Genomic DNA, 72,089 nt, shown 5'->3' with positions numbered 1-72,089 from the left:
TTTAGGTCACCTCCTGTCTAAGGAGGGACGTGCACTCACACCAGATCGCATTCAGACCATTTTAGACACACCTGTGCACCTTACTCAGAAGGACGTCCGTGCATTGATTGGCCTTACTTCTTTCTGTAGGCAGTGGATCCCTAGCTTTTCATACATTATTAAACCCTTGTTGGCCCTTTTGACTAAAGACACTCCGATGCCTCTCCCATAGACTACTGTGCCAGAATGCCTTCCAATAGCTATGTCAAGCTCTTTCAGGCACATGCATCAATGTAAAAACCGGTTGCAAACGGGCAGATTCTCAGGATCTGCCCCTTTGCGACCGGTATTTTTGCATTTGGGATGCATCATCCCAAATGTAAAAATCGCAATTTAAGGAATCTCTAAATTGTGATTCCTTAAATTGCGATTGCATTTAAGAAATCGCAAATTGAGATTCCTTAAATGCAATGCATGAAAGTGAAAAAATTAGCGATTTCGCTAATAGGGGGAGCAAATTACCATGAAGTTGAACTTCATGGTAATTTGCAAAAACTTTGAAAAATGCACTTTTGTGCAATTTCACAGTTTCATGTTGCGCACACACATGCCCTTAGAGCATGTGTGTGTGCAACATATGTGCACAGATCAATTTCAGGGGTACAATAGGGTGTCATTTTGACACCCTTGCACCCTTGGAATTGCATGAGCAATTTGCGAGCACCTACTGAAGGCCCATAGGAATGAATGGGACGGCATTCCTTAATTGCGACTCGCAATTTGCGAACCGCAATTAAGGAATGTGTAGGAATCGCATTTTTATAGCTATTAAGACCTACCTCTTTCCTGTGGCTTGATCCCCCCCTCCCTTTCCTCTGGACTTTTGTGGTTAGCGCCGGGACGCCCCTTTGTCGGGGCAGCTGCGCGCTTTATAAAAATGCGTAACATAACATAACATAACATTCCTACATGCATAGGCTTTTGCAATTCCTTAATTGCGATTCCTTAAAAATCGCAATTAAGGAATCGTAAAAGTCTTTGTTGATGCATGTGCCAGTTTGTTCCCACACCAGTATTAGGAACTCCAGACTACACTAAGACTTTCACACTCTATGGACACGAGAGGGAAGGTTGTGCCCTGTCGGTTTTAACACAGACACACGGTGATAAACAACGTCCTTGTGCATATTTCTCAGCTGTCCTTGATCCAGTTGCTCACGCGCTGCCTGGTTGTTTCCGAGCTGTAGCAGCAGCAACTGTGTCCATACGTCAGAGTGAGGGAATAGTCTTGTCACATAGATTGTTTGTGTTAGTACCTCATTCAGTCAATGCCTTGCTAAATTAAACAAAGACACAGCATCTGACTAGTGCTCGCTTGACAGGATATGAATTGACACTTTTGGCCCCTCAGATCACAAAGATGTTTGACTCTGAATCCTGCTACATTATTGCCACTTTCAACTGCCCAGTCTCAGCCACAAGAGTCGTGTTGACCTACAAGATACACCTTTTTCTAGGGTTGATGGGGGAATTGTGGGTTGATGGATCCTGCCTGAAATTGCCTGATGGCACTACATCTGCTGCTTATGCAATTACAACACTTCAGACAGTAGTTGAGACAGCTCGTATCCTACAGAAGTCAGCTCAAGCAGCTGAGTTGATAGCACTGACAAGAGCATGTGAGCTTAGTACAGAGTTGCTTGTTGACATTTACACAGATAGCCAATACGCCTTCGGCGTGGCTCATAACTTCGAGCAACTCTGGAAAGAAAGAGGATTTCCCACTTCACATGGGACAAAAATAGTGCATGGGCAATTAGTACATAATCTCCTTACCGCCTTGACCTATCCTAAGAAAGTAGCAATTGTTCAATGTAGCACACACAAGAAAGTGACCGAAAAAATAGGGGCAGGCAATGCCTTTGCGGATCACACAATGCAGCAAAGTACCACATCTATGTTTGTAGTCAAATCACAGGCTGAACGTTGGCATGATGCCAGGCAAGAAGTACTGGACATGCAACAATCTGCTTCTGTTGAAGAATTAGACCAATGGTCTAAGGAGGGAGCATTAGATGATGAGGGCTGTTGGAGGAATATAGAAATGACAAAATGGAAGTTATCCACAGCATATTTACACCCTATGATTCACATGGCCCAATGGGCCAGCACATGTTGGAGCATCCGCAATAGCAAAGCAACTTATGCAGGTTTGGGATCATCCAGAGATTGTCGGTCCGGCTAACAAAATATTCCAGTCCTGTCTGATCTGTCTCCAGTATAATCCTGGAAAAGGAACACAAACTCCAACAGAAGGATTTGCAATACCTACTGCACCTATTGAGGTCCTGCAAAAGGATTACATCCATCTTGAGCGCTGTAACAGCCTGAAGTATGTCTTGGTAGTGGTTTGTGCCTTTAGTAAATGGGTGGAGGCATATGCTACAAAATATATTACAGCTCTTACTACAGCAAAGGTGCTCCTAAAGGAGTTCTTTCCCCGACTCGGCATTTGCCGAATTTTGTGGAGTGACAACGGACCCCATTTTATTGGGCAAGTTGTTGTTTACCTCATGAAAGGGTTGGGAAATAAGCAGAAGTTTCATGCTGCTTTTCACCCACAATCACCAGGGCTAGTGAAACGTTAGAACTCTACCCTAAAATTAAAATTAGCCAAGATACAGGCTTCCACATCTTTGAAATGGCCTGATGCACTGCCTTTAGCATTGCTATCCATTAGATCAATTCCACATACACGATCTGGCCTCACACCGTATGAGGTGGTTTTTGGAAGGCCAATGAATATTTGGGGGATTCCTAAGCCACGCCCTATACATGATGTACCCTATGTATTGATGAATGACTATTTGTCTCAGTTGACAGTTTGTCTTCTATTTATCAACAGTTTCGGTAGACTCTTCCAGACAGGTAGAAAGGTGAGGGCCACTGCTTGCGCCCTGGTGACTTTGTGGTCGTAAAGTCATTCCAGAGGACCTAGCACCAAATCGTCGAGGCCCGGAGCAGGTGCTGCTGGCTACCAGGACTGCAGTTCGAGTGATGAACCGGAAGAGCTGGGTCCATGCGACACACTGTTGAAAAGTGTTGCAAGACCTAGTGATCCCAGCTGCATTGGCAGATCACCGCGAAATCCTGGATACCAAGAAAGGACAAGCTATGACACCTGAAGGACCTGAGGAAGTCTTCCCGGACCACACTATCCCTGGTACATCTCGATATCAGCTGCGACCCAGGAACATAGACACTTCGTTGCTGAAAAAAACTGTTTGAGCCACTGTCTTGGGTAGTGAAAGCCTGCGTTACAAAGGGTGTGGAAATCGCAGATAATCTGTTAGCATGCACTGAAGTCATCTTGGTTGTGGCGTCCATTTTTGTTAGCCATGTGATTCTTCCGTTTTCACTGTTGCTTTCTTTTCTATTCTGCTTAAGTCATCAACCGTAGTTAACTCCTTCAGTACTATGCCAGAGCACTGTGTAAGCTCAGAAACGCCTATAGCTGCTAGAATGCACCTGTTTTAGAATGTAACTGTCAGGCTATCTCAACTAATGTAGGCAGTTCTGTCTTCCCTCCCACTTCGCTGAATAAGTAATATTTGTCTGGCCATGTTAGCCGATGTATGCATCGGCCTTCTATTTGAGTCTCCATGCTTACTCTGCAACAAAGTCTGTATAAAAGGCCCATGGCCTCTGTATTCTATGGACTACCTCCTACAGTGCCTGAGTGTGCTGTATTGATGTAGTCCCACTCATGAGTAATTAATAAACTTGTTATTTTGAATTCCAGCTTCAGTGCCAATCTCTTCTTTGTTGGTTTGAGGACCTGTGGACAGATAAGGGTGAACCCCAGCACCATTGAACACCTAAAAAGGCTAATTTCCACAAGGGGGGTAACCTTTTAGTGACTACTCATCTCAATCTCAGTGAAGAAACCAACGTCTGCCCAGGACTTTAGGGCACCATCTGTTTTGTTGTCTGATACATGATGAACATGCTTAAGGAAAAGAGACAAACTGCTGCTGCTTTTCGGACGGAAAACGGCGATTATTTTATCGCCTAATCAGCAAGGTCCCGCTATCGCAGGAATCCTTGCAATCGCCCTTTCCCCCCTACGCTCATCTTTGCATCTCTAATGAGATGCAAAGTGGGCGTTCCTGGGCTGAAATAAATGGAGAAATGTCGCTAAGCAGCATTTTTCCAATTATCAATGGGCACGCTAACCTGCAGAGCGACAAGCAAAATAGCGATAACCTCTGTTATCGCTACTTTCCTTACACCTGCTTCAAAATTGACTTAGCCACGATATCCTATGTAAGGTGGATATCATGGCTAAGTATGCCTTGCCATATCAGCAAGCTTTCATGAAACCTTGTGCGATTATCGCTGTATTTCCAGCGATAATCGCACAATTGGCAGCTTGCGCTCTGAATTTTATCGCTTTGGAGATAAGCGTTGCTGATAGCACGCTATCTCCGCGATAAAATTCAGAGTTGACTGGCGATAATTATCCTCGTGCTAAGAGCGCTGAGCGATAATTATCGCATGGCCTTGATGATATGCCCCTTTGACTGTTGTTATTGTTACTATAATAACATGGATTGTAGAGGAAGTAGCTCCTGTCCGAAATCTACTGACTGCTAGTACTCCTGTCCCCATTGAACACCACTATTTCACTCTTCCTTATCATGAGCAGAAACATAGACTGTCCTACCTCAATAACACTTTCATTCAGATGTTGCACCATACTCACAATGCTACAAACATTACCAACTGCTGGGTATGTGGAATGATGCCAACTCATCAGAAAAAGGGAGGAACGCCTTTTATTCCCTTGCCGTTTTTACATAATGGCTCCTGCAGAGCCTGGTTTGCACTATTGTGGGCTTCTCATATCAATAATATTACTAACTGTATTGTAGGAAGACTTAACGCTCAGTCGAATAAAATCTGTTACCCTGATGAGAAAGGAGATCCACAAGCTAAAGGAACTGTATGGGAAATGGAGGAGTATCGTCGAGGAAATTCCTTAACACACACGATGTTTTCCCCAACACTCGAACCATCAAGAGAAATGGGCCTCCTGTTATTGCTGTTACTAGAGCTCGAGCGGATCTTTGTGTAAGCAGTATTGGCAATATCCCTGTTGGAAAAAGTGACTATACTTTAGTGTTAAATATCACTGGAATGAACAATAGCAGTTTTTTGTCCTCACACAACACCTATTTCATCTGTGGAAGTAAAGGTTATTACCCCCTACCTATTGGGTGGTCTGGAAGCTGCTTTGTGTCAGTTTTACTTCCACCTGTATATTTGGCACCTGCATCCTACCATAAAGACTATAAACTGTATAATGAAATTTCTAAGAGCCGATTCAAAAGGACAATAAATCATGATGAGGTGGATCAAACTGATACTACACTACAGCAGTATATTGACTTTAATTTGGTACTATTTTTCTTTGCTGGAGCAGCCTTAAACAGTCGAAATGTCAGACGTTTGACACGAGTTGTAGAGGCTGTAACCAATCAGACAGCAATGGCGCTTGGAAATATCACAGAAGAACTACAAATTGCGAGAATCGTGGCGCTCCGAAATAGGATGGTGCTCGATGTCATCCTGGCTGACCGTGGTCGAGCATGTCGCATCATCGGGAGTAGCTGCTGCGTTTATATCCCTGACCACGCCCCTTCTGTTTTTGATGCAATTTCCAAAATGCACAAAATAGCCACTGAAATCCACCAGGATTCAGGGACTTGGACTTTGACTGGATAGCTATGGAACATGTTTACTGTATGGGGTTGGAAACTATTGTCAGCCCTATGTATAATTTTTGCTATTCTTTTCACTTGTTTCCTTTGTATTCAATGTGGCCCAATGAAATGTCACAAATGTAAATGCTCACTTGGCAATGGACCAAGAAATTACTGAATTAATGCAGATAGATGTACATGATATCTTCCATGCTCCTTCCAAATCATAGCGATGTCTTCAGCCAATGCTAAAATGATCATCTGGAAAACTGAAATTATTTCTGTTAGCATGAGCTGAAGCCATCTTTGTAATGGCATCCGTTTTGTTGGCTTTGCAATTCTCCCATCTTCTGCTGCTTGTCTTTTTCCCTGCCTGTGATGTCTATTTTAGTTGACTCCCTGACTCAGCTAAAAACAATATGCATAATAAAGAGTTTGTAGCTGCCAGAACACCTGGTCTTAGACTCAACTGTCAATCTCTTAGTGCTGCCATAAGCACTCCTGCTCCCCCTCCCACTTTGGTGACTAAGTGATCTCCGATCTGCCCATGTTTGTCAGCAGTTATTCCTGTGTGTGCTTGTACCGTCTATTTGTAACTACCTGCTTTCTCTGTAACAAACTCTGTATATAAGGCCTGTGTTCTGTGACTTCAATGTACTACCTCAGGCAGCACTTCAGAGTGCTGTGTAGACGTAGTCCCACTCATGAGTGATTAGTAAACTTGTTATTTGAATTCCAGCTTCAGTGCCAATCTCTATTTTGTTGGTCTAAGGACCTGTGGACAGAGAAGGGTGACCCCGGCACCGGTGTGCTCATTGAAAAGCACATTTCCACAAGGGGGTCATCTGGGTTTTTGGCCACGGGCTCGGCAGCCATCTTGGGAAACTACCAATCCCACACATTTCTGAAAACTAGACACCCGGGGGAATCCAGCAAGGTATGGCTTGCATGGACCCCCAAAGTTTTCCTACCCTTCCTACTCCCCTGCAAACCTCAAATTTAGCTGAAAAAAACACATTTTCCACATATTTTTGTGTGGAATCACCGCACTCCACAAATTTCATACTACCCAGCATTCCCCTCAGTCTCCTGATAAAATGATACCTTACTTGTGTGGATGGGCCAAGACCCTATGACAGGAAAGGCCAAAAACGTGTAGAAATTGAGGGGGGCCCACAGCAGGTCTAAAAGGGCAGTTGGTTTATACATTTTTGGGGTGACGCTACTTTGGGCATCCACACAAGTGAGTTATCATTTTTCTCGGGAGACCAAGGGGAATGCTGGGTAGTAGGAAATTTGTGCCTGCAAAGTGATCCTACAGCTTACCCACACAGAAATGTGAGGAAAATTTGACTTTGTAAGTAAATTTGAGGTATGCGGGGGATTGTGGGTAAGAAAATGCTGAGGGATCAATGTGCAAGCCACACCACCAGCCAAGAGTCAGTACATGCACACAACCATCCACATACACCACCAGCCAAGTGCCATCCATGCACACCGCCAGCCAAGTGCCATCCACACACACCGCCAGCCAAGCGCCCCTACGTATAAATAAAACAACAAAAACCCTGGCTCCTAGTGGGATTCTGCCCCCCTGAGGGGCAGATTAGGGACTATTGCCCCCATCTGCCTCCCTGGGCAGGCAGAAAGGCCGTGGCAATTATTTGGGGGGGGGGTTGGAGGAATTGGCATGCTCATGTTGGGCAGCCCCCACCTCTACGTATAAAAAAAAAACACTCCCTGGGGCCTAGTGGGCTTTCTGCCACCCCAGGGCAGATCAGGGGCTATTGCCCCATCTGCCTCCGGGCAGGCAGAAAGACTGTGAGATTTGGGGGGGCATTGGCATGCCCATTTTGGGCAGCCCCCACCCCTAAATTCAATGAAAGAAAATCCCTGGTATCTAGTGAGCCTTCTGCCCCCCGTGGGGGCAGAACGGCTGGAATTTTGTGGGGGGTGGGGGCATTGGTATGCCCATCTTGGGCTGCTCCCACCCCTAAATTCAACAGGGGAAAAACCCTGGTGTCAAGTGGGCTTCTGTCTTCCCGGGGGCATGTTGGGGCCTACTGCTCCATCTGCCCCTCAGGGGAGCAGAAATACTGTATTTGTGCGGCAGGTGGGGGCATTGGCATGCCCATGTTGGGCAGCCTCCAACCCTAATTTACATTGGAACATAAATACCTGGTTTGTAGTGGGCTTTCTGCCCCCCTGGGTAAAAGATTGGGGGCTACTGCCCCCATCTGCCCTCCAGGGGGGCAGAAAGGCTGCAATTTTGCGGCAGGGGCAGTGGGGGCATTGGCATGCCCATATTGGGCAGCCCCCACATCTAATTTTCATAGGAAAATAAATCCCTGGTTTCTAGTGAGCTTTCTGCCCCCAGAGGGGGCAGAAAGACTGAATTCACCCAAATTATATGGGGGAGCAAAGGCCCTGTCCCAAGGGGCCGCTGCCCCCTCTCTGGTGCCTAGAGGGTGGATCCCTGCTTGGGGATCACCCTCCTGGAGTGATCCCGACCAGGGATCCACTAGGGAGGGGTACCATTGGAAAGGTGAGATTCTCCCCTTTCCAACGATACCTCTCCTAACTTTCGACATGCTCAGGGTGCTGATATAGCGCCCCCTGAGGACGTAGAAAGCGAAACTCATTTCAGTTTCGGTTCTACTGAAATGAAGTCAGCATGACGTGCGCACTAAACGTCATTTCAGGGATACCTTAAATACAGCCTAGGGAGCTGGGGAAGCTCTTCCCCAGCTCCCGAGGCTGTTGGGGGGAAAAAGGGAATCCTTTTGGTGCCCGCACCAGAGGGATTCTCTGTGCCATGTAGTCAGACGGCCTCCGTGCGTCCGACGCATAGAAGGGGTTAAAATACATTAAGTTCTTTTCATTTACATGGATTTCATATAATGACAACATTCTACAGCTAAAGAGACAAACGCATGATTTAGTTTAGTAACTGATATACTATGGTAAACATTAATCATATCAATGGCCCAATACTTTTAGCTTATAAGAACTGAAATAATTGTCATGCTCCAAACGTGAGACACAGATCAGAAACAAATAGGCTTTGCATAACTTGTGTCATCTCTAAAGACAGTTCAGCTTTGGAGTCCATGACACAATCCCATTACCTAGGTGCAGTGGACAGTACAAAGTCCAACAAGAGTCCAACATTCCATACAATATCCAAATCACCCTAGCTAACACTAACCTGAGGCTTCTGAAAACAGCACTGGGAGAAGATGAATAATTCCAAATATGCACAGAAAACCTTTGTGATAAGAGTACAGATGGAATTTCAAAGATCTTCTTGACTTGTGCCTTGAAGAAAATTTTAACTGTAGAGCCCAGAAGGCAGGTGAGTCCATACAGAGGAACTCAGGTGAAGAACAGAGTACAAGCAGAGGTTTCCTTTCATCAACATTGAGAAAGCCACACATGAGTGTGACTTTTATAGACTGTAGGATCCTTGAATCCTGCTGTAGATCCTTGAATCCCAGGACTGTCTAATCCCAGGATCGTCAAATCCTCGGGTATATACTCAAATCTTACTGTAGCTTGCCACTCAGGTGGGTCTTATTGTAATGTCTTTGGGGTGACCACATAAGAACAGGATTTACTATTCTAGTGATGGAGGGTGATAACTGGGGAGCGCACATGTGACAGCCATACTCCTGGGATGCGTACTCCTGTCATGCAGCACAAATCACATCCTGAGTAGCAGTTCCTTCAGCAAGGGTTTGAAGGGGTGGTAATTAATACCTTCGACCAGAGGTGGATGCGAGTGATGGTGATCAACTGTGAAGGTCACTCCTTTTCCTCCTACATTTCTAACTGACAACAGTTCATTCAGATGGGGATTCTCAGTCCCCAGACAATCCATAACACCTGCAAAGTCCCCCGGGGTTTCATACTGTCCACCATTATCTTTAACCTAAAAATAAAGCACCTTGTGGCTCTATTCACCTATAACAGCATAAAAATTCATCAGTATGCCCAGTGAACTCCGCTCTACTTGAAAGCTTCCTCTGCTCCAGATACCCAGCAACTCGTACACAGACTGTACTTTATCCTGGATGTCCAACACTTACCTAAAGCTCATTCCCACCAAGTTAAATCTGGCTCAATAACTTGAGCCTTAATAGCTTCAAGTCCCAAGTATCACACTATGACACATCACCTAAATTCACCCTGAACACCAACCTCAGTCTCATGGAACGCTACTTCAAAACTGATGTTCAAACCCTCGTACTCTGGAATCTGGATGCCCTGCTTCATAGCCTCCCAGACCCTACTGGCTCACTTAAGGGAATTCTGCATGGCACAGCACATCTCATAATGGGCCTGAAGTCATTTTTTAATTTTATTTTTTGCAGAGTTTTATATAGCGCAAACTTGACCCGAATCCAATCAGGTATCAGAGCGCTTTACATAGCACCAGTTACGTTACATGAGGACACACATTCATTCTTTGTTAGGCACGTATATATATATGATCACATTGTCCTCATTCTGCTGGAGCTGCACAACCGCAACTTGCTGGCCTTCACCATCTTCAAAACCAGCTCCATGGTTTACAAAGCCATCACAACTGGTACCCCTGCCTACCTTGCGGACAAGCTCACCATGCCTGGTAGCTTTTGGGACACCAACAACCAGGTAATCATCAGAATGGAGACAAAGATTGTCCACCTATCCTCAAAGTCCAGCACAAAATTTCCACCTGTAACCAAGGAGCTGCACCCTGCAGAGCCATGTTTCGATCATCTCCAGGAACCAATTATGTGTGCCATCGGGTCTGGTACAAGTGTGCAATCTTGTGTAATAGTGATCCAGGGGCTGTTCTCATGCTAAGAAAACAGGGAAGTTACATACAGTTGCAGTTTTACCTACCTCTATGCTGCTCTAGATTCATGGAATACCCTTTTGTTGTCATTATGTCCTGTGCACAATTTATCCTTCAAACTGAGGGTCAGATTTAATATTTGGAGGGGGGCCCATCCTTCACCAGGGTGATGGTTTAAGTCACTCTGTCGCCTTGATGGAGGTACAGCCAACCACATCTTGAAATGTCCGCTGGGCCAGCGGATATTTCAAGCATTAACAACAATCGCCGTAACAGCGATTCCTTTCAATGCATTGTAAGTTTGTGGGATGGGTCCGTCAACATGACAGAGCCGTTCATCAAACGTACAATTTTGTTTATTTTCAAAAAGAAAATCCCAAGGCAGGGCTTTCTTTTTTCAAATAAAACAAACGATGTCCCCCTCACCATGAGAGTTTTCTCCAATGGGATGGGGCATGGAGCACTTTTCAGTGTCCCTTACTGCCAAATTTTTCCTGTGGGTGACAGGTATTGAAAAATGACTGCACATATGCCCATCTAAATTATGTGGGAGGACATACAGACAAATCACTGACAGCCCTTACTCTTTTGGGCATTGCAGGAATTTGACCATGTTTGACCATGGTGGAGATGGAGTAGTCTCCACCGTGGTCAAACTATGATCTGCCAAATTTGCAACGGAGTTGTCTCTCGACCAACATATAAATTAGGCCTCAGTTTTTAATATTAATCTATTGTATATGGGTCAGGTGTTATTTTTCATAGCTACATGTGACATGCCCAGTTTCAGTCCACTCTTTGAGTCCGCTTTTCTATAGTTTCTTAAAAACCTTGGTGAGTCATGCTTATCCACATTAGCAAACAACAGGGTGGTGAACCCACCACAAAATTCACCAGAGGCATATTCATTCAGTTCTCAGCCAACATCATAACAACAATATGCACTTCACTCTACAAGTACCTAAAAGCCCCCAAGAGGACTAGGAAGAGGGCAGTCTTGTTTACTTAGATAACACTAACTTCCAGCTACATAAGATCATACAACTGGCATCCACTACTGCGGAAATTAGATGGATGACAATATTTTTATTTTTATTTTATTTTACGGAGTTTTATATAGCGTGAACTTGATCTGAATCGGGTATCAGAGCGCTTTACGTAGCACCAGTTGCATTGCATGAGGACACATTCATTTTTTGTTTTGTTTTGTTCGGCACAGGGAGATTAAGTGATTTTCCCACACTAACCTAGTTCCCCAGATTCGAGGACGACCGCCTTAGCTGTTATATATAATAGAAACATATACTTAAAGACATCTTACTATCACTATTTTTAATTCTGTGAGACTATGGGCCTGACTTAGAATTTGGAATAGAGGGTGCTCAGTCGCAACTGCGACTAAATACCCTCTGCACCAAACAGCTGGCCCCCTTGATTTAGAGCTAGGTGGACCAACAGTATACTAACAACAGAGCCTACCCTGGCACTATCTCCGGCACACACCTTCGAAGGAGTGCAAACTGTCAGAAGTCTGCCATCTGACCATCTGCTCAAATTTGAGGAGGTCGTATTGGAAAATTCTGGCAGTGAGGGACAGTAAAAATAGGAAAATTATCCTAACACCATGGTAGAAAACTCCCATGCTGCAGGGGCCATTTGCTATGCATTTTTCAAAAGAAAAGTTTGTTTTTGAAAAATGTAAAACTTTTGAAAAGTTTTACAGCTGGCCATCATGTTTTACTGAGCCATCCGTCAAACTGTTCCAACTTTGGCTTGAAGCACTATGACGGCTATTCCTGCCAACATATAGAGATGTCCACTGGGTCTGTGGATAGAGAACGGCAAGGTGACAGACCATCATGTCTGCCTTTACTTTTCTGCCAAACATCAAATCAGACCGCTTATCTGCTAGTATGAAATTACTAGTAAAAGTATCATGTACTATCACTGATGTATTTATCTATTACAGACAGCTGATGCCATAAGGAGAAGATTCCAGCCCTAAACAAAGGCATATGTAGCCATCTTGCTGCCATCTGCTACTTGCACAAAGGTCATAATAAAATTAAGTTAAGTCTGACACCACACCCTGTCACTGTTGTAAGGCAAGTATCTGGTTCCAGTTCAGATTATTGTGGATGACAGCGTCAAAGTGTACTTCTGTGCCATACTCAAGTAGTGGCAAATGTTTTTCCATAGTCTGGGAAGCTTGAAAATGAAAAGATAGGAACCTGTAAATGGAAAAGGTATGAGCAGAAAGAAATACAAAACCCCATACACTCTGAATGAGACAAAGAGATGAAATGAAATTAAAAAAATATTTATAGAGCGCGATAGCTATCCTGAGGCATCCCAGCGCTGTGGACAGACACAGACAGAGGAAAGGAATCAGCGGTTGTTAAAAAGTAGGGTTTTTAAGAGTTTGCGGATGGGTTGGAGATTGGGCTCCATCCACATACGGAGGGGGAGACCATTCCAAAGCTTGGCGGAGTTGTTGGAAAAAGAGCGTCCACCGCATATAGCTCTCTTTATTCTGGGCAGTAGGGCGAGGGAAGAGGATGTTGAGCGGAGATGCCTGTTTGGCTGGTAGGGTGTTATCAGAGACTGGCTGATTAAAGAGCCTGTCTTCCAAAAAGCCTTGTGCGTAATGCACATGGCTTTAAATTGGATAATTTCCCTGACTGGTAACCAGTGGAGGCTCTTTAACGCAGGGGCTGCGAACTGTCGGTGAGGGGTCTGGAGGAGCGTGCAGGCTGCACAGTTTTGAATTATTTGAAGCTTGATTATGGTGGATTGTGGGGCCCCTAGATACAGGGCATTCCCATAATCCAAATGGGAGAGAATGAGACCTTGTACCATGATTTTGTTTCCTTGAAATGGGAGAAGGGGAATATCTTACGTAGCATCCTCAGCAGACTGTAGCAGGTAGCTGAGAGTCTCACCGCCTGGTGGTTAAAGCTGAGGGAGCAGTCCAGCCATATGCTAAGGCTTTTGATCTGTTCATTGGGTACTGGAGCGGAGCCAAGGCATTCCGGCCAAAATGCTCCGCCCTTAAAGAGGGGGAGTTTCCGAGAAGCATAATCTCGGTTTTGTCCCCGTTATGTTTCAGGCAAGAGAGTTCCATCCATTTGGCCACCTCCTTAAGACAGCTTTGAAGATTACTTGATGATTTTTCGGGGTGGTTTAATGCCACCACAAGCTGAGTGTCATCAGCGTAGGTGAAGATTTTTATGCCAAATGGAAGGACAACCTCTGCTAGGGGACTATGTAGATATTGAATATTTTGGGTCTCAGGGAAGAGCCCTGAGGTCCACCACAACTTAGGGGCATCCTTTTGGAAACAACATTGCCTTCAAAGACCTGGAAGGATCGGTCACCTAGGAAGGAATGTAGCCAGGCAATGGCATTTCATGATACACCCAGATCCCTTAATCTCAGAATCAGCATGTCGTGGTTTACAGTGTCGAAGATCAAGAAGAATGATTGCCGCAGAACCTCCCTGATCCAGGATCCTCCTTGCCTCCTCCCCTACAGCAAGGAGAGCGGTTTCAGTCCCATGTTGGGGACGGAAGCCAGTCTGTGAGGAATGGAGTGAGTTAATATGTTTTTCCAATACCTTACTCAGCCAGGGAAGTAGGGAGATTGGGCGATAGTTGCTCAGTTTGTTCTCGTCTAGATTTGTTTTTTTAAGAGGGCCTATACCATGGCACATTTCCATGCCGGGGAGACAACTCCAGTGGAGATGGAGACGTTCAGCAAGTCGAGGACAGTTGGTATGACGTTTGCTTTGACTGGTAACAGGGCGTGGGGAGGCGCTGGGTCTAAGGGGGAGCCTGACGTGACCCGGTGCATGATGGAATCTAAAGATACGAGATCTAAGGGAGGAAGTAGTTCCAATGTGGCTTGGGTTCTGCGTCCTAAACAGTTAGTGGGTTCCGACTGGATAGGAGTGACGGTGGAGTAAATATTTTGTACTTTCTGATGGAAAAACGCAGCCAGATTTTTGCACCCGGATAGAACATCGTAGGAGGAAGGTTGCTACTGAGGCAGTTTTGAGAGGGTTTTGGCAATCCGATAGATCTCCTTGGGAGAGTTGGAGGCTGCCTTAATTTTTTCCTCATAGAAGGCAGCTTGAGCGAGTTTAATTTCAAGTTTATATGTTTTTATTGACTCCCTGTATTTGGCTTTGCTAGGGACTGCATAGGCCTGTCTCCATTTCCTCTCTAACCTTTTGCAGTGTTGCTTGAGCTCCCGTAATTTAGGGGAGTACCAGGAAGACATCTTTGCTTTACATTTATTGTGGGTGTGGCCAATGGGGAGTACAACGTCTAGGGAGCTCTGGATCCAGAAATTACATTTCTCGTTGGCTAGGGTGGGGTTGGGGTCCTTGTTAGGTCTGGTGGTTTCGAGGGCTGCGATCCAGCGTTCTCTGGGCAGCTTGGACCAGTTGTGTTCCCGACGTAAGGTTGAATTGGAAGGAAGGGAGTAGTTTGGGATTTCCCACGTCATGGGGATCTAGAAGTGGTCAGAGAAGGGAAGTGGAGATGACATCCCTGATGTGAGATCAGGGCAGTTGCTAAAGACGGGGTCAAGCAGGTGGCCTTTAATATGGGTAGGCTTAGATACTAATTGCTTTAGCTGAAGTGCGTAGAGGCTCAGGTTTAGTTAATTAGTTGTGTGATCGGAGGTATTGCCTAGATGAATATTAAGATCTCCCAGTACTATGAAGTTGGATGGTGAGCAAGCTAGATTGGCGATGGTTATCGGGAGAGTATCGGGAGGGTATTAAGGAATTGTCCCAGGGGGCCGGGTGGGTGATAAATTAGTAGCCCAGAGAAAGTGATAGTGGGGGAGAAGTCTATGGAAAAAAGATGACTCTCGCAATCTGAAACCTGATCTTGAGAGATGCGACACCTAAAGTGGTCTTTAAAGATGATCGCTAAGCCCCCCCCCGCCTTCCTTATGGTCCTCTTGTTGTATGAGGTAGCCGCCAGGGAGATTTTGAGCGAGGACCGTCTTGGACTCATTGTTAAGCCACGTTTCCATCAGGAAGAGAACATCAGGTTTAAGTTCTTCAAATATTAGGGGGATTTCGGTGGCATGCTTAGGGAACGATCTGAAAATTAAATGCTAGGAAGTAGGTCAGAAAGACAAACAGCAGCTTAACTTTGAATGAAAGTGCAACTTGTAGAAGTTGTAAACTCAGCTAAAGAGTAGAAACAGTCATTAGTTACCGCAGCCCTGGAGTAGCACAAGAGACAACTGACCAAGAACCACCAGCATGATTGAACAGGGGGGGCTGTTTCCATCATGCCAGCAGTCTGAACTGGAGAGCCTTATTTTCAACATGCGGACCAGACCACAGAGGGTTAAGTCACCAATCAGGCCGCTAGGGACTGCTTATCCCATCAACCCTCGCTCACAGTTACTCGCTGCTTGTGCTAGATAAGCGTTCTGCAGTCTCACCCATCGAAGCCTGGAGGAGGGTGGGCTGGGCCGCCCTCTTGGCTTTGGGTTTCAGTTGTGGCTTGGCTATTCGTCTAAATCTGTTGGACCATCCTGAACCAACACAGGTACTGTGACTGTTTTGCTCCTGTTTGTCTTGTGGCTCCCTTCGTAACACCCCTGTACCAGAAGCCTTGAGAAGATCCTTGTGTGTGCGTCTGAGTGTCAGAGCCTTTGCACATCTGGTGGACTCTGCTGCTCCTTGTTGCTCCAATAGGGAATTAAATACCAAAGGAAACTGCTGGTGAGGGAGGGTTGCTGTTGCATTTGGTCCATGCTACCTGCTTGCCAGTCCCCAATTCTGCTATTGAATATGGTTCCCTTACTGTAATTGTTCAATTATCAATGGCTGGAAATGCATTTGGGGCGTAAGTGTTGCAAACCATGTGAACTGGAAAAGGTTCAAGTAGAGCTACTCAATAAGCAGAGCACCAAAGCGCACTGAGGCGTACGAAGACCCTTAATACCCTCAGTTGGATTATTTCTCTTTGAGGCACTCACTGGTGGCGATTGATTTACGACTGTAACAAGAATGATATATTTACTTGTGGTTCTTGTTTGGAAACTGCCTGCTAATTTAGTCCCATCCCTGTTGCACATTATTCCATTTGTTATATTGGGTTTTGTTAACTAGCAGGAGGGACGTAAACATTTCTTATATGTGGTTACATTGCGGAGATGCCATTCAAACATAAATACCCATCCTTGGAGAAGGGGTTACGTGTGATTTGTAGTGGGATACAAGGATGGGGAAACGTAAAGCAAGTATACCACTCCCTGGCAAAGGTAATACCCCATAAACAATGCGGTAATACGGGGCAGCAACTGCATAATGGAGGAATTAGATGACCTAATAGAAGAGGTTGAGTCTATGTTGGAGGAGAAGGCAAAATATCTCAAAGTAGCAACAGCAAAAATAACTTCGATGTAAAGAAGGGAGGGTTCCAGCAGAAAAATATATCACAACAATATCCTCCATTACAGAGTGAGATAGGGACATGCACCCCAAGCAGTAATACCTACAAATGCACACCTAGCAATACCTACAGAGTCACTCAGTCAGCCCACAGAAAAGAATAGAAACCCATCAGACCTAGAGGAAGAAAGTCTTAGGACTCCTTTGCACAAATAGGCATTAACACCTCTGTTAGATGTGGAGCCAAACACTACATCCCAAGGGTTAAGCAAAGTAACCCCAAACTCACAACTCCAGGGCCCATTATAATAACAGAAGGAAGGCTGTCCCAGCTGTGTCCTGTACTGCAAGTAGTATCAGACTACAGGAGGTAGCCCATAAACCACAGGGAGACTGGGGCAGTAATTGGTAAAAAACAACAGTGTCTCAAAAAAGGGTATTATTTAACGTACAAATACATGTAGCCCATTTAATTGCTATGGATTAAATACCAAAAGAGGAGAAAGCCAGGGAGACATTTTCTTATGAAGGTAAATTGTATTTCAATCCAAGAACATGTTGGACATATTGAACTACATATGTACAAGAAACAGTTGGACTGGTTGGGTGAGCGGCGACGGGTCAATCAGTCGCGAGGGCTAGACTGACGCCAGCTACAGCGCCCTGATCCAACACTGCCTATTCCTCGAATCAGCACTCCGGAGCACCCTCACGACTGATTGACCCGTCGGCGCTCACCCAGCCAGGTTTTGCTTTGTTCTCCCTAAGTAGGCAGGGTATGCCCAGACGTGGGTCCCTTGCTCACTTTGCCACTGGATTCAAGCTAGCCTGGCTGATGATGGCTGATTAGCCAGAAACCGGCCCCAGGATGCTTCTTTCAGGTCCAGGGAAGACATGGCTTGGCAGTTCGGGCTGGACTGTTCCCATGAGGCACAGGGTCAGACTGATTTGCATATGGCCATGTCTGAACTGCCCCGCATGGAAGGGATTAAGGAATCGCAAATTACCACCAACTTCAAGTTGGTGGTATTTTGCGATTTCCTTTAAAAAAGCACTTTCTTGTTTTTTTCAAAGTGCCATGTGGGACACATACATGCCCTTATGGCATGTATGTCTGCCACATGTGCACACATGCACATTTCAGGGGTTAATGTTAATGTTAATGTTACCGGATTTCTAGAGCGCATGGCTGCCCGTGAGCGTCCCCGCGCTGAACAAGTACAGATGGAATCAGAAGGGAAGCTTACGGGAACAGCCAGGTCTTCAGAGATCTACGAAATGTCAGAAGGTTGGGTTGTGCGCGGAGGTCAAAGGGAAGGGAGTTCCATAATTTGGATACATTATATGAAAAACGTCGACCTCCTGAGCGTGTTCTCTTGATTTTAGGCGGCCGAATAAGGTGGGCATTAGAGGATCGGAGAGATCTAGAGGTGGAGTAGGGAGTAACAAGGTCTTTCAGGATGGGGGGTGCTGTTCCATTAAGAATTTTGTGTGATATACAGAGTGCTTTAAACTGTACTCTTTCCACGACGGGCAGTCAGTGTAGAGCTCTAATGGCAGGTTTAGCCGAAGAGCGACTCTTAGTGTTGGTAAGAATCCTGGCTGCCACATTCTGCACTACCTGCAGCTTAGTTGTGACTTTCCGCGGTGCACCCAGGTACAATGCGTTTCCATAGTCCAACCTTGACAGGATGAGGCCCTGGATCAGAAGTTTCCTTGATTGGAAAGGGAGTAGTGGTAGGATTTTCCGGGTGGAGCGCATGAGGCCAAAACAGACTCCAGCCGTTTTCCTAGCTTGAATATGCATGGTAAGATTTTGATCTAGCCATAAACCGAGACTTTTAATCTCGGTTTTGGGGGTAGGAGGCTTACCCATGCATGGGGGCCAGAGAGAGTCAGGACGAAAGTGGGCCTGATTCCCCATCACCATAATCTCCGTCTTGTCGCTGTTAAGCTTCAAATAAGATCTGTCCATCCAGCTGACTATGTCTCTCAGGCAGGAGTAGAGGTCGATGGTGGAATTTTCCTGCTGAGTAAGAGAGACAACCAGCTGCGTGTCATCTGCATACGTCAGGAGTTTGATCCTGTATGGGGTGACTATCTTTTCCAGGGGGGACATGTATACGTTGAAGAGTGTGGGGCTCAAAGAAGAGCCCTGTGGCACTCCGCAACGTATAGGGGTCTCTTTAGATGTATAGTTGCCCTCTATCACCTGGAATGAACGGTCCTGAAGGAACGATTTCAGCCAAGATAGGACAATACCTGAGATTCCAAGATCTTTCAATCGCTGGGTCAGGATCTGGTGATTGACCGTGTCGAAGGCCGCACTCAGGTCCAGGAGGATCACTGCCACTGATCCTCCTGTATCCATGATCTTCCTGGCCTCCTCGACCACTGTAACCATCGCAGTTTCAGTTCCCTGGCCCGGGCGAAAACCTGTCTGTGAAGCTTTGAGTAGTTCGTTAGTTTCAAGGTAGTTAGATAATTGGGAATTGATGAATTTTTCTGTTATCTTGCTGATACAAGGGAGAAGAGAGATCGGCCTGAAGTTGGATAGGTTAAGGGGATCTAGATTAGGTTTTTTAAGTAAGGCTCTGACCTTCGCCTTTTTCCAGCTGAGGGGTACCAGTCCGTTAGTCAGAGAGGCATTGATCACATTTACCATTGGTAAAAGGATGGTAGGTGCTACCTGTTTTAGAATTTTTACTGGGGCGGGGTCCGCTGGTGAGCCACTTTTGAGTGAAAGGAGAATGGAGGACAGAATGTCCGGACTGATGGGGACGAATGTATCAAATCCCATATTAAGGATGTTGAGCTGTATTACAGACTGCGATGAAGGGTCCAGCGGAGGGAGAGGCGGAAGCTGCTGCAGGATATTTTGTATCTTTTGGTCAAAGAACGTGGCCAACTTATCACAGTAGTTGTCAGAAGGATTGATCGAACCTATGGGTTCTGGTGATTTTAAAAGTTGTCTTACGATTTGAAAAGTCTCTCTAGATGAGCAAGATGCCGCACTGATTTTCTCTTGGAAGAAAGTGGTTTGAGCAGTTTTAAGGGCTTTTTTATAATTAAGGATGGACAGTCTATAGTCCCTCTTTCTATTAGGGTCGAAATCCTTCCGCCACACTCTTTCGGCTCTTTTACAGAGCTTCTTCAGATGGCGAGTTTCCTGGGTGAACCATTGGGAGGAGGTTTTTTTACGGGAGGTCGAATTAGGTTTTTTTGGGAGGATCAAGTTAAGAGAGTTTTCAATCCATGATGAAAACTCCGTATCAGCTATAGCAGGGTCTATTTCATGGTTTGGTTTAAGGAGTTCCAGAGCCTGCTTCCATTTGTCAATGTCCAGTTTGGCCCAGGGGCGCGTCGGTTTACCAGGGGGATTGTAGGGAGGAGAGATGTTGGAGATCTCCCACCTGAAGGGGATGAGCAGGTGATCCGACCATGGCAGGGGGATTGGGGCATAAGTTTTGAGATCATCAATATTGCAGCTGATGGGGTCAAGTAGATGTCCCAACAGGTGTGTAGGTTGGTCACTCTGAAGATGGAGATGAAGAGCAGCCAGACCTGTAAGTAATTCTAATGCAGTTTTGTCGTCGTTGTTGTCAAAATGGATATTAAGATCCCCTAAAATAATCACGTTGGATAGAGTGCTAGACATGGCCGTAGAGAATTCCAGGAGAGAGCTGCAAAATTGGCCCAGAGGCCCTGGTGGGCGATAGATGAGGACTCCAGAGAGGGAGTTGCATGAGGAAAGTTGAATGCTAAAATGTACATTTTCACAATCCGATAAGGGATTATCGTGAAATCTACATGATAATTGTTCCTTGTAGATAATAGCAATGCCCCCTCCTTTTCCCTTCTCACGGTCCACGTGTTGTAGGAGGTAGCCCAGTGGTAGCGACTGTGTAATGTTGTAGTCTGAGTCTGGGGTGAGCCATGTTTCGGTGAGAAACAGAATCTCAAATTGCTCCTCTTCTAGAAGCATATAAATTTCCTGCGCATGTTTGGGCAGAGATCTGCAATTTAGCAGAGCCATCTTAATGATTGTCGGGGGTGCTTGGTTCTTCAAAGCAGGAGAAAGTTTAAATGAACAGTGGGGGCAGTGGTCACGCAAACTCTCGCCTTTAAGGACATTAGTGCAGACAGGCTGTGAAAATTGGTTCAGTTGGAACAGGAAGTCTCTCGAATATGACAGCCTTACTTGAGTACCGAGGTCTGTAGACCCTGGCCCTGGGCTCGCCCTGGCGCGGACGGGTGCAGACGGGCTCGCCTTAGGAGCGCCCGCTGCGCTTCCTCCAGTGGCACATATTTACAGGAATGGGAAGGGCTCCAATGGGGGGGCGTGACCTCGAAGGGGAGTGGCCTCGGTGCACGCCGGCAATGGCGTCAGTCAAAGTTTATAATTGACAGAGACCGCGATCAGCGCAAAGATCCGCTGTGCGGGATGTCAGAGTAGGGTTCCAGTCCTAGGAACTGCCCAAGATAAGGTAGGTTTTAAAATACACAATCAACAGAAGTGACACTCAAAATGTTAAAAAACGATTTCGCTCCCGGCTTCCGCCTCAGGAGTAGTTGTTCTGACAATACGCCAGTTCCCAGCGTCTTTATACGTGGGTGGGGGGGCGTGGCCTCGAAGGGGCGTGGCCTCGGTGCACGCCGGCAATGGCGTCAGTCAAAGTTTGTAATTGACAGAGACCGCGATCAGCGCAAAGATCCGCTGTGCGGGATGTCAGAGTAGGGTTCCAGTCCTAGAAACTGCCCAAGATAAGGTAGGTTTTAAAATACACAATCAACAGAAGTGACACTCAAAATGTTAAAAAACGATTTCGCTCCCGGCTTCCGCCTCAGGAGTAGTTGTTCTGACAATACGCCAGTTCCCAGTGTCTTTATACGTGGGTGGGGGGGGAAGTGGCCTCGAAGGGGCGTGGCCTCGGTGCACGCCGGCAATGGCGTCAGTCAAAGTTTGTAATTGACAGAGACCGCGATCAGCTCAAAGATCCGCTGTGCGGGATGTCAGAGGAGGGTTCCAGTCCTGGGAACTGCCCAAGATAAGGTAGGTTTTAAAATACACAATCAACAGAAGTGACACTCAAAATGTTAAAAAAACAATTTCGCTTCCGGCTTCCGCCTCAGGAGTAGTAGTAGTTGTAGGGTGATTCCTACATACATTCCATTTTGCGAGTTCGGTAAAAATCGCTATTAAGGACTCGCAAAATTGACTTTACCTACATCTGGACCAGTGTCTCTTCAGGTTTCTTGCTCTCGCATCTCATCTCTGGAGAATGAGGTGTCAACACTTAAAAGACAAGCTGAGGACCTTGAAAACCGAAATCGCAGGAACAACCTCAGAATTTATGGTCTTCCTGAAAATATTGAAGGTTCCAACCCAACAACGTTTTTCCAATCATTTTTGCTTAAGCTTTTGGACTAACCTGACTCTCCTCCTCTCAACATTCAAAGGGCTCATAGGCTAGGTCCTAGGGCTCATCATGCTATTTCTACAGTACACGGACCTTTTACAAGTTTTGGCTGCCGTCAAACTCAAAAAGCAAATTTTTGGGGAAGGTCATCGCTTATTTTTCTCTCAGGATGTGGCCGGAAAAAGTTCCTTGATCTGCGTCCACAATTCCATGCTATCAATGCTAGATTTGGAGTTCTTCATCCCTGCATCTTTAAAGTCACCTATAAAGACAGGACCACAACTTTTGAGGACCCTGCGGCTCTACAAAAATTCCTACGTCAACATAGAACGGATGTCATGGACACTTCTCTTCCTAAATGATTACTATTTGTCTCTTGGCCTATGCAATTGTTTCTATTGTTTGGTTTTGCATTGAATGTATTCCTGCTCATTTTTCATGTATAATGTTCTTCCATGCAGTTGTTATTTTGTTTTCTTTATCATTTCCCTAGCATAATTGTTTATTAGTATAACTGTTTTTCTCCCCTCTTTCCTCCATGTATAGGTGTTCTATTCCTACATCTCCGCATTTCATCTCCCTACTTGTTGAGGTACTTGTTTACGGTCCCTCGGGAGTCCGGTATTGCTCCGGTGCTGTCATCGTCATCTTCTTCTGGTGTAGTCACTCCCATTTTCATCTTGTATCTGTAGGTATGTTTTGCAGTCGTCATTTGTTTGACTTGTACTTTCTCTTTGTTCTTTATCTTCTCCCTTTCCTACTGGTTTTCTCTTGTATGATTCATTCTTTACTCTTCTTTTCTCCCTTTTACTTTCTTCATTTTCTTCCCTCTCCTCTTCAGTCTTTATTTTTAACACAATCGTTTCATTTTTCGCGATTCATTTTCTTATATTTTTCTTATTCAAATATATTCCTTACTCATGTAAGCATACTGATTGTTCATACTTTTCTTACTTAACCACATTTCGAGTTACTTCCTGGAACATTAAAGGGTTGAATAACCCTATTAAAAGGCTACGGGTTCTATCCCATCTTGCTAAATTAAAAACTGATGTTGCTCTTCTTCAAGAATCTAAAATTTCTACTGATGAAGCTTCCAAGTTAAAAAGATGCTGGGTGGGACATGTGTTTCATTCTCCTGCTTTAGGTAGGAAAAATGGCGTCTTGATATTATGACATAAAAAATTGCATGTTTCAATTGTTCACCAGAAATCTGATAATGAGGGTCGTTGGGTTATTGTTAAACTGCTTATTGATCAGATTCCTTTAGTTATCTTTAATGTATATGTCCCAACTTCTGTCGATAAGGTTTTTTGGAATACTGTGTCTGATAAATACTTACATTTGACGATGAATACATTATATTTGGTGGTGATTACAATCAAATCCTTGACCCCATTCTAGATAGGCATTTCAGAGTTAGGTTTGTCCCCTTCAAAACGCATTCACAATTTTCATCTACTGTGCGACGCAAAGCACCAGTTGACATTTGGCGACTTTGTCACCCTGACCTTAGAGAATATAGTTTTTATTTAGCCACGCAGCACTCACAATCTCGGATTGATTACCATTTCCTCAGCAAATCTCTGGCCCAACATGTCATTCAATCTGAAATTGGCTCAATCCTAATCTCTGACCATGCCCCTGTCCTTGTCGATATTAATCTCATCCCTTTTTCTCCTCATTCAGCCAAATTTTTGTCAAAAGTTCAATTCCTTTGTTATGTTATGTTATGTTAAAACCATTTGTAAAGCGCGCAGCTGCCCCAATGAAGGGGTGTCCCGGCGCTAATAGCAGTTTCCAGAAGAGATATGATTAAGCCATGGGAAAGAGAAAAGTCTTAATAGCTTTACGGAAAGAGGTCAAACATTCCAAACTGCGGATCTTCAAAGGGAGGGAGTTCCACAGTTTGGCCGCAAGGAGACGGAAAGACTTGCCCTCAGCTCTGGATCTCTTGACTCTGGGAACAGAGGCCAGGATCAATTCAGAAGAGCGCAACATACAGCTGGGGATGTACGGGGTGATCAGGCCCGACAAGATCTCAGGAGTGGAGAGCTTTAGAATTTTGAAGGTGAGACAGAGGGATTTGTAATCAACCCTTTTAGAGATAGGCAGCCAGTGGAGGCGATGAACAGCCCCAGATCCCGAACACGATCTTGAAAGACCAAGGATGCTTCTGAGTTTTTCACTATAAATATTACCCCAGAATCCCCCTTTGTTATGGTGTGGGACTCCTTTAAAGCAGCGGCCCGAGGCTTTATTATATATTATGTCTCTCAAAAGAAAAAATCCTTAAAAGCCCAATCCTCTCAGTTACTTAATAAAATTAAACAATTAGAATATATGTATTATAACTCTAATAATAAGTCCTCTTTGAAAAATCTTATTGATGCTAAAATTACTTTTTTAATAAATTATCTACGGATGCTGCCTCCAATTATCTCTTAAAAAGTATCGCCCGTTATTATGGGGGTCAGAATAAAATGGGGAAACTATTGGGCAATTATTTGAAAATAAGAAAGGAACGAAGGATAATAGAATCTTTACAAGGCCCTGCTGGCGTTTCTATCTTCAAGGATAATGATATTATGAATGAATTTGTTTCTTTCTATAAATCTCTTTACAATCCTGAATCTATACCAAACCACTCTGATCTCCTTTCCTATTTTAGCTCTATTCCCTCTCCTCCATCTGGCCACATTGATTTTGAGCCTCTGGACACGGATATTTCTTTGGTTGATATATCCCATGCTACTTCAGTGTTGCGTCGTGGAAAAGCGCCTCGTCCAGATGGATTTACCATTGAATTTTATAGTCATTTCGAGAAAATCCTTTTACCTAATCCCTTACTTTTATTCCAATCTTTTTCTGATAATGGCTCTTCTCAAGGCACATTTCAGGAAGCATTGATTTGCTGAATTCCTAAGGATGACAAAGATCATTCCCTCTGTAAGAACTACCAACCTATTTCATTAGTCAACACGGACTATAAGATTTTTGTAAACATTTTAGCACTTTTTATCGCCCCTATTCTTCCCGACCTTATTGGTCCTTAACAGTCAGGTTTTGTTGAAGGGAAGCTTGCTTCTGATAACTCTCGTTTTTTTTTAATGTACTAAGCAAAGCTTCTTCCTTGGATCATCCTCTCGCTGCCATCGCCTTAGATGCTGAAAAAGCATTTAATATGATTGGCTGGGACTTTATGTTTCATGCTTTGAAATGGGCGGGTTTCCCTCCTAAATTAATTGCATTAATTTCTTTACTGTATTCTGGTCCTCATGCTTCGATATTTGTTAATGGTAAAACTTCTGATTAATTCCCCCTGCGTAGAGGTATTAGGCAAGGTTGCCCCTTATCTCCCTGATTATTTGTAATAGCTTTGGAACCTTTTTTAACTAATGTTAGGCAGGATGATCGTATTACTGGTTTCCATTTTAGCCCTCACCAGTTTATGCTGACGATATTCTTCTATACTGTTCCAACCCAGAAACTTCACTTCCTCCTTTTCTTCAGCAGGTGGCCCCTTTCTCTCAACTTTCAGGCTATCGCCTAAATGCAGATAAATGCGAAATATTACCTTTGAACATCTTATGTCAGAAACATTTTTTCGAACATTCCGGGTTCTCATGGCAACCAACTAAAATTAAATATATGGGCTTGTGGTTTGTGCCTGTGCTTCCTGAAACATTAAAGTTAAACTTTGACTATATTATCAAAAAACAAAATGATTCTATTAATCATTGGCATCCCCTTTTTCTGTCCTGGTGGGGGTGTTTAGATTCAATTAAGATGATGCTTTACCCTCTCATTCTTTATACTATTTCTATGATTCCTATTCATAATCCGGATTGTTATTTTAAGACGATTGACCCCATTCTGACAAAATTCCTATGGAAAGGTAAATTTTCTCATATAGCCTTGTCTACTCTAAAGAAAGATAGACCTAATGGGGGACTTTGATTTCCCGATTTTAAGACTTATTCTGCTTTTTCACTAAAACAGTCTGCTTGGTGGTTATCTACTGACCTTTCTATATACCCTCCTCTCTGGTTAAAGATGTAAAACTTTCTTATTGCTCCTTTCACTTTTCAAGAATTTTATCTTTCACTTCTAACATTACTTCAGTACGTTCCCCTATTATTTCCCATTCATGTAAACTTTTGACTCCTTCATTATCTTTATCGTACCCCTCTAACAGCTCTCTTCACCAACAACCCATTTGGCATAATAAATCATTACGGATCTGTAATCGTTCCATATACTGGAAAACCTGGCACTCTAGATGTTTAAAATGGATCTCTCGGCTGATATCAGATACTCAACCCCTTAATTTCCCTGATCTCCAATCTAGATTCTCGCTACCTTCATCCTCTAGATCACAATACAATCTTCTCTTCCCCTCTCTCTTCCAATTCCTTCATAACGTACCAAACAATACTTATTTTCCTACAACCTACAAAGACTTATCCTCAACATTGGAAAATTCCCCATCTGCGTCCAATATTTACAAAATCCTACAATTTCCTCCAGATAGACAAAAATCAAAAACTGAACTGGCATGGGAAAAGGATTTGTCGCAGGGTTGGCCAATTACTACGTGGTCTACATTTTGGTCCAAGCTTCATAAAACTTCTCGGGCTGCTAATACCACCCAAAATCTTTTTTTCATTTTTCACAGGTTCTTTTTCCGCCCGTATCAATGACCCCCTTTTCATCAGAAGCGTCCCCTACTTGCTGGTCCTGTCCATGTCCTGCAGCTGACAAATGTTGTTTGAGTGTCCTTCCATTTTTCAGTTTTGGCAATCATTTGGCCCCAAATTCAGACAATTTTTAAAGTTCAGCTCACAAATATTTTCCTAGGTACACTTTCTCCCCAATGACCTCAAACACCAACAAGTTTTACTATTGGCTATCGCTTTCCATTTATTAACTTCAAATTGGAAGCAAGCCAACTCTGTCACTTTTAGAGCTTGGTGGAATGCTATTTGTTTTCATCATCGGCTTGATACAAATTATGTCTCTCCAATATAGCTAGCAATTAAAAGAGATCGTCTGTGGCTTCCCCTCAACCACTTATTTATCTTCCACTGCCTTGTTGATTGTGAATATACCAGATGATGTACGCAAGCCACCTTAATTCTCTCCCCTTGCCTTATCTTTTTGAATAATTAGTTGGTTCTTTACTATTGAATGTTTATTATCATATTTTAGCTTTACTCTTGTTATGCTTACATTGTAATAAGTTCCACATATTTACCTGTAATTTTTGACTGATGTGCATTATTTATTAATTATTTCCTGCCTTGTCCCATTTCTCCCCTTTTCCCCAATGTGTTATATATGATATATTTCTCACTCCTGTGCAGCTTTATTGTTTATATCCTTTTGCATTTTGCTCTATTCAATCATTTTCATGCCTTATAGGAATTGTTATTTCCATTTTATCGCTGTTATTTTTTTTGTTTTTCCTCAATAAAATCAAAGTTTAAAAAAAAAAAAGCTTTTCCCGCGAAATAAAAGTCACATAATGAATCTGTTGATGAGCCCATTTGCAATATATGCACTTTAGGCAGAATTAAAAATATTGCACATATTTTGTGTTTTTTGCACAGCGTATGACTGGAGTAGAAAGAAATGGTTGTGCCCACTCTGCTATAAAATAGGTTTCAGGAAACCTCAAGAAGTTTTAAGAGTCCTGAAATATGTTATAATTCTTCACACAATTTTTAGCCTGAGCTGATATTTGCTCATAGTTCACTTTGTTTGTGACAAGATTGGGTTGAAATTTATCAAGCTATGAACTTATTATTTACTGATTTTAACTAAATTCTGTTCCAGATTATTGCCTTTTGTCTATGCAAATTAGTACATGTGTATGAACTGTATTGATTTTATTGAATGAAATGTAAGATTTTGTATATGCTGTTAATTGTTTTTAACCAAAATAAAAGCTATTTACTGAACAGTAACATTCCAGAGAATAATCTACATGTCCAATAAACCCATGAAGAGACCAGGAAATACCATACAGTCAATAAGAATATATATTTTTTCCTTTTTATTTTATATGCACAAAATACAGGAAATATAACAAGATCCTACAGCAAAATACAGTTAAACATCCATGTATAGCAGCAACCTAGCAAACAAAAACGCAACCAAAGCAATTATTCAGAAGACCAACCAAACATGGTTGAAGGAATGGGGAGCCTTTTCTGCAAACACAGGAGCTACTGATCAAGAACCAACAGTATAACTGAACAGTAGCATTCCAGAGAAAGAATTAACATATGACACTGCCAGGAATACCATAGAGTCTATGACAGTTCTGCAGAACTAGGTGAAATGACAGATTATTGCCCATTCACCTGTCAATAATGCTGTATTTTATGCCTATTTCCTCTAAGCAGGACTAATATTTTGGCCATCTATAGGTCTGATCTCTTGTTCTGCTGCTGACCTTCCTTGTGTGGAATCCCACTGCCAGCCAGCAAAGCCTATTTATGAGTAAAGAACATCAAAAAGCTCTCTCTGTACCTCATTAGAGAATGGATGTTGAAGCTCTACCTACAAGTGCAGATGATTCTTCTGCTCTGTTTGTTCTCCATTGTGTGACCATCTGCCATTTTTTTCTTATCCAATTACCAAATAGCCTCTATCTGGCGTAGCACAGGCCAGTCACTACCCTTAGTGGTCTGGGAGTGGAAATTTGTACTCGAGCTAAACCAACCTTGCATTAGAGAGCAGAGGTCCAAGAGATGGGTGTGCTATCTGGATCCAGAAGCTCAAAGAAGTATTGCATGGGTTTGGTGTGTGCCATTTGGGTCTGTGGTCCCAAGGGTCATTCAACTGCCTTCTGTCCGTGGTGAAAGATATGTGTCTCATTGATACGTAGTCATTGGTCAAGCACCACTAGCCCTCTTGGGTCATAACAAATCCAAATTTCAAGGTACCAGAATACACTTAACTTAAACTAAGAGACAAAGCAAGGTTTTCAGCCTCATACCTTTTAACATCAGCACCTAGACTCTTGATATTATAGTGCTAAAATCTTGTAATCTTGTCTTCTTTTCCCACAGAGTGCAGCATTTTTATTGTGTTTTTAGATTAGGAGAATTATGGATCATGATTACTTAAAAATAGTGAATAGTGTATTAGCATGTACTGTTTTGGGACTTTGCTAAAAGAAGGGTTGTGGTCCGCTTTGGCCCTCAAAATAATTAGAAACAGCACAAGGTTTAGCAGTACTGTATTCATTGTGGGAAACATATATGCCAAATGTTTCAAATGTATTTATTTTGCATTTTGTTGCTCTATTGTTTGGTTCCTTCTTTTTATTATATATACATCTACATCAAATGTCTTATCAATATTTCCTTCTGTTATACAAAACGAAAACTCTTCCTGGAGATCCTATCTTTACTACAGTTGTGATAACTGTATTACACTGTATCTAGTCTGAATCGTAACGACAGCTCCTTTAAATTGGGCTCTCATTGCTCACCCAAGTTACTGCAGAAAGTAATTGAGGCTTGGGGACCCAACTTTCCATCAGAGACAATTTATCCTGTGTTCTGGTTTGTGGGAACACCTGCAATCACACTGCTCATAATGCTGTGTTGTCCGTGTGATTGCACGAATCAGGTAAATAGCGTGCCACATATTTAAAGCACATTGCAGGTTGTGTTTTTAGATTTTCAAGTGCCACAATGACAACAACATGCCACAAACATTCAATGAATTTGCAAGCATTGACTCTGGGAACCAGATGCAGTGTCACTGGCAATCAAGCACTCCAATTGTGAATCTGGCACACATTGACAATATTGTGTGCTTACTTTTAAAAGAATCAGGACAGACATGAGAAACAGGAAAGCCACAATCTCAAACTTTGAGAAGATCGTTGCATTCAAGATTACTACAATGAAATTATCAACTGAGCTATTCTAGAAATAAAAATGTATGTACCTTGCAGTGAAACCAATGTGATCCCTGGATATAGACAATGTTTCACAAGAGCATCAGATTATGATAATAAATAAATGGAGACAATGTACCTGCGGCAAAGTAGGTAGATGATTTGGACTAGGGGGGCAACAGCATATCTGGGGGAGGGGCAGATATGGCCTATGCCCCAGCTCCATCTTTGTGCCCCACCACAGCTGCTAAAAATGCTAGGAGGCAACACAGAAAATCAACCAGACACTGAATCTTGCCACACACATTCATTTATCCAATGGCCTTTCATTGCAAAGCAGAGTTATATGTGTAAACATTTATTTTTGACTTTTTTATGTGTGTAAATATTTGTTTCTATAAATATATTTGCCTACAAATAAACATATACATCCAGATTTTTAACATATTAAGCAAATATGTCATGTAAATGGATAATCCTTTGATAGAGCGGAAATTGGAAACCTACATGAGGCCCCTGTAGTATGCACTCACATATTATTCAGTGCTGTTGGTGAGGCAAGATGTTATGTGAACCAAGTAACATGTTTTTGTAAGATTAACAAGATTCAGTGTGAAGCTTAAAAAATTATTCACAGAATTGTACTAACTATGTCTAAACAATGTAACACACTTATATAATGCTCTTTAGTGATGTGACGCATTGACACATGAATGTATTTTGAAAATTTATTAGGCCAAGAATGTCGTTGAAACAAACGTACTAATATAGTTTAGTGAACGTTTCTCTTGAACATGCTAATGACTTAATGGAGAGGTTAAACATGAGTCTCATAGTGCATTTATTACTTTAGCCTAAATTGTAGACCTGAATCCACATGCAGTTTTGAATGTCCCCAGTTCTGAAATTAATGCTTAGCTTCCCATGTAAGTCCTGTAGGATTTTTTTTGTTTCCATATTTTGCATTGCACGTGGACAAAAGCTCTGTTAGTAAAGATTAAGGTGTTGTTTCCATTAGATAATTGAGTAATGAAGGAGTTACAATTAGTTTGGCCTGGCGAAGATAAGATGGAGGGAGGTGTTGACACAGGAGAAGGAGAAGTGACCAATGATGAGTTGTTGCAGAGGGGCATACATGGAGGAGGCCATGAAAGGAATCACATCATTAAAACTGTTGTGGCTGAAGCCTACTGTGGAGTATGTGTGAGAAAAGCATTATGGGACATTTGCTGAGTACAATTTTAAATATTTGATGCATTGGAGTGAGGGACAGATGCCCATTTTCCATCTTGCCTTTCCGACAGCAGCACCTGAGTGCTAGCCTGCTCTTTCCTGCATGTGGCTTTATGCTGCTTCTCCCATCTGATTTTGGAGGGACTTCTTAGGAAGACTCTCACCGCTGACACCGTTTTTCTATTTCAAACCTTTTGCGTAAATGCTAGATTAGGGATGCCACTTCCACAGTTAGAGTAGGGATAGCTAGAATAAAATCTTTTTCTCCAACGAAGTGCCGAAGCAGGGGAACCTTAACCCATGCTTTCTTCTTACCTGCAGAATAGTCATAGAACTTGTAGTTCTTTTCTTGATGAACCGAGTGAATCTTTTCAGGAGATTTGGATTTCTTCTGTTTCCTCTGTATTTGTATACTCTCATGCTGAGATTCGTATATATCCAACTATTTTTGAATTTGCAATACAACTTGACCAACCTTCAATTGGTTGTGAACCTGAGATATTTAGTTACACTGTAGATTGAATTGGTTTATTAAATGTTACTCCCATTTACACTTTCATGCTGCTAAAAAGAATTATCGAAGGATCGACATCGGACGAATGCTGAGTCAATGGGCTCAGGCCCTTTCACCTTCTTATTGAATGTTTGCCAGTGGTATCAAAGCTGATACTTCATACAAAAGAGGTCTAACTGTGAAAAATGTCCTGTAATTTACAGTGCTGAATTAATTTACACAATTTCTAACTCCTCTAAACAAATGAAACATGTAAACACAACAGTTTTTCTTTCTTTCAGTGTGCATGAAAAGAACACTTTCACAATGACCGTACTGCTCTTAGACCATTAGTCAGCATGCCTGGAAAGCTCACCCTTGCAGGCCTTTACCAGTGTGAATTCTCCCTTGTCTAAACACAGACCCACATCAGCAAAAATGAACACTATCCCACATTGCCCTTATTTTCTTTCTTTATATGGCTCGTTAAAACTACTCTAACGTGTCAATGTACTACAAAACAAAAGCACATGCTAGCATGCATGTTTTTAATGTCCTTAAAATATGCTTTGCATTTAAAATTTGAGACACATAGTTATATAAAACAAATGTTAATTATTAACACATTATCTTAAAAAGCACACCTTTCTCAAAGAATTGACAGATATATCTGTAGTCTCAGGAAAACAATACATACTAAACGAGAAATCTATCTGACGAGCACTAAAATATTAATAAATCATGCAATATAAAACATACATAACGAGTAAAGTATAATAATAAGGTCCTTATTGCCATCTTGAGGTTCAGACAACTATTATAAACCACTAAGTCTTTGACTTTCTGATTTGTAAATTATTTGATGAAAATATAGGCCTGTATTACACAGTTACCCATTAAGTATTTTAATGATAGATAGATAGATAGATAGATAGATAGATAGATAGATAGATAGATAGATAGATAGATAGATAGATAGATAGATAGATAGATAGATAGATAGATAGATAGATAGATAGATAGATAGATAGATAGATAGATAGATAGATAGATAGCCTATTTGTAGGTGGACCCAACAGTTTTATAAAAGGTGTCATGTCTGCCTCTCACACCCCTCCTAAAATTCACTTCTAGAAATGTTATTGAGGGAAAGTGGCTGTGCAAATCTTGGATTGGTACATTACTTGCCATTTAGATAAATGTTTGTTAATCCATAATGTCATATTTACAAACCCAACAGACAAATGAATATTATATTGTGATGGCGAATTTGATATGCAGGAAAAAAGAAATACAATTGCAGATACTAATCAAGAGATGTCATGTTTTAAATTATGTGGACGACGTCGTGGGATACAAAACTAGTTGAAAACGTGGGTATATTTCTATAACTGAACTAGATATTTCTTAAAATTAAAGTCACATACCAGAGCAGCAACCAGATATTGGTGTAAGTCAATAGAAACTGCATAACATGGATATAATCTTTTTTTTTTTTTAAACATTGTAGGGGCATCTCATCAACGAGCAGCGATAAATATCGCCGAGCTCGCTTAGCGCAATTTTGATTAACGCCAGCTATCGCCGGAGTTGATCGCCGTGATATCGCGTTATTTACAACACTTATCTCCACGGCGATGAAAATCCGGGGAAAGTGGCCAAATGCAGGTTTATCGTTGTGAATCCAGCGATAAATCTGCAGCGATAGGGGAATCCTTCGTAATAGGGAGATGTGGATTTAGCTGTACAATCCACCTCCAATGTAAAAGATGGTGAAGTCAGGATTTTATCAGACGTAAAATACCGGTGATAACCGCGGTTAGCGTGGCTTTTCATATCACCATGGGTGTCCTGGGCGGGCTTGTAAACACTGCGAAGGACAGATAGCGATATTTTGAATGTTGTTTTTCTTGGGAACGCCTACTTTGCATCTCATTAGAGATGCGATGCAAGGTGTAAGGAAAACCGGTGCTGAGACAAGGAAACACGCGCTAGTCTAGTGTGTCCTTGCTAATAGTGCAATGCCATTATCGCTGCTTTTTGGCCAAAAACGGCCGCTAAAGCGGCGATAATGAGCTTGATAATATGCCCCATCATGTGTTAGTTCTATGGGACTCCTACTTCATCCAGACTCAAATGCATTGCTAAACCATATTTCAGAAACAAAATGGGTAGGCAGTGGCTACCTATTTTGCTTTGCGATACTTATAGAAAGTACTTTTCTCTAGCGACCCAACCCGAGGAGAAAATAGCAGAGTTTTTCAGCACAACTATCGACTACATGGTCTTTACTTATTTCAAGCTCAAACGTTTCTACTAACTCACTGTGGGGCATATTATCAAGCGGCAGCGATAATTATCGCTGGCCGCTCTTAGCGTGAGGATTTTTATCGCGGGCTATCTCTGGAAATTATCGCCAAGCTAGCGCTGTATAGACAACGCATAGCCCAATGGCGATAATTATTCCAGTGATAGCGGTGTTTTCCACGGAACATCGCTGGTTTTCCAGCAATGTTCCATGGAAAACGGCAATATCCTTGGTGATAGGGCCTGTGGTCTTAGCCACACAATCCACCCCCCCATGTTAGGTATGCCTTAGTCAGGAATTTAACAGACATCAAATTCCTGCGTTAAGGCATACTTAACCCGATTTCAAATATCGCTAACCCTCGTTGTTAATATGACGAAGCTGGTTTAGCGATATTTTCCCATGGTGTTTTGTCAGTCACGCCTCCTTTGCATCTCATTAGCAATGCGATGGGAGGCGTGCTGACAAGGGGCGCTAATGCAAGGAAACACGCGCTAGCATATCCTTGTTGATAATGCAATAATATTATCACTGCTTTTCGCCCGAAAACGGGCTCTGAAGCGGCGATAATATATCCCCGCCCCTTGTTGATGTGCCCCAAAATAAATTGTAAAATAACCACCGAGCCCACTCTCTCCTAACTTCACCAAACTACACACGAGCACAGAACATTCGCAACAGAAATATGGCACTCCCAGATCTGCATGAAAGAGTGCCGAGATTACCAATGTGCTATGCTCAGGTAATATTGGTCGACAGTGCTAAACAAGTGCAAATTTCATAACTTAACACATCATCACGTAACATAACAGATAAGAACCTCTACAGATAAACATTGACCCCTATTGTTTGTAGTATTGTGGTAATGTACGGATGTCACAGGAATTACCACAGAATAATAGCACATTTGCATTGTTGTTAATATCCCATATAGAGCAATTAAACATACACCGTTTATGGATTTTTGAACAGCTATAAAACTGTAACTGATACCAAAAACATCACTAAAAGCATTCAGAAAATATTTACTTCCGTCAAAATTACTAGAGGAATAGTCCAACGGAGATAGATCTGGCAACACAACTGTTAGAGTAACTGCAGCTTTAGCCGAGTTCAGAAAAACAATGTCTTTTTGTTGTATAAATTATCACGCAACAACTGTTATTTATCAGAGCCCAGGAATTCATTAACAGTGTAAATATATTCCTGCAGCATCCTGCGCCACTGCCAGATTACTACTTGCATAGAGTTCCAGTATGCGCTCGAGAATGCAGTGAACAAGTGTAGAGTTAGTGCTTCTTTTACTTCATTATTTAGCACATGTCGTAGTACATTTCTGGCAGTAGTGTATTACAGTGACATTTGCACCCTGCCCATGTGCATAAATCACATTAGCACACTTGGATGTTTTACTGAAAACCCCCTTGTATTCTTAAAGAGGCATTGAGAGTTGTATGACTGTATACCTGATTATGAGTTGAATGCTAAAGGTGGGATGAGAGCTCAACACCCGGAACACTCCAGTAACATCCCACCAGGACTGTACAAAAAGCGAATCTCCAAAGTCAAATTCTTCTTGTTTTGAGCATGTGCTACATGGAAGGGAGGAGGCAGTGTGTTAGGGAGGAGGGTGTCAGGCTACAAGAAAGCCAGTGGGTTGCCAGAGAGGTGAAATGCATAGCCCCCATGCCATAGGAGGTGCTTGGGTGTGGTCTTGGCAGCTCGGAAATCCAAATCTCATGCTATTGTATCTGATAAAGTTCCTGGCCAGGTAAGCCTGGCCCTGTGTTCTCTCAAAGAGAAAATCTAGCTGCAGAAAAACTGGGCCAATCATGGACGGGAGATAGCTCTTCATCCAATTTGGGGCCGAGGAATGATTTGCCTATGCTCTATTACATTACCAAAGAAGCCCCTTCTTCAACACTGAATATGCTTGTAGAGTTGTGCCTCTGTCTCATACAGCAGGAGAGTTCTCTCAAATGCATGTAGGCATTATCCATGCAAATCTTGGATGTCCAGCACCTCCTGGCACAAGTGTCAGTTCAGCACATGTGCTGAGGAAAGCAGTTCACTTTCCGCAGTGCTAACCTTCATGGGGCCCACTGTACCTGGGTTGGAGAAGTGACTGATTGCATACTCCAAGAAAGATTCTTGCCTCCTGCCAAGGAAAGAAAACCGCACATGGCTAAACCACATGTGCCTCTACAAAGCTGCCAGAACAAAAATGCATCTTAACAAGGCATTCTTTTATCAACCATAACTTTAGCACGCATGCCTTTAGCACACAATTTTGCGGTAAATGCATAACTGGTAAGGGGATGAGTGTGGTAAAGATCCCACTCCACCCCCCCCCCCCGCTCTGAGACCTAAAACTATCCTGACCCCACCCAGCCCTAAAAATAACCCTGATCCCAAGGTGCCCTAAAAACAACCCTGAGCCCTAAAAACATCTCCGACTCACTGAGCCCTAAAGCAGCGATAATTTTAGCGCCGTTCCTTGATAATATGGCCCATGTGTGGTTAAGGCAGTGTACTACCTTAACAACACATTTGCTTGGTTAAGGCATATGCGTGGTTAAGGAAAGCATTGTTCCACTTGCTGGGAAATAGCACATGTGGCTCAGCCCTCATTGTAAAGGCTGTTTCCCCTTGTACCCACAACTGCACCTGATTGCCAGAGACCCTCAAACCCCTTCTCAATAGACAGGGGTGCCTCAACAACACAGTGAGGGATCGTCCAGCCAGATCATCTATCTGGTACTGTGCCTGATGATGGAGATCATCGGTTTAGGTTCCCTTTGTCACTTGGGATACTATGCACAAATGTTGTTTTGATGTATAATGTTTACTCCTAACTTTATTGTTTAAAAAATCCATAAAATATACTACACTGTAATCGGTGTGTTAGTGGTTCCTTCACGCTTTGCTATTATCTAAACCCTCTATATCGCGATTGTGCTTATGTATTATAACCTCATAGTATATTATTCCACAGGAACCATTGTTATTCGTAATAGAAAGGGCATTTTCATCTGCACATGGGTCAATGGAGCACTGTCACTCTTTAGGCAATAAAGCCCTAAGAAAAGAAGAAAAGACAAAGTAATTCAACAAAGTTTTAAAACCACTCTTTTAAATAAGTTATAAATTCATAAACAAATAGTAGGAAACAACATAGGAACAGCTTTGAAACAACTCTCCACCAAAATGTAACACTGTTAGCGTTGCATGGAACAATTTATTTTGCTGCTAATCAGGGACCAAGGGGGAGTTGTGTTAAGAAGGAGACTTAAAATTGAATTGCACTCAGTCTGCTATTCTAAAAAAAAATCTAATTTGCACTTAGTTTCGTGATTTTAAAATCAAAGTCTTTTAACCTAAGCCATCCTATTTTTTAATACTGTTTTTTGCACATTGAGACGCTGGGAAGCGCCATCGTGGGTAGCACTTCAGTGTCTCTGGGTTCTCACTGTAAAATGAGACACACTGTGTGATAATACACAAATCGTAATGAATAGCAGGATCTGCCTATCGGATTTTTGGGTAACAAATTCAGCAGTCTACTTAGGAATCACTATAACATCCGCATTGAGAAACATTGTCAAAAAAAACCTGGCCCAAAAATCCAGAAAGGGAAGAAAGATCTAGACAGGCTGAGTAACTTGCAACTCTCAATTGTGGGTTGGTGTAATATCATTAAAATGATCTTCCTCCCAAAGATGCTGTATTTCTCTAGAACAATACCTCTGGAGATTGAATGTCATTGGTTTAAGGGGATGGAAAGGATGATCAGTAAGGGCAAACGGGAAGACCAGGAGGGTGCTCAGATTCATGTCCCTTCCCAGGGAGAGGGAGGGTGGGTTGTCCCAGATTTAAGAATGCATTATTGGGTCAGAGCAATCCAGTATATTTGGGGTTTGCTTGGAGGGAAAGTCGTGGACCAGTGGAGAAGTGATGTCCCCCCAAATATATATGAATTTTTACTAGGAAAGGAGGCTCATAATTGGCTTTTGAAATACAATGAACCTAGCTATTACAAAAAGGTTAAATGTAGGACCCTAGGGGTGAAATCTTCAGTGTAGATGGCTGTAAGGAAGAAACTAGGACTAGGGAGGATGAATCTTTACACCCCGGTTTTTGGAAATCCATCATTTCACATTGGTGTGATGTCGCGCTGGGATATACTTGGAGTGGAGAAGATTGGGGATCTGCATGACGCAAATGGAATAGTGCCATTTGAGAAGGTCCAGCAGTCTTTTAACGTCGACAGGAAAGATTTGTTAAAATACCTACAAGTTCAGAGCTATATAGCAAAAATGAAAGGGGGGAAGACGTTTTAGCAAAGACCCCATAGTGGAAGTGATTAGGAATCCAGAGGGTTGTACTATCACTCAAATATATGAAAGGCTTAGACGGTTGATCTCTGTCTTTTAGAGAAACATTGCGAGAAATGGAAGAAAAGACTAGGCATAGATGGTGCCGAATTCTTTGATTCACTAACGCTGGGCCACTCCATTTCGGCATCAACTGTGCTGCAAGCATAGCACTTTAAAACAATCTTCTCGCTATAATATACGCTCAATGGGGTGGCACAGAAGGAGTCCTCTGCCCTGATGCCACAGTCAGAAGCTGACATTATCCATATGTTCTCTACCTGTCCGATCTTAGATACCCTGAAGAAAGCTATAGAAACATTTCTAACGCAGCCTCTGAGGATTAAAATAAAACTCACATCAGAACTAATGTTATTGGGGGTCACGAAAGAAGGAGTGCCAGAGTCACAACTAGACTTTGTTTTTCTGGCTGTGACAGTAGTAAGAATATGTATTTCCTCTGCATGGTTGGATCTGGCTCCTCCCTCGTTTCAACAGTGGCTTGCGTGGCTTTTATCTATTTACAACATTGAAAAAGGGATATTTGAAAGAAAAGGATGGAGGGCCAAAAAAACTAGGGAAACTTATTTGGGCTCGCATCCACAAATGGAAAAGTTATAGTGAGACTGGCTAAGCTACAGCTTTAATGATCTGGAATCCCTTGCACCTTGAATGGTGGCAAATAATGCTATTTTAATGTCAGATATGAAATATTGGAAAAGTGTTTTTATTCTCCCTTTTATACATTTTTTATTAACGGTAGTATTTCCTCATGTATCTATGTATTTATTTATCTATATGTACTTAATTGACTGTGGTAAAAAAATTGAATTGCACTCAATCTGCTGTTTAAAAAAAATCTAATTTGCTCTTAGTTGATATTAAAATCGAAGTGTTTTAGCCTTAGCCATCCATTTCATGAATACTGTTTTTGCACGTTGAGATGCTGGGAGATGCCATCTTGGTTAGCACGCCAGTATCTCTGGGTTCTCACAATAAAATGAGGCCCATTGTGCGGATGAGCAGTTAGCGTTGCACAGAACCATCTCTTTTGCTGCTAATCAGGGGCCAAGGGTGAATTGTGTCATGAAAGTGACTTCAAATTGAAATGCACTCAGTATGTTGTTTTATAAAACTCAAATTTGCACTTAGTTCCGTGATTTTAAAACTGAGGTGTTTTAGCCTCAGCCATCCTTTTATTGAATACTGTTTTTCCCGCACATTTAGACACTGGGAGACACCATCTTGGTTAGTGCTCCAGTGTCTCTGGCTTCACATTATAAAATGAGACCCGCTATGCGGACATGCAGCGGGCGAGCTGTTGGCGTGCCGAAGGTGTGCCTAAGTCAAGCCCGTCTGTGCCCATCCCCATCTAACTAGGGCCTGGGGCCTGGAATCTTGCCTCTTTCCAAGTAAGTAGGCTTACATACTCTCCCTCTCAACGCTTCAGGGGGCTTTTAATGAAAGTTGCTTTCACTCCATGTGTCTACTTAAAGGAGAAACCGCATGCAGGCACTGTTCGCTTTCCCTCCCACATACTTGCAGAATGTTTCTTATTAACTGTAGGTCGATTCCAAAACACAAATTTGAACTCCTTACTCTTATAGAAGAGGAAAAACCAGAGGCAGTATTTTTTAAGGAAATGCGGTTACATGCAGAATCTGGACCGGACCTTGTTTAAGCCCACCCACCTGGATATTATATCCAACACAGAGACCGTGGAATCAACCGGGGTGGAGGTTTTGCTATCATCATGAAATATGTTTTAGCTGTCTCATCGAACCTGCCCAGATATTAAGCTGTAAAAGCATGACTTTTGCAATCTCGTTTCCCCCCGCCAGCACTTTTTCTGGTATTCTAATACACAAACCACCTGGATCTAAATTCCTTCAATCCCTTCCCGAAGTTGTTGCTAATTTGGTTAGTATTAGAGCCAATTTCTCCTTATCAAGAGATTTTAACCTACATCTGGATATGCCCATGAATACCCAAGTCCCCACTCTCCTTCAAGACCTTTCAGCTATCACAAGAGGTGGTAGGATCCACCCATGATCCTGTTTTTTTCAATGATGAAACGCTAAGGATTCCAGACCCAGCCTCTGTAACCTGGTCAGATCACTTTTTGATACTAGTTCTTTTGGAAACTGTGTTGCAGCACTTAAACTTTATATCAATTGGCAGCAAAGTTTGCCCTTGGTTCAAATTGTCAGTGGTGCAATGGAAACAAGCTCTCATAGATTCCTGACCTACTTTATACCCAAACCCTACCATAGCTAATGAAAATCTTTTTCGATGGATTGAATTGTCCCTTTAATCAGATTATCCCTCTAAAAACCTTCACTAGGCGAGCTAAGAAGAGCATTTCACCCAATCTCCGTAAACTGAAATAAATTTGTAAAAGGGATTAAAGGATTTGGAGGAATGACTGTGGGGAGACTAGCAAACAGACATATAGCAACTCTATCAAATCTTATAAAACTGAAATTAAAAAAGCACAAGCACTTTATTTCGAAGGATAAAGCAACCAAGCTGCTAATTCCACTCATTACATTTTCAGTGTTGCAAATAACCTCCTTGAACCATCCTCTTCAGGTCCTACTTTGAAACTGTTACCCTCACAGTGCAATGACCTAGCTCTGTAATTTCATAAGAAAATCTAGGATATATATGATAACTTCCATCTCTCCCCTTCTATCTGTACTTCACTTTTGATGATGACCATGCACTGTATACCTATAACAAGCATAAGGAATATCCTAACCTGACCTCAGATAAGATCATAGAGATCTTATATCAAGATAAATCAGGATCCCCAATTGATTCTGCCCCCCAACAAATTTTAGCGAAAGTCACAGATTTGATACAATCTTTTCTGCTTGAATTGATAAATCTTTCTGTCACCACTGGATGCGTCCCTTTGTCATGGAAGCATGCCATGTTTAAGGCATTACAAAAAAAGCCTGACTTTGATCCCTTTATGCAACCCGGATCCCTTGATGTAAAGTAACTATCGTCACCATTTCTCTCCTTCCAGGGATCAGTAAAATACTAGAAAAACACTGCTCCATGGTACAGAGACTGCCCTTTTGGCCGTGGTGGAAAATCTAAAAGATTGCTTGATCATGGAGGTTTTGCTGCCATTATCTTGCTCAACCTGAGTTCAGCATTCGATATGGTACATTATAACATCCTTGTAAAAAGACTCAGGAATGCTCAAATTACTGAAAGAGCTCTCCTGGCTTCAGTCCTTTCTGGGGAATAGGAAATTTCAGGTCTTTGAAGAAGGCTGTGCATAGGATATCTTTCCTTTAAATGTGGAGTACCTCTGGCCTCATCCTTTGTTTCAACTTTGTTATATATATATATATATATATATATATATATATATATATATATTATCTACTGGCGGTGCCAGTAGATAGTTATAGTTAGGACCGAGTTCCCATAGGAAATCTGAAAATTTTATTTGGAATAACTTTGGCGCCGGTTGACTTATCTTTGTGAAATTTTCAAAACTAATGGGGCACTCCGCTCAGCTCCTACCCTGAAAGTCTCGGGGTGATTCGTCAAGCGGGGGCTGAGAAAAAAGGGGGGTCCCAAAACGCGTTTTCCCAATGCATTTTCTCATAGGACCTTTAATCGAAGGTACAGCCCGAACGGCTGAACAGAATTACTTGAAATTTGGCAAAGAGGTAGTCCTCAGGTCAGGCATGTGCCTTTTGCTTAAATGGTGTAAATCTGTTCAGTAGTTCCTGAGAAAATCAAATCACATATACATCTGGGCGGAGCCTAACCACACATCTCGTCGTGAGATCTGATTGGCACTTCATCCAAGAAGTGTTGGCAGCCATCTTGGGACCAATATACATGATAGCACCTCATTAAAAAGCATTGCAGTTAATAGAAGGTTTTAAGACTTTAGTTACATTATAAATCATTTGTTGATGGTACCATACTCATTTTAGGAATTGTGGTGTGTTCTAAGGTGATTTTACCAAATGAAAAAGCCTTCTGCTGTGATATCATGAATCATGTTTGAGAGAAAACTATGTTCTCATGCTTTTCCCACAGAGGTTTGGAAGGTGATCTATAAGCTAACTGAGAGCATATTTTCTGTAAATTCACATTATCTTTCTCAGTCATGTGAGAATGAAGTCTGACATTCTCAGTAAAACATGTACATCCAACAAGGGCAGAGACTGTCAGTTGATTCCTTTGTGTTCTACTGCAGCTTCCCAGAGTGTTCTAAAGAACAACTAGAGCGCTAACAGTCCTACTTATGACAAACGTATGGCACACCTGAAGCCATCTTGGTTGGAATAAAGTGGTGATTCTTAAAACATTTAATTTAAAAAGGAACAAAATGAGGGGGTTCATTTTGCCATAGAAAGTATGATTAGTGCTGCAGAAAGAAAAATTAGGGCACATTTTGAGGGACTTCTCAAATCCTCTTCTATTTCATTAAAAAATTCTGACATGCAGACTGAAACATGCACTTTCAATACCAGCAGCAGACTTCCCTGGTGAGCAGTAGCTTTACTACAGTGATCTAATAAGCAACTAGAGTGCTAACATTCTGAATTTATGGCAAATTTGTGACACATCTGAACGCCTTCTTGATGGAATCAAAGTACAAAACTGAAAGTATTTCCTACTGAGGAGACTGTAGTAAATGAGGAAATTAGGAAACATCATAACAAATAAGTCTCCCAAAATGGCCACCAGAGACAAAAGAGCCCAAATGTAGCCCAAATATCACCCAGATGTAGCCCAAGTATAGCCCATTGACAGAATGTCCCATAGTGTTCTAACGAACAACTAGAGTGCTAACAGTCTTACTTATGACAAAAGTATGGCCCACCTGAAGCCATCTTGAATGGAATAAAGTGGTAACACTTAAAACATTTAAGTTACAAAGGAACACAATGAGGGGATTCATTTTGCCATAGAAATTATGATTAGTGCTGCAGAAAGAAAAATTAGGGCACATTTTGACTTCTCAAATCCTCTTCTATGTCATAAGAAAATTCTGACAGGCAGACTGAAACATACGCTTTGAATACCAGCAGCAGATTTCCCTGGTGAGCAGTAGCTTTACTACAGTGATCTAATGAGCAACTAGAGTGCTAACATTCAGAATTTATGGCAAATGTGTGACACATCTGAATGCCTTCTTGATGGAACCAAGTAAAAAACTGAAAGTATTTCCTACTGAGGAGACTGCAGTAAATGAGGAAATTAGGAAACTTCATAACAAATAAATCTCCCAAGATGGCCACCAGAGACAAAAGAGCCCAAATGTAGCCCAAATATCACCCAGATGTAGCCCAAGTATAGCCCAATGACAGAATGTCCCAGAGTGTTCTAACGAACAAATAGAGCGCTAACAGTCTTACTTATGACAGAAGTATGGCACACCTGAAGCCATCTTGATTGGAATAAAGTGGTAACACTTAAAACATTTAATTTACAAAGGAACAAAATGAGGGGGTTCATTTTGCCATAGAAATTATGATTAATTCTGCAGAAAGAAAAATTAGGGCACATTTTGACTTCTCAAATCCTCTTCTATTTCATAAACAAATTCTGATATGCAGACTGAAACATGCACTTTTAATACCAGCAGCAGAGGTCCGTGGTGAGCTGTAGCTTTACTACAGTGATCTAATGAGCAACTAGAGTGCTAACATTCAGAATGTATGGCAAAGGTGTGACATATCTGAATACCTTCTTGATGGAATCAAAGTAAAAAACTGAAAGCATTTCCTACTGAGGAGACTGCAGTAAATGAGGAAATTAGGAAACTTCATAACAAATAAATCTCCCAAGATGGCCACCAGACACAAAAGAGCCTAAATGCAGCACAAATATCACCCAGATGTAGCCCACATGCAGCCCAATGACAGAAGTGTGCAAAACACTTATTTTTTGTGTATTTGCAGTTTTATATAGTGCAGACTTGTCAGGTATTGGAATGCTTTACATGAGCATTGGTTACATCACACAAGATCAAATTCATTTTGGTTGTAGACATGGGGAGATTAAGTGATTTGACCACAATCACAGAATGTTGAGCTGAAGCAGAAACTCCAACCTGGTTCCCCAGTTACAAAGTCTGCAGCTCTGGAAGTAACACCACATCCGCTCGCCAAGGTGCAACATTTAATCAAGTGGTCAACTGGATTAAAAAACATAAAGATTACAAATAATTTAAAAATTCTTTGTCGCTATTTGAAAACTCTGAAAATATGTCCTCATTTTAGTTTTTTAGAGCACTAACCATAATTTTGATGCAAATAAGACCCTCTCATATATGTAATTTCTAAAGGAAATACTCTAGGTATTAAAGTTTTGACTACATCAAGATGACGTCAGGCGTTCCACACTTTTGTAATAAATATAGAATGTTAGCAATCTAGTTGTTCATTGGGATACTGTTGAGAGGCAGAGGCCAGGGGCACAGAAGGCAGGTAGGAGAGTGCAGAGGCAACAATTTGACCACCCTGGGCAGGCAGGAAGGGCAGTGGCAGCATAACAGACTATGGAGGGCAGTGGAATGGGGGGCAAGGGCAACAAACCAACAATACAGGACTGGCAAGAGAGGCTGTGGCAATATAATAGACCATTGTGGGCAGAAGGAAGAGGCAGTGGTAGTACAACCATACATGCCAACAGACCCGTTTCAGCCAGGAAACGTCCAATGTTTTTAGCTCAAATGGGCTTTATTTGATCTGTCTCCTGTCTACAATCTCCTCTTTTTCAATGTAACTCAAAGGGGAAAATCAATACCCCAGTGTTTTTTCAAAATCTCCCTCTTACCAAGTTCAAAATGTTCGCAAGTATGGTACATTGAATCATGGTAGGCAGGAGGAATTGCGGTAGGGACATGGACTCGGATAATAGAGGACAGGAGGGACATGGAGAGGTGCACCAAACTGACCCTACAGGGCAGGCATCAGGGTTTGCAGCAGCACAATACACCACACAGCGCATGCGGGACGGGAGAGCGGCACAACAATCCATAGAAAGCAATAGGGAGGGGACAGGACCATGCACAAGAACAACAGAGAACAGATGGGAAAGAGGCAATGGTAGCTAGCTTACCATAATGGACAGACAGGAGAGAAAGCTGCAGCATAACAGACCATAAAGGGCAGGAGGGACGGATCAGGGGCATTACAATGGAACAGACAAGCCAGGAGGGAGGGAATAGGGGGTCTGCACATGGAAACAGAGGGCTGGGGGCAAGGTGGCAGGGCAGGAGCAGAAAGATGGCCATGGAGGTCAGGCAGGATGGGCACTAGAAACAAGACACACCATGGAGAGAAACAATGAGACTATGGTGGCATACACACAGACCATGGAGGGAAGGTGGGAGGGGGTCAGGGGCAGCTAGCTGACCACACAGGCAAGGTGGGAGGGGCCATGGCAGCACAGAAGACCATGCATGGCAAGCGGAGGGTTAGTGGCAGCACAATGGCTATGATGGGCAAGAAGGAGGGTGCAGGGGCATGCACAAAGAACCATGGAAGATAGAAGGGAGGATCAGGACCTGGGCACAGACAAGAGAGTTCAGGGGAAGGGGCCTCACAACAGACCGCGCGGGGCAGGCAGGAGGAGCAGTTACAGCACAACAGGTCAGGGAGGGCAGAAGGGTGTGTCAGTAAAATGGACCATGGAGGACAGGAGGAAGGGATAGGGGCATGGCATGTAGACAGGCAGGGTGGAGGTGGCAGGGACAGGTTACAGTCATCTGACAATGCTAGGCAGGTGGGAGGGGAGTGGCAGCTCAACAGAACACTCAGAGTAGATAGGAGTGGCAGGTCCATGGAACATAGTGGGCAAAAAGGATGGAGCAGGGGCATGCACAAAGACATCGGAGGGCAGGGGGAAGGAGAATAGGGGCAGCAAGCTAAGCACAGAGGCTAAGCAGGAGGTCAATGATGGGCCATAGAATTGGGCAATGGAGGGCAGGAGGAGTGGACTGGTACATCATGCTAAATGGAGGGCAGTGGCAGCACATCAGACCATGCATGGCAGGAGGGAGGAGGCTAGTCCATGGATTCAGACAACAGAGGATAGGGAGGAGGTGGATGGGGGCAGCAAGCTTACTGTTCAGAGAAGGTGGGTATTAGGAACTTTATTGTTTTTAAAATGTGTGTCTGTGCGAACTACTTAAAATATGAACAAGTATGCAGCATAATCTCACTTTTATTCAGGAAGAAGAGGACGTTTGTAACTGTGACTCCGGGCTCACTTGGCAGAAACACCCCCTGACCCTCCACCCCCATCGCAAAATGTAATGCCTGTGAAAAGGGTAGGTGGACGCAGTGTTATATAGAACATAGTCCTGAGAGGACGATTGAAAATGAAAACTAGATATAGCATATGGTATGAACTATGCACCAAAAAGTGTGATATATGATGAACCGGGGCGTGAAATATAATATGCAATACATTATGCGCAATGACAGATTCATTGAAGCGCGCGAGATAGCACAGGCACTAGCGCGTGCTATGCGATATGCGCCTTGGAGTGTAATATGCACAGGGCAGTGTTGTGTAACCTAACGAATCTCTAAAGTTGTAATATAAAATATGTGCTGGGGAGTGTAATGTTGCATATGCACTGTGACAAAGATATGGATCCCAGATTGTAATATGTATGGCATAGCGCCGTGCATTATAACATACACATCGAGGAAGGCACGTTAGATGGGGCAATAAAACCCGTGCGAAGGCAAGTGTGGCATGACATATTCACGGGGTGGTGTTCGTTCGTCTCCTTTCCAGAGAGTAAAATAAAAAGTATTACACATCCGGCGGTGGATGTGTTTTTTATTAACCGTGAGGGGGGTTTCTTGCATAGTTTGGTCGAATTTTTGTCGAATCCCCTTTGAATGGCTTGGTGTGCGTGTATATTAAATGTGCCCGTCAATGGCTACCCATGTTTGTATAAATAAACGACAAGGGTGTCTACTTGGATAGTACACACCGGCGGGGGCGCCGGGATTAGGCACGGTAGGGCGTCAGACACGTCAGAGCTTCACTAGCGGTGTAAATACATTCCATGTGGATTCATTCTATGCATAGTCGCCTTTTAATGAATATCACGCAAATCGTCATGGTGATAGGTACATACGGTTTGTCCAGCATGTCCTAGGTGTTTCTATAAATATATATATTTTTAAAATAATAAAAAACAAAGGCCGGCCACGGGGGATGGGGTCCCCGGAGCCATAAGTGGCCTGAGGAGGGGGGCAACGCAGCCCCCTCCTAAAGAATTTAAATTAAAAAAAGGCCATGACCCGGGGGTTGGGGTCCCCGGGGCCAATTAAGGCCTTGGGAGGGCCAAATTTATTTTTTTCAACAAAAAAATTAGGGTGCAGGACCTGGGGGATGGGGTCTCCAGGGCCAGTAAATTAGAAAAAGAAGGGGGGCCACACAGCCCTCATTCTTAAAAAAATAAAATAAATAAAAGACTGGCATCGCGCTGTAGGCCACGCCCCCTCCTTGCAGCACTCTGTAAACGCGCCCCCTGGCCAGTTGTAAGTTGGGGAATTAATTCCCCTTCGATACTGAGGGTCCCTGAGGGCCAACTAGCCCAACAGGGATCTCCTGTGTGCGCCAGGGAGCTGTGGTGCTTACTGGAGGTACCTAGTGGGCTAGTTTGACCCTAGGGACCCTTAGGATTCAAGGGGACTTAATCTCTCAACTTAGAACGGCCACAGGGCGCGTTTACACAGTGGTGGGTGAAGGGAGGGGACGGGGCCTGAGGTGACGTGTGCAAACACGCCCTGTGGCGCATTTTAAGTTGGGGAAATAATTCCCTTTCAATCCTGAGGGACCGTGGGGGCCAACTAGCCCACCAGGTGCTTCCAGTAAGTGCCACTGCTCTGCGTTGCAGAGAGGTGGTGCAGGCCGTGACCCTTTTTACACCTCTCTGCAATGGCGCTTACTGGATGTACCTAGTGGGCTATTTTGCCCCTGGGGATCCTCAGGATTCAAGGGGACTTAATCTCCCAACTTAAAAAACGGCCACAGGGCATGTTTACACAGTGGGGAAGGAAGGGGACGGGGCCTGAGGTGACGTGTGCAAACACGCCCTATGGTGCATTTTATGTTGGGGAAATAATTCCCCTTCAATCCTGAGGGCCTCTGGGGGCTAACTAGCCCACCAGGTGCTTCCAGTAAGCGCCACTGAGCTGCGTTGCAGAGAGGTGGTCCAGGCCGTGCCACTTTTTACACCTCTCTGCAACGCAGCTCTGTGGCGCATACTGGAGGTACCTAGTGGGCTAGTTGGACCCTAGGGACCCTCAGGATTCAAATTAACTTAATCTCCCAACTAAAAACGGCCACAGGGCGTGTTTACACAGTGGTGAAGGGAGGGGACGGGGCCTGAGTTACCGTGTGCAAACAAGCCCTGTGGCGCGTTTTAAGTTGGGGAAATAATTCCCTTCAATCCTGAGGGCCCCTGGGGGCTAACTAGCCCACCAGGTGCATCCAGTAAGCGCCACTGAGCTGCGTTGCAGAGAGGTGGTCCAGGCCGTGCCACTTTTTACACCTCTCTGCAACGCAGCTCTGTGGCGCATACTGGATGTACCTAGTGGGCTAGTAGGACCCTAAGGACCCTCAGGATTCAAATGAACTTAATCTCCCAACTAAAAACGGCCACAGGGCGTGTTTACACAGTGCTGAAGGGAGGGGATGGGGCCTGAGTTAACGTGTGCAAACAAGCCCTGTGGCGCGTTTTAAGTTGGGGAAATAATTCCCCTTCAATCCTGAGGGACCCTGGGGGCCAACTAGCCCACCAGGTGCTTCCAGTAAGAACCACTCCTCTGCGTTGCAGAGAGGTGGTCTAGGCCGTTCCCCTTTTTACAACTCTCTGCAACGCAGCTCTGTGGCGCTTACTGGAGGTACCTAGTGGTCTAGTTGGACCCTAGGGACCCTCAGGATTCAAGGGGACTTAATCTCCCAACTTAAAACGGCCACAGGGCGTGTTTACACAGTGGGGAAGTGAGGGGACGGGGCCTGAGGTGACGTGTGCAAACACGCCCTGTGGTGCGTTTTAAGAGGTAGTTTTAATCCCCTGCAGTATTATATACTAGGGGCTTACAGAGGAGGTCATACTGATCACAGGGGGACCCCAACGCATAGTGTTCCCTAGTGTATGTAGGTGTTTTCACTGTATTCTGAGTGTCTTTTAACATAGCACTGGCTCTAGGACTGGTTAGTCAGACTCAGTTACCACCAGTATCCATCTGAAAAAGTTGAGGGTACAGGATGATTTTACAACAAGGCTTCTTTCTGCTATTCTGTTTGTTCTTTCTGCACGTTATCCTTCTTCCTGCACTTTTCTTCGTCTTTGAGGACTTCTGTTGCTTCTTTCTGCATTTCTTTTTTTTCTTTCTGTGCGTTTTTTCTTCTTTCTTCACATGTCCTACCTCTGTAGGCATACCTTAGAAATTCACTGAAAAAACCATAGGTTTCAGGGGCGTTATAGTTAGCTGGACTTTTCACTCGTACAAAACCATTGAAATTTCCCCGTTATAGTTAGTTCAGCTAACTATAACTCGCGCGCCCGCAATGCACTGCTGAAGACGTCACATATTACCTCACTCATGACATGGTCTGTGACATCACTCATGACATCACTGATGACATCTCAAATGACATCACTAGTGACATCACTGATGACATCATCCTTGTGATAGAGTGGCAGACCTCCTCTTCCTCTAATATAACCTTTGATAAACACATTCAAAAATAGAAACTACAATGTTCAAAACAATGGACAGACCAATACCAGTTAAAACAACCTATTCAGTAATTCTAAGATCAACATACACATCCACTCATTCACCAACAGTCCTATACAGTCACTCATACATGTACTCACTCATCATATGTACTCACACACCTATACATCCTGTTCCACAACGCCACTCATCCATAGAGTTACTCACACACATAGTCACTCATGCTAATAAAGAATCAAACATCCATTTACTTGCATATACAGTTATACACACACCACCACACTTACTTCTACAGAAACTTACACATTCTTAGTCTTTTAAACAATCACTTATAGAAACACATACTTATTCATACAGGAACTCTTTCAATCTCTCACTCTCACATATACTCACTTATATACACCAATAGTCACATATACTAGTTTAAAACATATGTAGTTACTCATAAAGACACTATTGAGACAGTCTATCACTCATTAACACACCCATGCACACACTCATCCACCCATACAGTCCTGCACACATGCTGTCTTCAACACATACAAACAGTGAGTCACTCATTCATGCACCTATGCACTACGTAATACCCCCCACCGAACCATACAGCCACTCAGACACTCATACTGATACTCAAAAAACCAACTAGTAACCTATATAGACACTCATGTAGCTACTCACCAACCCATGCAGCCACTTATACACAAAGTGAGAGACTGATACAGATATTTACATATTTAAACATTACTCACTAAGCCATGTATGCACTAAGATACACTTAATCAGTCAGTTATACAATCAATTTTTCAAAAACAAATCCACACATTCACTGGATGATGTCATCAGTGATGTCATCAGTGATGTCATCAGTGATGTCACTGACCATGTCATGAGTGATGTAATATGTGACGTCATCAGCAGTGCATTGCGGGCGCGCGAGTTATAGTTAGCTGAACTAACTATAACGGGGGAATTTCAATGGTTTTGTACGAGTGAAAAGTCCAGCTGACTATAACGCCCCTGAAACCTATGGTTTTTTCAGTGAATTTCTAAGGTTTTTTAAATGCTAATTCCTAACTATAACGTGCCTGAAACCTATGGTTTTTTCAGTTAATATATATATATATATATATATATATATATATATATATATATATATATTTATTTATATATATATATATATATATATATATATATATATAAGGCCACTTGCAGGCCTTATTTTTCCTTTTGAGTCCTCAGTAATTACCTATGCTGTTGATACGCCACTAGTTTTTTTTTTTCACACTAAATCAAGAATGCCTTTCTTTCTCCTTAGACTTATGTTTTGAAAAGGTGGCTAACTGGATGGAACATTCCTGCCTCAAGCTTAATTGGGACAAAACTGAGCTCATGGTCCTGGGCAATAACTTAAAACCCAGGACTCAGACTAGATTGGCCAAGTCGGTTGGGTCCCCCTCCTCCCCCTAAAGCCTTGGCATGTGGCTTCAAATTTGACCATCAAGCAGTGAAGCTCGCAGCCACCTGCTACGGCATCCTCAGAATGCTACGGAATATTCTCCCTCTTCTTCCTTTTACTGCAAAGAGGCTGATAGTCCAGGCTCTCATTCTCTCTCACCTGGATAATGGTAACTCCCTCTACCTAGAGCTCCAAAGGCCATAACAAGGAAACTGCAGGTGGCACAGAATTATGCTGCTCGACAGTTGTTTAATATACCTAGAAACGAATCCACCCTACAATCTCTGAACTCCCTTCACTGGCTCTCTGTGGTTGAGAGCATTACGTTTAAATCTCTCTGTGTTGCCCATAAGACACTGTGGGTCGAAGGACCTCTGAATTCCTGCTCTCTATGGTCTCAATCAACCTTTTTCGATGAACCTTGTGTTCCTTTAATTCATCCCTATCTAAAGTACCCCTAGTGAGAAGGGAAAGATTTGGAGGGTGTTCCTTCTCATATAATGTGGGCAGGTTGTGGAACACCCTCCCCTTGTCTCTACGCTCGGCAATCAGCTACTTCTCTTTGGGAAAATGCTCAAAACCTGGCTTTTCCAGAATATTTTCCTTTAACAGAGTACCTAAATAAACTTCTGGATACTTCTGTGCTGCACTACCAGTGATGGAATGCCTACGGGTAGCTATGCACTCTATAAGTGCATATAATTAAAATAAATAATAAGCAAAAAAATGTATCCATGTGCTTTAAGAACAAATCAATGGTCAAACATTTTCTCCATTTTGAGGCTAGCCAGGGTTGAAGTTCCATTGATATGCTCTCTCTGCTCCAGGTGGACCACAATTCACTGAGCAGGCACACGTTCACACCACTTCTCCCACCTATATCTCCTGAAACTGGTTGCTTCCTTCCTTGACACCTCATGATCTGAAGGGTGCCCCGTGTGGTTAGGTTACCAGCCTACATAAAGTCCACCTAGGATCCTGCAAGAGCCCTCTGGATCATCACACTTGTTCTGTTGTGACCATCATACACACAACTAATGATACAAACTCCTTCCTTAAAAGAATCTTGGTCTAGCCTACAAGGCCAAGGCTCTAGTTGTCTGAGATCTGCTCTGTACTCACAGTTCCGCTCAGGTGTGCTAGATATATCTCTGCAGATGTCCCATCACCATTCCACACAACCAGACTGCTGACTTTGTGCTGCTCCATACATCTCTTATGTAGTGTAAGAGGGCAGGGAATGGGTTGAAATAAACGAGATGTCATTTATTTCTGCCCCTCCTCTTTCTTCCCATTGTGTGACAGGCTTCTGTGACAGGCTGTGTGCATTATTCAGAGATTGCGAAGGTGTACACTTTGCGGCCACTGCTTCCAAAAAACACACGAGACCTTCATGTAAGTGGCAATTGTTGCTGCATGTGAATCGCTTTGCAAGGTATTGTACCATGTGGAAGATTCTGCTGCTCCATGGCCCCAGGTACCCTTTCTTTAAAACATGGCTCCTGTTGTTATTGTCAACATGAAACAAATAAAGATGCTGAACCGCGCTTTGTAAATCAAGTGTGACCGTCCTATACACAACCAAGGGTTGAAAGTCCTGACTCCTCCAGAAAGAGGTCGGCCATTTTCCCTCTTATTTTTTTTTTACTTTGGTCTCCTTCAATTGGTCATAAGGTAAACAATACTGCGTGCTTTACTTTTGTGTTTTTCATTTTTGGCTGTGCCGCTTGCCTAATTCTACGCATCGGGAGTGTGGCATCGGTGCCATAGCTTATATCACTGTGAGTGCCATGTGTGTGCTGTTCTTTCACATTACAATCAAGGGAATTGTTAGCTAGTGCATTTGGAGCCTACGCCTTGTAGCTAAATGCGACAAGAAAACAAATGCTGACCACCATTATATTCCTTCGACTTGCCCATTTTGTGCTGCAGTGCGTCCAGATTTGAATCAGAATGATATTGGCGATTAAAACTCATGGATAATGGCTTTGTCCCCTCCAATGGTTCTCCTATGTTTTTTGTGGTTGCATTGTTTTCTAAATTACCTTTTCCAGGCCCTCTCCTCTTCCAGCCCCATTGGCTTTGGCTCAGATACATTTTTGACTACTCTGTATATATTAGCGCAATGGAGATCATTATATGGCCTGTATTTGAGTCATTTTTATTTAAGATGCCAAACAATACGCTGTTGATTGGGGGAGCAAGAGGCGAACAATAATGTTCTGTGTCTCATAATACACCACCATTTTCCAGCTTTGCTTTAGAAGGGCCCTCTTTATTGTTTTTGTATAAAAATGGTTCTTAGGAGGAGGAATATTTTGCTGAGGTATGTCATTATTTTGCAAATTTCTATTATCTCATCATGTTGTCTTCATTGTAAATTGCAGCTAATTAGGAACCTAGTTAGAGGCCCAGCTTTGAGGCTGGCTTTTTTGTGAAAAGAGCCCACCGATTACTGCACTACAAGAGAGGAAGGGAGAGAAAAAGGAGATTAATCTGGTTACCTAGGAAACACTCGCTTCCATCTGCGAGGAACAATACATTTTTGTTTCCTTGGCTCAGCTCAGATCTGTTTTGTTTAGGCAAAAAAAGAAGAAAGAACGTAGCCCCCCACAACAATGCTGAATTCTGTCTGGCCCCGGCTTACCGGCTTCGGTTCCTCTGCAAGTTAGGGGTCTCGGGGGACCGTGAAGATGAAAGAGACAGGCTTCGAAGTTGTCAAAGGTCGTGACCTTGCCACACAAAGCCAGCAGTTTTACTTCCAAATCCCCTTCTCTCGAAAAAAGCACTTAATGAAATAATATACTGTGCTTCTCAACGCTCACATTAGATTTTAAGCAGCAAGGGCCTCTAGATTGTGTGTGTTTTTGTGTGGTTTTATGAAAACTAAAGGTAAGGGCCATCTTTCGGTCCTATGTCTGAACAGTAGATATTATATTTTGTGCACTTACACATTATGTTCTTTGTCCGACTTGGGGGTGGGTACCAGCATGGGTCTAGCATGCATGCCAGTATGCACAAAAGGTGTAAGTTACAAAGAAATGGTGGGACGTTGCGGGGTAAGGGACGGGAACAACAAGGTAAGGTGCAACACCCAACCACTTGGAAGCACTGAAGCAGAAACCTCCTTTGTATGACAATAGTTTTCATGCAGGTGGTAATATAAGGGACGGGCGAGTTAATGGCGTGGGCCGCTTCATTGTAGACATAACTTTCATGGTTTCTAGCTCGCTCAAAAACTTGTTTATTTATGTAAAGTCCATCCAAGCAGAGCTTGGCTAAGAGGCGTCGAAAGGCATTTGGACGTGTGCTGCCGAATTCCTCATTTCCCTGATAAGCATAATGTTTTCTCCAGGTGTGCCATCATGCATAGTGCTTTGCTATTTGACAGCCATTATAGAGCCTGACATAAAGTCACAAAAATGTGGAGAATACCAGTGCAGGCATATCCAGACTTTTAGAACCTGGAATGTCCTGATCGAATCACAATAGCAATTGTACACCCCCCCTCCCGGGGGCTCTTTCCGGTTTGCCAATGCACAAGTATTCGCTGACCTTTCCAAAACAAATTTGCAGGTGCCACCGCACAGTCACAGCCCGAGCCTCATTGGTGTCAGCTTGATGCATGTGAATATAACAACTGCACAGTAAGTAGCAGCACGGAAACCAACCATTTTGTTTTAGATCTTTTTCAGTACACTCTCTCCAATGCACTACCCTATGTCTCACCCAATACCATTCTCAATATATCCTCTACCTCAACTCTCGGATTCATCTCAAACCTCATTCTACTACTCTTTCCAATGCACTACCCTCTTTCTCACCCTATATATCTATCGATCCATCCTCTATCTTCACTGTCTCATTCAGCCCAAAACCCATACTACTACTATGACCCCCAAAATATCCCTTTCTAGACTCTTCCCTCCTCTACCCCTCCTTGATCATCTATTACCCCTTTTACTATTCAGATCTCCCAATCAATTATTTCTTACCCTACCCTCAGACTCTTCCCACTCCACCTCCCCTTTACTCATCCCAAACCCCCTCCTACTGAGATGAAGGCCAAAAAAACGTAAAAAACAATTCTAGACCCTTCCCCCTTCTATTCCTCCACTATTCCTTTTCAATCTAAATAACAGACTAACATGTCCATCAGTCAAATTAATTTCATATTTCCCTATACAAATTCCCCACTAAATTTGTTTTATTTATTGTTTACGTAACTTACCTGAATTCGGCCATATGCCGCATTTTACAACCCTCCACCCTGCCCCTCCCCCGCCCCACATCACCGCCCCGCTAACATGCCCTATATGGGCCGTAGCTGGTTGCCAGCTGCTAGGATTTCTTTCTCCTGCTCTACTGACAGCCTGTCTGTACCTTACAGTGCCCAGTGCACACTGTGTTCGTCAGTACTATCGTAAGTCAAATTGAAAGATTGCTTTTTATGTTGCACATTAATAAATGTTACCACAGAATTTAAAGCTTGTCTGTTTTAAAGTTCAACATGGAGTGAGATCTGGATTCCTTAGTTAACCAGGTAATCAATTACTTTTCCGGAACCACAATATCAAAACTACCAAGCCAATATCTGCAATACAGGTCAATTTTTGCACTCAGATTGAAACTTTCATGTCATCACGTTTGGTAATCTACAGTAGCGGATGCTACCGGATGGGGATGGTGAGGCATGGGTAGGATTAATTAAGAAGAAAAAAAACACTAATCTGAGAACGGCTGGCCGCCATCTCCCCTCAGTCCTCTTCCTTTCTCCAGTCCGGCCAGGAGTAGGAAGCACCAGGCACACAGGCTCCCCTGAGCCAATCACAGCACTGCAATGCAGCGTTGTGATTGGCTTGAGTGCCATAGATTAGCGTTCAGACTGGAACGGGGAGCCTGTGCATGTTCCTCACCAAGCTGTGTAATGCAGCCTGGTAGGTACATGCAAAGAGTGCATAAACTGTTTGGTCGGCCCAAGAGGACCAGTAAAACAGTTCATGCGCACTTAGGGAGTGCACACAACTTCTCCCCTGCTCTGGACAGTCCCGCTCCATTCCATTTTGAACAAGGCCACTGACTGCATGCAATAGGAAAAATGAAACGATAATAACAATAGTGATTGTCATTTTATTTTTCCTGTTTGCACAGTGGGGCAATGCTCCTCCGCCTATTGTTGTGAAAAGCATGTTTTAGAGAAATAAGTATGTCTTCACAGATGAGCGTTGCCGACACAGGAAGTAGGGGCATGCACTCAAGGCAGTGCAACATGGAGTGGAGACTCACTTGATGTGAGGGCAGATACAAAGAGTACAGTCTCTCCTGCTCTATTGTTGCACCCCGACATGGACCTCACCATGTGCACATTTCAATCTGTGACAGCATCTGTGTACGGACAGTAACTGGCACACACACTGCTTGGTAGCAAAGGGCTGTGGGTGCTCTCTATGTACCCCACTTCTACAGTGGCAAACACGCAGCACAAACTTCAAGGGCCCATAGGCTGTCCATGCCAGTACTTAATTTGTAAAAAGAAGGGTCCAAAGTATTTCTTAAGAGCCCGCCATGCCCTGCCTAATGCTGAGGTAGTCAATTAGTCTTGACTCATTGCAACATTCCTCTTTCTTCCACCACACTGCATTTCCTGTCCCTTCATCTTATTCTTGCAGGTAGTCTTCAACCCTGCCTTCTATCTTTGTCCATGTTTAATTTATTTTTTAAATGTAATTTCTATAAAACATTTCAAATTCATTTTCATTTAAATTTAAATCATGGTGTGACCTAGTGACCCTTCACATTTCTTCAGCAGTATACAAGTTATTTCAAAATGAAACTAAAATGAAGTTTTCGCTGGTACACTGTCTTTGCAGTCCAATGAGTGTCCTATAGCACAAGTGTGTCATTTAAAATGAAGCTGGAACGTCTGCCTACGGTGAATGGCACTGAACAAATATGGTGGAAGATTTACATAACTTCATTATTACTCTAAAAAGCTCGAAGGTTTTTCCACTCTGTTTGGACTCATCGTTTGTCCAGGTTTCAGTGACTAAAGTTTTATGCCAGTTGTGACTAACTCTGCTGTTTTCAAGAGATGTAACATGAGTGATGTAATATGAGAGTTCATCAGCAGTGCATGATGGGATTCAAGTGATAGTTCACTACACTATAACTGGTGTATTTCAGTGGTCTTTCTTTCATGCTAGAAGCTAAACAGCTGCTTTTCTCAAAAGACGTTTTCACATGCAATATTAATGGGAGGAGGAAGCTCAAATTTACCGCCTTAGGAACTATTGTTGAGGATTTTTGAGGAGACATACATGAAATAGTTATCTACATTAAAGAGGAATTTAGCAAAAGAAAATGTAAACAAGGTGAAAACCAGAGACATCAATTACTTCTGAGCCTCTCAGGATGGTTTGATGATCATGGCCAAGTAGTAGTTGACCACAGGAGTTGGGTTGTGGAATTTAATTTCTGCCAGGAGAATTCCAGTCACACAGAGTAAAATGTCTGATTATGAGCCTTGCAAAAGCAGATGTTCTATAAGATCTGTGTCGGTTGTGAAGATTTTTGGCTGCGAAGATCTATCAATATAGATTGCGTAGATTACAAAAGACTGATGGCAAAACTTCTTCTTTTATCTTAAAGAGGAGATGGACAATTATCCCCAAAAAGTATATTTGCAAGTTTGCCTCCAAATCAATCAATCAATCAATCAATCAATCAATCAATCAATCAATCAATCAACCAATCAATCAATCAATCAATCAATCAATCAATCAATCTATCTATCTATCTATCTATCTATCTATCTATCTATCTATCTATCTATCTATCTATCTATCTATCTATCTATCTATCTATCTATCTGTCTATCTGTCTGTCTGTCTGTCTGTCTGTCTGTCTGTCTTATCTTATCTATCTATCTAACTTCAGCCTGCTCCTCACGAAAGCGTTTCGATCTGAATTATCCGAGATCATCGCGGGCTCCCACAGTAGGAGGACACGCTCTGCTCTCCGGTCCCAGGTTTTCATTCAGTGCCCTGGATTCAGCTTTAAATAAACAATCGGCCCAGAGCGACGCCTCTGAACAACCCAGCTGGTCCTCCAGTATCGGGCGATTCATTCCTGATATATAATTTCTATCACAAGCTTCAGTGAACAACACAGCAGCGGCTTGCAGGCTCTTGACCTAATTGATGTTGTCTTTACTGCCCAATTCCTAATTCAACTTGCTCACCTATTATATGTCCTGAAGATGATCTCGCATAATTGAGATCGAAACGCCGTCGACCCCCTACAACATGAACTCCTTTCACTCTGTAAAAATTTTCTGAGGAGTTCTTACTATTGTTGTCAATGTGATGTCTTTATTTTAATATCACCCTCACTTTTCACGTCACGTTTATTGTCACTTATTGTGTGAGCACCTGAATACTATTGTGTTAAATACCTGTCATAAACTGAACTACATGTCCCTCTGTATATTACTTACTGCTCCCTTAAAAAATTAACTTCCTACTCTCAAGCGTAGTGCCCCCCACAGGGTCACTTTTGAATGGACCTTTAGGCCACACCCGAACCATTCTCTTGTTAAAATGCATTACCGCCCCAGGTTCAAATATTGGGGTACCCTTGTTTTCCTCTATTACTTGCTCCGCACGAAAGGCTTGAAATTCAACAGCCCCTTCTCCATTAATACGGCATTTGTTTCTTGTTATAAAATGTTGGCACTCTAGTTTTTCATTAGAACTCAGTTGTAACGCTGCAGTTGATTACTAAGGAGTAAACTGACAGACTCCTGCTGGAGTTGGAAGTACATGTTTCACTCTGCATGTCAGTTTGCTTTATTCAAGTGGATTAATTTTGTCTTGAATACAAACTATCAGAGCTCTAGTTGTTCATTAGAACTCTGTAGTGAAGCTTCTGCTGATCACTAGGGAGTTAACTCACAGACTGCTGCTGGTGATGGAAGTACATGTTTCTGCCTTTCAGAATGTATGAGCAGGATGGTCATCTGCATCTGGAGTGTGTGTGCTGTGTCGCAACTGTGACTGAGCGAAGGAATGTGTGTGTGTATATATATATATTCACTGAAAAAGTGAAGGTTAAAGTGATGTTATAGTTAGCTGAAAATGGGTTTAACCTTCAAAAAAGCACTGAAATTCAACATTTAAAGTTATTTCAAGTAACTATAACTTGAGCCCACTCTCAGCACAGTGTTGTCATAAATGAAGTTAAGTTGTAATGTTATCAATGATGTCACAGAACATGTAATTTGTGTTGTAATATGTGAGGTCATAAGCGGTGCATGGCAAGGGTGCAAGTTAAATCTGAAATAACTATAACTGTTGAATTTCAGTGTTCCTTTAGTTTAAAATGTTACACTTAAAATGAAATTTTTACTTAACAAAAACACCACTTTACTTTTGTTTTTTTAGTGAATTTCTGAGGTTTAATACAAAGTAAGATTTTACAACCATATCTATCTATAATGTCACTTTAGCCTTTGTTTTTTTAAATACATTTCTTTTTTTTTTTTAAATGTAAAGTAATATTTTGTATTATATGTAAGGCCAAGTCCACACGGTTGGCTGCAGGGCCTGGCCTGCAGCCAGAACCTGAACCACTGTTCAACACCCCGCAAAAAGCTACTCCCGCACTGCGCACGGCCTTCACCTGTTTGCGGCAACCCACTACAGACACTCAGGCTTGTAGAGTGTTTCACGGGAGACAGCATGGCATTTGCCCTCTCATGGGACTCATGCAGAAGGCCAGAGGGCAACGCCGGCTCCCAATGAGCACCCTGCGGCCAGAACCAGCTCCAAACACCCCCACTGCCAGCCAATCCCCGGGGGTAGGCAATACAGACCCTGTGCTTTCGTGGGACACCCACAGGATCGTCGAAACCCCCAAAATATAGTCTTTAAAAATGTGTTTCCAAAAGGTCCAGAGGGTCAGGAACTCCTACCCTGCCCCCTTATACCTAACTTTTCAACCATTTTCAGAAAACGGGAACTCGGTCGCAACATTTCTCTACATGTTGAGGCCCACCAATCAGAGTCCCGCAGGACTCGTGAGTGCTTCTTGCTCACGTGGCCTGGCCAAGAGGGCTTTTCTTTTGTGTCTCCTCACCATTCCAGGTAAGTTTACAGGTAAGGATTGGGGCAACCAAGTGGCCATTGCCTTGCTCTGGCTGCACTCTGCAACCTGCGTGTCCTGCTCACCTGGAATCAGTGCAGGAGTGGCCACTGGGCAGGATGTTGGTGCAACAGTAAGAGGGGTTTAAGAGGGGTTTAAGAATGGTCAGGGAGGGGTTTAGACAGGATTGCAACCTACCCACACATAGGTGGACCAATTGCATTATTCAGTGGTTGGATACATGTAAATTACATGTTTGTGTTAAGTTTATACTCTGAGTTTGTGAATACCAAAAGTAGTAAACATTCTACAAAGTGTAAATTTATTCAAAAGTGTAACATACCATGGTGAACCAAAACTCCTGTTTTTGATAAAATACATAGACTTTGAGTGGGCTTTGGATCATCCTCTTGCTTATGATTGGATTTACTTTTTTGTCCATCTCACTTTCCTACTTCTGATCAATGGCTTTCCTCCCAATTCTTGAGATTGTCCCATCAGGGAGCATGTCTATGTCCAATGTCAGGCTTTACTTTGTTGTAACTCAGATGGATTTTTTTCTCTCCCTGCTCTCCCATCACCTTCTGCTCCCTCAGCGAGCCACTTGCCCCATCTCCCATTTTCCAACTTTTTTAAATCTACTTTTGCCACCCACTTTGCTATTAGCAGGTAGTCATCTTAAAATTGCTTCTTGATCATTTCATGATAGCATGCTCACACAGAGGGCAACCTTCAAATTGGTTTATTTTCTTTAAACAAATTCTATTCAAACATTACTGATGGGGATAGTTGTGCATCTACTGCAAAAAAAACACATACGTTTCTTCTTGCTTGAATATCCATAGATTAGCGAGATTACAATACAGTTACCATCCTAATCAAGAGAGGGCACTACAGTTACAGGATGAAAATCCTGCAACCTGCCTCATATGTCAAACTTCATCATTGGGTCTTTCTTGGTACCGGTATTGGTGCAAGGTGTTCCCTTTATGAAGGGGAGCTCATGAGGTGCTTTCAAGACAAAGACTAGGGCTTTGTTTTAAATCCCCAGCGGCACTTACAAATGGAGCAGGATTTAGTACAACCCCTATAGCGAGGTTTCCCTCAAATGAGGTGTCAAGGAATTCTTCAGGACCATGTGGCCCTCTCTTCTATAAATAAGCATACAGTGGCAAATAGATAAAGAGTTATGAGTAAAAACCAGTAGTCAGAAGTAAACTTTCCCAGATCCACATGGCTGGTGAACCAATGTCACAAGCCAGACCAAGATTCACAAAAGTATTTGTGTCCCAGCCATGCTTGCTGCCTGAACAGGAGACTGTGCATCTATTGCAGCAGTTTTAAAGTGGATTTGTTAAAACATTATTAACACGGTCCCAGATAGCAGCAGAATGTGTGCATGTCAGTGACAGTCATCTCTGAATTGTATTAGTTAAAACATTACAAATGCATTAAAATTATAGCTGTGTTGGATGAACGCACATCTGTGATGGCTATTTTTTAATGATTTTGAAAGTTTTTACAAACTGTTCCAAGACGGCCACCACAGATATATGTGCATTCGCAAAAGCTATTTAAGACAAAAAAAGCACTGCCAAAGCCAGTGAGTTTCACTGAAAAGATCTGGCCTTGCAAATTGCTGTGGTTTACAGGTGGTTGTTGATTTCATACCAAATGTGCATCAAATTCCGAAGCATCCTGCATTGTATTAATTTGCAATATTTAGAACGCCAATATTCAAATAAATATAATAGCCTCCTCTGCCGTTATCAAAATATCAAGCAGTGGGAAATGTTAAGCACATTTGATAAAGTGGCCAATCAGAGTGTGTGAGGTTCCCTGGTTTGGTGCGGGTTTCAAAAGCCACATCCCTCTTGTTGCCTGTCTTTATGCCCAGTTAAAACTATTAATTACTGAATCTAATTCAAGAAAGAACTGACCAGAGACTTTAACTGGAAGAGCCCAAAATAGGTAAATGAAACATGCAAGTACTATTTGTTGCCCATATAACTATGTTTAAACGGGTGTTAGGATTGAGCATATTATGATAATCAAGTATTCTCTCTTCCACCTGCAAAATTCCCAATTTAAGATTTATGCTCGTTAAAAACAAAGAGCCACACAACGAGCAGCTAGCTCAATCTTCTGTTTATATGTTAGAGTTACAATCCTGCTAGAGGCCAGGCTAATCCGTGAAGTGATGAGAGAACCTGATTTAGATCTCTTTCCAATTGAGTTAATCTATTCCCAGTCTTCAACCCAGCTGATCTCAGCCCACTTTACATTAGAATATAAGGTATTTGGTAAAAATGTCCCCGTGATATTTCATATACGTTTCACAAGTCCAATTTGAAGCCTACCAAAAACCTCTGATTGACACAAGAATTCATAAATTCACACTTCCGCAAGTCCAGAATGCATACATTTTATTTCCCTTTAGGGGGATTTGTAGCTGCTGCATCAGAACATTAGGGACAATATGGGATTAGGGAAACCACATAGTATGTGATAGTGTCAAGAATTAGTGAGGGTCTTTTCTCAAGAGTAATCAAAGCCAGCGATAACGGAGACATGAAGGAGTGCAAATCAGTGATGACAACTTTATAACCTGTAGCCTAGCTATGGCAGGAATAGTGCAAAAGTCTTGCTTGGTGCCCAGGTGGCCATACCAGTATTAAATATCTGACCTCCATATAGGCAAGAATAGAATTTTGCCAGGACCAGACTTTAAAAATGTTTTCTAGTTCAGTGCTCTTGCTTGAGACCAAGAATGGAGTTTTCATGCTTTTTCTTAAATTTATGAAAGCTCCTTGAACTCTGAAGGGAGGTGCTGTATGTTTAAAGGTATGGATATTTCGACATAGAGGGACTTTCTACCAACATTTGTGAATTATTTGAGTCTGTGAGGGTGTAAAGCCTGCAGGTTCAGAGAGACTGACCTTGAGTGCCTGGAAGGTTAGTGGCTTGGAAGACTTTACCTTGATCAGCTGGAACACAGCTATGGAGTAATTTATGGACTATGCTAAGGATCTTGAATTTTGTTTCCTTGATCAGAAGAAAAAGAAGTGTACAAACACAAAATGGGCAACTGAACAGGCTTAGAAAACGCCACCTCAGCGTCATGCAAGTCACATGGCACACACACACAAACACACAAAACTCTGCAACACACAACTCTTTCATGGCTACGTCAAGATCTACATTATCATAGTACACAAAGTGTAAAAGTGTTAAACATACACTATATCCTCCCTACAGCACATATATTTAGGTTTAAGCACATGTTCAGGAAAAGACTAAAGAGGAACATGGGGCAATCACTCATCAGAAACAGGCACACTCATCAACAGTACCTACAACCATGAACCCAAGCACACAACAAATGTCCTTTCACATGCAAACCATGAACAGCGTTTCCTGTGGTAGGGAACGTCCCGTTGGGCCGTGCAGTTAGCAACCTTGTCTTTCATCGAAGTCTATACCCCCTACATTTAATAACACTGCGCTAACAAACATGGGTAACACACCACCTGTAAACCGCCGGAGAACGCCACGCTGGAATACTCCCGTAACTAGTTTGTTTCACTGGGGTTTTCTTTATGCACGTTTAATCCACCTACGGCACGCCTAAACTTGCAACTATGTGACACAAATAAGCCGTGTTGAAATTCAAGCACCCGTATATCCACAAGCACAAAAAAGAGAGCACCGTAAACACCAAATGTTATTAAGACTCGTGTCACCTTATATTGAGTGAACTCAAGTTAACTTCAAGCAGCATATAGCCGTAAATTAACCTCACCATCACACGATCTTTTAGCCTTTTTTTTCAGTTACAATACAACCGGCCGTTGCATTAGCACAGTCCACACCACGTTTACCTCAAGTATGAATCTGAGATTGAGTCCCCTCATGTATTAAGTCTCGTTTACATTAATTTACAGTGTCTGGTTCCCTGACGAAGGGTATTTAACCCGAAATGCATTGGAGCATGAGGAGTATCAATCAAGATTACGACAAGTAATATCTTGTACACAACTACAAATGGAATGAATTCATATGAAGAAAATATTAAATATGAATAAGTAAACATTCACTGGAGAATAGTTGTTTATGCCAGGTATACAGCATCAACAACCCCTCAGCGGGCCCAGTTGTGCCCAAGGTGACGTTCCCTACCTCAGGAAACGCTGTTCATGGTTCACCAAAAGTGTACAAGACTGGAGTATACACCCAAGGAGCACATTGAACTGTTTAAACTTACCTTAAACACAGGTAGTGTGCAAACTAATTCACATTGACTTTCACATGCAAAGGCATGTTTATGTGTATTGCCTGCCCAAAAATAACTTTCCACTACACATTTAGTTTCCAGTTTCAATGATGTACCTCAGTTCATGAAAGCACATATTGAACAAGCATGGCAAAGCCAATCGGCTTACCCTTCACCTAGCCACAGTTACCTCAACTAATTACTAGATGTACTTTTCGAGTCAGAAGAAACAATGTAAAGTCATTAACAAGACTGCAGCCCTTCTGAACTTTGTTAGATGTCCCTCTCAATTCAGAAGCGAGGGTTTAAAAAGTCTGACACATAGCTGCAATAATTCACATTGTTACTAATTGATCTGCTTGAGTAGGAGGCAACTGCCTAAAATGTCCTTTACAAAGTTGAGGTTGTGTGGCTTCTATTTAAAAATGTCCATATCCATGTTTGTTGCTGTAATAAATTGTGCTTGATTTCAATAGGATAAGCATATATGCCAATGCTGATATGCTGATGAATCAATACCGCAACTTTCAATAAATGTCTGTATTACTATGGAACAATTGTAAAGATAACATAATACATATAGGTACTAGCAATCACTGGTTAACTCAAGTTACACCATATGTTTGTCCCAGTTAAATCGCCAATGTGTTATACTACTTATGCTGTGGTAGTAAGAAGCAACATGCAAGCAAATGGAAAAACAAAGATATTTGGTTAAGAGCATACATATATATTTACGTATATATATATATATATATTATCTACTGGCGGTCGCCAGTAGATAGTTATAGTTAGGACCGAGTTCCCATAGGAAATTTGAAAATTCTATTTTGAATAACTTTGGCGCCGGTTGACTTATCTTCGTGAAATTTTAAAAACTAATGGGGCGCTCTGCTCAGCTCCTACCCTGAAAGTCTCGGGGTGATTCGTCAAGCGGGGGCTGAGAAAAAAGGGGGGTCCCAAAACACGTTTTCCCCATGCATTTTCCCATAGGACCTTTAGTCGAAGGTACAGCCCGAACGGCTGAACAGAATTACTTGAAATTTGGCAAAGAGGTAGTCCTCAGGTCAGGCATGTGCCTTTTCCATATATGGTGTCAATCTGTTCAGTAGTTCCTGAGAAAATTGCAGTTAAATGTACATAAATATCTATATGCGTGCACCGTGCGCGCACGGTGCGCGCACCAAATGTCCGCGAGCGTAATTCTGATTGGTGGTTAGATGTCAGTCAACATTCCAATCGGTCGAAATCAGGAAGTGTCGGGCGCCATTTTGTGTGTGACAGTGAAAAAGAAAGGTGGAGAACGTGAAAAGGGGGCAGGGTAGAGAGTTCCTGACCCACTAGCCTTTGTCAGGGGGTCCCTGAAGGACCCCGAAGGATGAAAAAAACATTTTTTTTTTTTTTGTAAATCGCGGGGTGCGCGCACGGTGCGCGCACCCCCCAGCCGCCATTTTTAGTTTTAGAGGCAGAAGAGAGCTAAAAACACAAGTGGAGAACGTAAAAAGGGGTCAGGGTAGAGAGTTCCTGACCCCCTAGCCATTGTCAGGGGGTCCCTGAAGGATCCCGAAGGGTGAAAAAAACATTTTTATTTTTTTTTCAAAAAATTGCGGGGTGTGCACACGGTGCGCGCACCCCCCAGCCCCCATTTTCAGTTTTAGAGGCAGAAGAGAGCTAAAAACACAAGTGGAGAACGTGAAAAGGCCGCAGGGTAGAGAGTCCCTGACCCCCTAGGCCTTCTCAGGGTGACAATGAAAGACCCCTAAGTTCCCAACGGCGGCAAAAAATTCTATAAAAAAAATAGAATCAAAAATCAAGTTTAAGTGTTTAGATGTTGGTTGGCTCTAAAAAGAGCCGTTGTGTTCATTGAGTGTTTTTTTGTACCTACAAGTAAGTACCGATGCAGAGTCTAAAGTTCAAGAGGAAGAATCTGTTCCCTTCATCTGTGAAATGTACACCGTCTCCTCTATAAATGCCTTGCATGTTGTAACGCAAGTTGTTGTGGTATATAGAACCCATACCATAGTCTCTGAGGAAAGCAGAAACAGACTTATTGACGTGCTTTTTTGCTTTCTCAATCTGCGGACAATATTGGTTGAACCAGTTCCACTTTTGCCTTTGGCATATATTAGAATATACAAAGGTAGTTTGTGAAAAAAGTGACATCAATTGCACAAAGGTGTCCTTAACAAGCATTTCCAGACCTACCCCAGTTAAAGTGCCTAGGTTATTTCCACCACAGTGCACAATTATAAGGTCAGGCTGTGGGAGATGTAGAAAGGATTTCACCAAAGGCATTAATTGGTGCCACTTTAACCCTCTCTGACCAATCCATTTAATGTCTACATTTGGCAAAGCAAGGTCTTTCACAATACCTCTTTTTTCTGTATACTTTTCACTCCAGTAGACATAGCTATGACCTACAATCCACACTGTGAACATCTTTCAAGGAGATCTGGATGCACTCAGAATGTGTCTTTCAGTAGAATGGCAATATGAAAAGAAAGATAGTTGTACAATGGAGGCTTACATACTTTTTTTTAATAAAAAGAACTCATTGGCTGTTTCAGACCATTCAACACTAAAAACTAGGTTGTATGTTTACATTTTTAAAAGCATGTTTTGTATTGGTTCAGAAAAATGTGTTCCCACAGAAGATTACTTTGGATATGCTGTTAGGTTTGAAAAGTCAAGCACTCTTGCTCTTTGGATTAGAAACATTGTGTGCTGAACTTCTGACCTCTCTGCTCACACCAGTGTTCCATGATCTGTTGCTATGGTAGCAGGCAGAAGTCATGTTGGGGGTAGGAATCATTTGGAAAGGGTTGACATTTGCAACCAATAGAAATGTGTGTTTCCATTTAAAAAAATGTGGGAAGCAATGTGATTTGAAGTTAACATGTATATGTGTGAAAAAAGAGAGGGAAATTTTGCCATTTAGTGGTTCTGGTGAGAGGAGTACAGCTCAGAGATGCTAGCTCTGATAATCTGCTGTGTGAGTGGCACATTTCTTTCTCAACTAACTACTTTTAAAGGTGAGTTATGAATTTGAGAGGGGATGTATGTAGTGTATTTTGATATAAATAATAGAAATGTGTTTCTTCTTTTAAAATTGTGTTTCACATTTTATGTTTTGGAAGATATTTAACTGCCTTGAACTTGTAAGATATTATGGAGTATGTCTTCACCATAAGTTAAGGTGTACTGGTATCACCCAGGAATACTGTTTTGTGCCTAGAATCACATCATGAGTCTGTGTGCACACAGGAATTGTTGTCAGAGATTTAATTTGTGTTGCTCTTGTTCTGTAAGACTTGCACTCGTTGGAAAGGGGCAGTTTGTTTTCTTGAACTGTGATGGTTATCATTCAGCACAAATCACTATCTCACAGATGAGAGGCAAATGCTAACACATTTGAAAACAACAGGGTAGATTTTCCTTCCACTCCTGCAATGGGTGAGGTAGTTCCTACATGTTCAAAACTCCGATTAACCCTTACCACAGGTGATCTTACATACATCTCTGCAGTCTTCATGCAGTTGTGTAAGCGTCCATGCAGATCTCTCTTGCACCTGACAATACACAGTCTCCAGAAACACACTCCTAGCACACAGGCAGCTGCTTCTCCTGCATTCCCATGCTTACTATTCAGCACTGTGTGGTATTTCAGATAGCAGTGTGTAACGCTAACACATTCAACATCACCATTGCTCATTTCCTTTGCTCTAGTCTAATCACTCACCCAGGTTCCACATGCTCATGGTCTCAAGTAGCTGTTAGGACATGTGCTCTTTTCTGCCTCTCTAAACTATAAGGAAAATGTGTCAGGCTGTTACAGTAATTATCACTTGCTCTACCACAGTAGTAAATGTGCTTTGAAATTGCCAATCAAATATCGTTTTCTGCCTAGAATCACACCATGAGTCTGTCTGCACACAGGAATTGTTGTCAGAGATTTAATTTGTGTTGCTCTTGTTCTGTAAGACTTGCACTCATAGGAAAGGGGCAGCTCATATGATAGGATTTGAAAAGCTCCAAAAAATATAGTAATATATTTAAATTACATAAAGGTATTTTTTTTTTTAGTTTCCTTTAGGTATTGCTGAACAACACTGAAATAAATTAAACATGCCTATAAAATCAAGAAAGAGAAAAGAACAGCAAAAACATCTATATTTGAAGACAACTGGACAACAGAAATTAGTTGAAGAACCTCATGTTGGAAAAAAAAAAAGTCTTCTGGTAAGCAGACTAAGGATTTTTTTTAAAATATCCTCAAACAGAAAAAATGTACAAAGTATATCCACTGCAAATAGTGTTTCAAGAAGAAAACAACAAGACAATAGAAAGAAAATACTAAATGCTAATGTACAATCAGAAGCAAGAAAGAATGACTTAAAAAGAAAAACAGAATTTCAAAACATTCGTAAAAAAATGTTTCAGAGAAGAGTGGTGTTCAATTTGCTAAAGGATGTAAAAAAATATAGGAAGAAAGCAATATTTTATAAGAAAAAGAAACATATTGAATCAATTGTTTCAAAGGCTTTGGAATTAAAAAGAAAACTATTCATTTTAATTTTGAACAGGATCTGTACATTAGATAAAATAGTCAATGTAATGAAGTCAAAAAGCAAAAGGAAAAGAGTAGTGAAAAAAAATAACTTTTGTAATGTGTTCTTAGGAGAATGGAAGCATAGTTCAAGTACTGCACCATTTTTTAATGAAGAGAGTTATCTTCAAAGTAATAGTTTGCTGCATGCTGTTGACACCAGTGGTCGAAGTTATGAAGTTAAAGATGGTTGTGTAATGGAAAAGGAGAAAATGGTTCCAAGAAATTAGGAAGAAGTGTTAGCTGATGAGGTTATGGGGAAACGTCCTAAAGCCCCAGTGTACACTTGGAATTGTAGAAGTATTTGTACTGTACGACAAGAATCTATTGATAAATTACGTGACTTTCTAAGAGAATATAGTAAAAAAAAGTGTTAAACAGAAGATTAAGGTGCTTCAAAGACTAGATCCATTCAGAGTGTGAAAGAATACTGGTTTGCAAGGACATTCTCTGGCTTGTCTTTCTAGGAAAGTTTGTCAAAGTGTTTTTCACCATTTTAGGATGCGCTCAGTACATCATACTGAAATGAGAAAGTTTGTGAGAAGATTGTATTTTGCTAAAAGTCCAGCACTAAAGTTAAATGAGTTGATTCGTGCTCTGTTGCGTGGATCTGTATCAGATGTAGAGAAGGTTACTGATGATATTCAGTTTTGTTACTTTGGTCCAGAACAAGAAAGTGCAGGAAATGACACAGTAATTGAAGAAAATGTGGAAGAGAATGTAGAACCCACTGTTAGTAAACATTTTGAAGATCAAATGACAAAATTTACTATCATCTCTAATGAAAGACCAAATAGTACTTGTATTTGTTGCCGGAGAAGCCATTATAAAACTCAAACAAGGAATGTTGATCTCTATTAAAAAAAGTGAAAAAGAAAATAATTATGAGTGGAAGGATTTTGCTACATATTTGTTTCTGGAAAATTGTTTTGATTTGGGTGAAGATCAGCGTATTTGTAAATACTGTTATAACAAGTTAGAAGAAAATAAAATGCCAGCTAGAGCTGTACATAATAATTTAGAATTGGTTGATATTCCTGCAGAACTTAGTGATTTAAATACGTATGAGTTTATACTCATTCAATGTGTCCATCCGTTTCAGACTATAGTTCGTATGGAGCCCACAACAGGTAAATTACCTCCTTCAGATTTACAAAGAGGTTGAAAAGGAAGAGTTGTCTATTTGCCATTAGATTTGAAAAAAAATATTGAAACAATTGATGCAGATAGTTTGGAAACTGAACCATTAGTTATTCTGGTTAATGGTGTACCTACAAAGAATAAGAACATTTGGCAGGAGCTAGTAGATGCACGAAAAGTACAAAGAGCAAATTTATATTTGAAAAGAAATAATAAGTACTATGAATCAATTTATATGGATGAAGAAGTTTTACTAGCAGACACAGGAATACCAACTGGGCAAATTGAAAAAGTGGATAAGTCAAAAGAAGAAGAAATTTATGAACATTTCAGCATACATCCTCTTCATTCTAAAGAAGTTATGGAAAACACTATTGATCTGTTTCAGATGAAAAAAGCAAAATGAACTCCTGTGAGTGTATGGGAGGAGAGCTTGGAAAGTTGTTGTTTTCCCCAGCTGTTTCCTACAGGAAAAGGTGGACGATATGATGAACGTCCAGTACCGATTCCTGCTTCTGAGTATCAGACTACAAGATTATATGCAGAAGATCCAAGATTCCGTCAAAGTATTCCTTATTTGTTCCATCTTTTATTTGAAAGTGACTTGTCTGCACTATCTTATGCAGTAAATCACATTTTAAAAACTGGAGTACATCTACATAATGTGTCTGCAAAGGATTTTATGAACAAAGTGCAACAGCGAGATGATCATTTGGAATCTCAATTGATTAATCTGATGGCTTGTCAGCGTGGAACTAATGAATATTGGTACCGACGCCATAGAGAATTGAAATGTATGTTACGGAATTTAGGAACTCCTACATGGTTCCTTACCCTAAGCTGTGCTGAGTACGCTTGGGATGATTTACTGGATTTTCTTCGAGAGGCAAATTTAAATATTGAAAACATCCAATACAAGACAGCCGGAGAATTGTGCTCATTGGATCCGGTTAATGTTTGC

This window comes from Triturus cristatus, chromosome 4_1 (genome assembly GCF_964204655.1).
Source record: "Triturus cristatus chromosome 4_1, aTriCri1.1, whole genome shotgun sequence".
NCBI classification, from domain to species: domain Eukaryota; kingdom Metazoa; phylum Chordata; class Amphibia; order Caudata; family Salamandridae; genus Triturus; species Triturus cristatus.
This window is presented reverse-complemented; position numbering follows the sequence as displayed.